We start from the raw sequence: 72,089 nt of genomic DNA, 5'->3' as shown, positions 1-72,089 counted from the left end.
GTTGCTATACGTGAATTTACCCTATTATTTTTTTTCTTCAACAAATCTCCTTCATCTGTTCGGTTACTGAGATATTATCTACATATTGGAGTAGCACATTTCCATCTTCGTAAGGCTGGAAATTTTCTAGGTCTGAGGCAAAGGCTTCACCAAAAAGGTAGGTGAATTTTTTAATCCTTGGAGAAACCTAGTCTCCAAGAGCAAACAGCCTCTTTTGACCTGTTACTTTTCCTACTCAAAAGCAAACAGTTTTTAGTTGTCTCTATGTATTTGAGATGGTGAAGAAGGCATAGGTAAACAGGCATCGCTAGAGGCTTTACTTGTATAATTATTGGTGCATGATGATACGCATGGCCTGGTGGATTCTTGAACCACCATTGCCATATCTCATCTGGGGGAGTGCCTCATCATTAGAGCCATTTTATCTTCCTCAAAAGACAGTGTAGCTCCCATTTTGCATAGGATATCATGACCCAAAAGAGGAACTGGGCATTCAAGCATGTCTTGGGACATTCTTGTAGCCAGTGGCCTTTTTTTTCTTACACCAATTACATTGACCTCTGCTTTGGGCTTTGGAATTATTTGACAATGCAACTGTCAGCAATTCAGCTTTATGTTGCATCCTGTCATCTCTCTTTCTCTCTTTTACTTTTCACAAAGACCTTTCATGCAATTTCCATTTTATTCAATCCACACAGACCTACATGCACAAATACTCTGAAACAACACTTTCAGACCTGGGGGAGGGTCTGTCCATTTAAATCTTCTTCTTTTTTAATTACCTGCTAAATTTCTTTCTTTTGCTCGAAGTTATGCTCATTGTTCTATCTCCTTAAGCACTAGATTGTTAATACCTGTCTCTGCCTTGGTGTTCCATTTCTAATTTGGATCTCTAATTTTTAAAGATCCAAACCTTTCGATCTTGACCTCACAGCTGGCATATTTTTAAAGAACCAGATATATGGAGACTTTCATTAACACATCGTTTACATCTGGGTGGGGCTCTTGATTCATCTGATGGTGGCCAGAATCTGAGGCCCTATTCAAAGGCACCCCAAACCTTGGCACAATGTCTTTAGTACACACAAAACCAAGAGATCTCTAAATCTCACTTTCTGGGAAAATTGTGGGGACATCTATTTGCCACACAGCACCTGGGAGCCCTGTAGAAGGACTTCCAAAGGAAGTTTCCATCCTGTCTTTGGGTTGTTTTCTCACAACAGAGACAGGCTGCAGCAACCTGATTAACAACAGCATGTGTGCCTCTAACTACCGATCCCCGCAAACAACCTCCTCGACAATTCTTCTGGCAGGTCCCCTTGCCTCCCACTCTATCTAAGAGCCTTGGCGAGAAAAATGTGTTTCCTTTTGCCTTTTGAAGTTCCTTCTTCTCTGAGGTTTTGAGCCCTTGTATGCTCATTCCACAAGTTCAGAGATGCCTTTCCTGCCCCCCCTTTTTTCCCTAATGTCATCTGCAGAGTGACCAATGAAGATACAATACAATACAATAGCAAAGTTGGAAGGGACCTCGGAGGTCTTCTAGTCCAACCCCCTGCCTAGGCAGGAAACCCTATACCGTTTCAGACAAATGGCTATCCAACATCTTCTTAAAGACTTCCAGTGTTGGGGCATTCACAACTTCTGGAGGCAAGCTGTTCCACTGATTAATTGTTCTAACTGTCAGGAAGTTTCTCCTCAGTTCTAAGTTGCTTCTCTCCTTGATTAGTTTCCACCCATTGCTTCTTGTTCTACCCTCAGGTGCCTTGGAGAATAGTTTGACTCCCTCTTCTTTGTTGCTCTTTTCTGCACTCTTTCTAGAGTCTCCACATCTTTTCTACATCGTGGTGACCAAAACTGAATACAATATTTCAAGTGTGGCCTTACCAAGGCATTATAAAGTGGTATTAACACTTCACGTGATCTTGATTCTATCCCTCTGTTGGTGCAGCCTAGAAATGTGTTGGCTTTGTTTGGCAGCTGCTGCACACTGCTGGCTCATATTTAAATGGTTGTCCACTAGGACTCCAAGATTCCTTTCACAGTTACTACTGTTGAGCAAGGTACCACCTATACTGTACCTGTGCATTTCGTTTTTGTTGCCTAAATGTAGAAGCTTACTCTTTTCACCACTGAATTTCATTTTATTAGATAGTGCCCAATGTTCAAGTTTGTCAAGATCCTTCTGTATCTTTAGCCTATCTTCTGGAGATCATATTGACCATTCTCTTATTTTCTTCAACCTCAGGATCTAATGTGGTATATTGCCTAAAGGTTTGGTAAATGCATTCTAGGAAACCCCCTGGATGTTCATCCTGTTTCTGTTGAATTTAATAGACCTTACCTAAATTCTTAACTTTTGTTTGAATCCTAACAAAACTAAGGTCCAATAGTTTTGCAGCTGAATGTACTAGGTTCCTAATCTGGTACCTTCAGTAACCATGTCCAGTCTGGATTTTTTTTTTTACATGATCCGTCTGCAAAGGCTTATTCATGGTTACCTTCACCAGCCTTCTTTTCTCTGTGGTTAATAAAGTTTCCATCAGACTTTTTATGTCAGCCCAAGCAGACTGGTGAGTTCAGAAAAATGGATGCAACAAGGACAGGCATCTCATCTGGATTTTCTCTATAAGCAGGAATTTGATTTTTCCAATTATATAAATCAGTCATTGAGAATGGAGCATATATCCACACCTTACATAGCTCCCCCTCAGCTTCTGGCAATAAAATTCCCTTAGGGGCAATCTGAGTTTTTATCTCAACTGCTCCCTTAGATAACCTTTTTTGGTTTTCTTTCTCCTGGCCCCACCTAATGGGACCGTTTGTTCTTTCTTTTTAACAAAACAAAAAAACACTTAAAGACATAATCAAGGACAACCATGCAAGTTAAAACAGACAGGAACTAAATTCGTTGAGACTCTTTTTCTTTTTCTTTCCTCCTTGAGGCTTGTACAATAGGGCTGAGGATAATTTCTCTGCCAGAGACTTTACTAAAACTCTCTCAAAGCTTTTTTTCTCCTCAACATGCATTGGAGAGGCGTTCGAGGAATGCTCCCCACCTTCCCATGTTCTATTTCTAAGACACTGTCACCAACCTGGGGTGCCGGAATACCACGGTCGCCTTCAGGAACTGCAATGACTTAACCACCCACACAAACCTAGAGCCTCATTAGGATACGCCGGTTCCATTTGGAAGGGATGCTATCCCGGGCTCGAGGGGTGTGTGTGTGTTATCGGACCCTCTCTTCCACTCCTAACTGAGTGGGTCTACAATTCTTTTGATACTTGCCTGCAGGTGTCTTCTTTCTCAGCCGGCGTAATTTTTATTAACTTGTCCTGATCCTGGTCAGATTCTTGGATCAGTGGTGTCCTCCGGATGCCCAAGAGGGGTCATCGGCCCCCTTCCAGAGAAAGATCTCTGTGGCACCTGAAGAAGGGCGAGATGGCCTCAATGGGGCACCGGTCAGTCCGTTCCGTCCTCAGCGAAATATCGCTCTAAGTCCTGCCCCACAGTCGCCAGAATTGTTGCAGAAAATGACAGGCATTAGACTTCTCAGGATACAGGAAAAGTTTATTTGGCAACCAGGTTCAGAAAAGTTAGCCCATGGCTAACGTTGTGAATTTCTGAACAACCTTTATTATTGATGCACGCGTTCTTATGCATTCTCAAAGACAGTGTAACACGGAAACACTTAACTCATTTCTTATTGGTTACTTTGAGGAAAAAGCCTTATAAGGAGATGGGGGTCTTACTTCTCCTTTTGTTACAGGTATGGACTACGTGCCATTAACGAACTTTAATTGAACCTTGTGGTTTTTTGGACTTTTGACATAGGGACATTTGCTGGAACATGTTGTGGTTGAAGGCTGATGACATTTCCCTGTCCTTTCAAGCAAGCTTCTAACTGTCCCTTTTATGCCACATCTTCATTCTTATATTTTAATCCATATTTTATTCTACTTTAAAGCTGTCTCAGAGTCACAAGTGCTGTCTAGCGTGACTCCACATCGAAAATGGCTTGAATAAAGTTGCTGTTTGGAAAGCAAAACAGGAATTAACCAGCTAAGGCAACATTATACTTCACTAATGTTAGCAAGAATATAATTAAAAGTTTCTTGACTGCATATAAAAAACCATCCTTGCGGGAGCCAAACATGAGCAAAGTGAAAGGAAATCTCCTCAAAAGCTGTACAGTTTAAAACAGGTGAACTAATACGAAGACAATGAGGCTTTTTACTTGAAGATATACAATTAACTTCTTTTACACATGTTGTATTCTCAAAAACGGCTACTATCAGGGTATACAAAGCAATTGCATCAGGGGGCGGATCATAGGCAATCAACCCCTAACTAGATATAGTCTTATAGTTAAAGTTTTCATTCAATAGCAATCTACTCAAACCAGTGAAGTGTTGAATTACTGCAGGCGGAATACAAACAGGAACCAAGCATGTAGAAAGCAAATTTTCCATGACATATGATTCAGATAAGCAAAAGACATCAGTGTATGATATTAGCTAGCTGCACCCATAGGTTTTGCTTCAGTCTCTGAGTTTTTGGGTGAGATGACAACAGCTATCGCTAAAGGGAAGCAATTAACAATTAAACATAAACAAATGATGACTAAGGAATTGGCAGTTAAAAACGCAAAAATGGCAGTGCATAAGTTCTCGGGGGTTTGTTTCATGTGTCGTTGTTGCAACACTGCTTGCGCTTTGGTGGTCAGGTTTTTCACATCATTGGACAGCTGGTCCAACAAGATCGTATTGGCCGCTGCGCCATTTGTAAAGTCACCTTGGTCATCTCTAGAACTGGATTTGGGGACTGGTACCACGATATCCTTAGCTGGATGAACACTACGTGCTAGAATCCACAAAGACCTGTAGAAGCAAGCACAGCATATCCTTGTCCCCCTAGAGGGGGAGGCAAACAAACCTTTTTTAACCTGTTATGTTACCCACGCCAAATTGGGGTATGCCAAATTGTTCGGTACCCAAGAGCATTCCTTTTTTTATTGTTTGTGATTGTGCAATTAACACGTTCCACAATGGCTTCACCTGTGAAATTGTAAGGAAACCCATGAATTAAAACAATGTTACAATTTGTACAAAATTGCAAAAAGGCCAATGAAAAATAGACCATTATCAGTTTTTACCCAAGGCAGTAAAGGCTGAAAAAAGATGAGAAATAACATGATTAACTGTTTCTCCTCATTGAGATATGGCCCAAAACGCTCCTCAATAGGCAACAATAGAGACATGAATATATTTCCAGGGAGTCAAAGAGGTAACATAGGCGACATCCATTTGCCATAGCTGATTAGAGGCCAAACCACGGGGATTAACTTCCGTGTCCCCAGAAGGGGTGCCCCAGAACATTGGGGACAAGATGAAACAATCTGCTTGGCCTGGTCGAGTAGAATATGGCAAGCTTGTGCCAGCCCCCTGGCATTCTGATGAAAAAAAAAGATTTTAAAATGGATCTGAAAAGAGAATAAATAAAACAGGAACAACAACATCTGCTTAAATGGAACCTTCAGAAAAAGGTCCGGAAAGAGACAAATGTCATTACCTCCTGCATTTTCATCATTGTTTCCTGGATTAATGCTAGGGTTGATTGCATGCTCTGTAGGTTCATAGTGGAGCCTGACTTCTCACCTCTTAACATGCTTTCCACTGAACGTGGTCCTGATGGGGATGTCAGGGGTAAATTAAGCCCTGTAATTAATGAGGTATGAAATCATGGCATTTCCTTGAAGCATACTTTTAAATAAGCAAAATAAACCCGAGATATATTCTAAGAAAACATTTTATTATAAAGAAAGTAAAAATACAAACTTACTAGCTAAATAATTGCATCTTGGCAAAATTCCTGTCTCCCTTGGCAGACGGACAAAAGAAAAGGAGTAAAGAATATGGAATGTGTGACATGCGCAGTGAAGCTTAGATAAGAAACAGTTCATTCTACCGTATAACTCAGAATGTAGGCACAGCTGGCAAACCAAATAAACGCAGTGACACCAATTCTTTTGCCAGTTGAGCGGATGACATCAAATAAGGCACATCTTCTTCCGCAGATACTCATGTTGAGCTGCTGGAAGCGGTTTGTTGAGCATGTCAGCAATTTGATCATGTGTAGAAACATATTGCAATTTAACAAAACCTTGCTTAACTAATTGCTTTATGTTTTGATAACGGATGTCAATGTGTCTGGACCTAGAACCTGTGAAATGTGACTCAGAAATATAAACCACCGATTCATTGTCTTCCATCACGGTGATCGGTCGAATCGGACGTGTCCAGATATCTGTGATCAAAGCATCAAACCATGTTAGAGAATTACATGCATCTGAAACACAAGCATATTCAGCTTCAGTAGATGAACAAGAAACAAAATTCTGTTTTCTCACTTGCCAGTAAACAGGACATCCATTTAGGAACATCATATAACCTGAAGTACTTTTACGTGATTTCTTATCACTTGCCCAATCAGAATCTGCATAACAACATAATTCTGCATAATCAGTATGTGTTGGTTCTAGCAATAACTTCATATGTTTAGTGTGTTTCAGGTATTTCAATAATTTCTTAATGCATGTCCAATGAAACTGTTTTGCCTTACCTACGTGTCGTGACAAGAGATTAACACTAAGTGCAATGTCGGGTCTGGTCCAACTACTAATGTACAACAGTGACCCAATGACTGAACGATAAAGTGTTTGATCCTCGAACTCAGGACTTGATTCATGTGTCAAGTTGTGAAAATCTGTTTGCATGGGTGTCTTTGTTGTGTTAGCATCCTTCATGTTGCAATGATGCAGAATGTGGTCAATTTTATCCTCTTGTGAAAGACTAAACCCCTTCTGTGTTTTGTCAATCTGAACACCTAAGTAAGTGCTAATATGACCTAAAGATTTCAATGTGAAGTATTTCTGCAAAGCTTTAGCAAAAATCTCACTCATTTTCTTATTTGGACCAATATAAACAATATCATCAACATAAACAAGAATTATCTCATATGCATTGTTAGATCTTTTTGTCAACACGCACTCATCAGTTTTGGACTTAATAAAGCTCATTGAATTTAGTTTGTCAGTAAGACATAAGTACCACATTACACCTGACTGTTTCAGACCATAAAGACTTTTGTTTAGAAACCAGGTATCCCCTTCTTGCTGTCAGAATCCTGGAGGGCCTCTCACGTAGATCTCTTCATCTAGGTCAGCATGTAGATAAGCCATGTCAACATCGAACTGGAAAACCTCTAAACCAAGAATAGTTGCAGTGGCTAAAGCAATTTTTAAACTCTCAGTTCTGACTGTCGGTGAGTAGGTGTTTGTGTAGTCCTCAGGATAACGTTGAGCGAAACCCTGAGCTACAAGTCTGGCCTTGTACAATGACTCACCATTTGGTTTCTTTTTAATTTTGTAGACCCATCGAGTGCCAATAACTTTTTTGTTTGTTGGAGGTTTTGCAGGTATAAATACATTAAGTTTCTTTAAACTGTCCATTTCATCCTGCATTGCCTCATACCACTTCTCTTGCTCTGAATCAGGAAGATGCTTGATTTGTGTGAACGTATCAGGAGGAAGTGTAACATTGCAAGGTGTTTTTGTCAGTTGCCACGAATATCGCTGTGGAGGGATTCCTTTTGTGACCCTCTTGGAACGTCTTGGGACAACAATCCATTCTTCTTCTGCTTCATCCTCATCCTCACATTCGTCGCTAGCATCAGCATCCGCAGCTCGCGAAGACGGAACATCAGGTTGTGAAGAACTGGTAGAAGGAATATCTGCCTGTGAATCTTGGTCATCAGGCTGCATGGCATCTACAATATCATCTCTAGGAAAATAAACTCCAGGATCATTGGAATGAATCCTGGACCAGTCAACATCTTCCTCAAAATTAGCAGATTGGGAAATCACAATTACATGTTCAGAGTCAATAAATTTGCTCCATTTTGAATTATCATCAATACCCACGAATCTCAGTCTCTTTGCTGCTGGACCTCCTTTTCTTCTTTGAGCTAAGGGAATGTTCACCATAGCGTATGAACCAAAAATATGGAGGTTCTTGAGATCGGGCTTGTAGCTATACATCATGAAGAAAGGAATCTGATTTATTACACTGCTCCAAGTACGGTTGACAATGTAATTTGCATATTTGATAGCTTCACCCCAGTATGGGTTACTGAGGTTGGCGTCTTCTAGGAGATAACACATCATGGTTTGTAGGACCCCTTGTCTTTGTTCTGCGACTCCGTTATGAGCCGGTGTGTACAGAGCGGATGTCTGATGAAGAATTCCATTCTTACACATCCAGTCCTGGAAACGCTGAGACATGAATTCTGCACCACGGTCACTCTGGATTCTGGCGATGCGAACTTGGTATTGGGTAGAAACAAGTGCTGCAAAGTCTTTAAAGATCTGAAAGGTCTCAGATTTCTCTTTCATAGGATATACAAAGCCATATCTAGAGTAATTATCAACAATTATTAGAAAATATTTTTTGCCACCAAGTGTTGGCGGAAAAGGACACACTATGTCAGTGTGTACCAAATCAAAAATGTGTGTTGACAGGCATGTAGCGTGTTTGGGAATGGCTGCTGCTTTGGATTTGGCCTTCTTGCAGACAGCACAATCCAAAAACACCTTACACCCCTTTAGATCCAAACCTTTTGCGAACTCCGGCATTTTCCTAAGGACACGGAAACTGGCGTGCCCCAATCTTCTATGCCACTTGTGGATACACCTGGAATGCAAAGGTTTACCAGTTAGTGAATTCTCAACATTAACAGTTTTATGAGGAACCTCAGGCTTGCTCTGAGCAACCTGTTTCCTTATTTTCTGTTTGTTGGCTTTAGGAGCCTTTGGAGTAGCTACAGGATCTCTCACTGGAACATCTCTCTCTGGGCCTGTGCTCTCCTCTTTTGGAGTTTGTATACTTGCCTGTTTGCGGTTTAGACTTTGGTTTTATGTACTAAACACCACCAATTAGCATGGTTTCAGCAACAATATCTCCATTTTTAACTATGTAACTTGCTTTTTCGAGGTGGTGAACCTGGAACTTTAACTCTCTAGACAAGTAACTTTGACTAAGCAGATTCTTCTCTAAACTATGCATGGGAACTTTGATTTTGTTGTTTCCTGACCACCTGTACTGGCTGAGCCAATATGGCCAACTTCCTCCTTCTTCTTTGTCTTTATGAATGAGACTCCTCCCTTGGAAAACTTTATGGCTTTGAACTAATTTCCACCCCAGAGACCTCCAGGAGCCTCTTCAAATACGTTTTTCCCCTGCATTTGGAATATTTTGATCCACCTATCTGCCCTAGTTTTGTATTAGACGATTTATTCTCCTTTGGACTTGTTTGCCTGGTGATCCCTACCGGCTGTGCTTTCCCACGACACCATTTCTTTGTACAGAACAATAACTATCTCTGAGCTTCATGATGGGTCCAAAGAAGTTACCACCTGGAAAGGCCTCATCGGCCCCGACATCTTCTACGTCCAGCCCTATTGCTCACCAGTCACAACTGGGATCTTTTTTACAACCTAAAGCCCCTGAAGAGAGTTCAAAGGATTTGTCCATTCATCAGATGCTTCAATCCATCTTAAAGGGACAGGACGAAATGAAAAAACAACTGCAGGACTTAAATGATCAGCTCAGAGAGATGAAACAACAAACCATACGGAATGAACAGAGGATAGGTGTACTGGAGGAGGGTGCGGTTGGGATGAGAGACGACCTGAAGACAATCCAAAGGGGGAATGTAGAATTTGAGAATCATGTGATAAAAATGGAATTTGAAAGGATGTCTTTTTTCCTTAGGTTCCAAAACTTGCCAGAAGTTGAGAATGAAGATCTTAAGGAGATTATGACCACAATATTAATAGAGATAAACAACAGCTTTGGTGGGATATTGACCTGATCTATAGGATTAATTCAGCCTATGCAAGAACACACAATGTTGCAAGGGAAGTTCATGTTAAATTTCTTAGAAAAACCACAAGAGATGAGGTTCTAGGAGCTCAAAGGGGAGGACCATTAAAATATAAGGATAAAGAAATAACCATTCTTAAACAGATCCCAAAGAAAGTAAGAGATAAGAGAAGGAAATGTTCCTTCTTAGCAAAAAAATTATACAATAATGGGGTGTGGTTTAGGTGGCTGTTACCAGAAGGCATGTTGATTTTCTGGGAGGGCAGTAGAATTAGAATCAACACAGTTGTGGAAGCAGAGGCTTTCACTAAAAAACACAGTACTCTCTTAGGTGACATGGGGGATGTTACACAAGAAACAAAGGAGGGAGGGGCTGAGGCTCTGCCAGTGGACGGGGGGGAGGATGCGACAACTAGAAGTCTCAGATCACAAAAGTGATTTGAAACATTATTGCAAATGTTGTTACAATGTACCTTTATGGAAGTGATATAAAACAAAATGATTGAAACATACTGATGATTTTGTGTTAAACTTAAAACTGCTAATACCTATGTAAATGTTGATAATTTTCTATTTTTTTGTAAAAGTTGTGAGACCTGGGGGGGCTTCTCCCCCCCCACACGATGTAGCTGTCAAAATGTTCTATAACCTTTTAACCCTTTTTCCCTGTAAAACTTTTAAAATCAATAAAATTTGGACAATAAAAAAAAATACGAACAAACCCAAGTAAGGGTCCCCCAACAACTGCCATAAATTAATTAGCAAAATACTTCCGTATACATTTAAACAAAGAAAAAACCAGAGCAAGAAGAGATTACAACATTTCATACAGTTATAGTTTTTCCAGAGCAATCTGCAATTCATAGACACTTAAATCATTTTGCATTTCTAAAAGCCAATTAGGTAATATCTTTGGGACTCCAATTAAAATATCATCCATATAATGATTTACCAAAGCCAATGGATAACACTTATGAAAAGGATCCAATTCTGCAACATAAATCTGACACAAAAAAGGACTAAGTAAATGTATAGATCAACCAACGAAATAACTTTGGACATTTTCCTTTTAGCTTCGACCCTTGATGGAAAGGGCGGGAGGCTGCAGACATAACCCTCCCTGGATTTTGACATTCCAAATTAGTTCGACAAGAGGCTGTTCCTATATCTTGACACACTTTAATCATATCTGCCAAATCAGGATCGTTCCCAAGACCAATAATTGCCCTCCGGCATTTGGAAGTAGCATTCTCCTTTGCTAAAAACATCAACAACTCCATCTGAGCCTCAGAATTATCTATCTGTCTTAAAGCATCCTGCAATCTGTTAACAAAATCAGGATAGGGCTCAGTAGCCTTCTGCCTGATATTAGAGGCTTGCTGAGGCTTGCCAGAAACAGGCACTTTAAAAACACGCTCTTCCTGACCAGGGGGGCCGAGGGGGAGAGAAAAAACAACAGGCACAGAGAAGACGGACTTTTCCTGATCTGCAGTACAGTCAAACTTTTCCTGAAAAGCGGGGCAAAGAGGGATAGAAGAAAAGCAATCCTTTAAGCCAATTACTTCATGATCTTGTGGAATCAATTTAGGTGAACAAACAGAAAACATATCTTCTCCCCCCCTCTTTTCCTAATTGTTCCTCTGACCGTGGAGAAGCAGAAGAATTAACCTCTCCATGAGGAGCTGAAAGTCCAATTAAAGATGATTTTGGGGGAATATTTTTTACTTGGTCACAATCAGATGGAGGCTCTGTGGTCAATTGTTGTCCTGCCAAAACTTTAGAGCCAAATTTTTCCACTGCATGACGGCACTGAAACCATACTTGTAATATCTCTACTGGGGCTACTACTCACATACAGTTGTTGGAAGAAATGTCCATCTGGATTCAGTTCCAAGTGGAAAGAAAGACACTGGAAACATGGAGGTTGCTTGGAAAGATGGTTTAATGCCGTGGAGCTCCTGGGTGAAAAGGGACGGGGTGCTGAGAGTCCGTGGGTTTTATGTGTAGGTCTCAAAAATCCATCGCAGCAGTGGTGTCCAAAATTTCTGTCTGCCTTACGCAGAGTTTATTTGGCTTTTATACAGTTTTAACAAGCAAAGCAAAAGCAGGGGTAGCAACAGCATCTTATTGGTACATTTTACTTGTCAATATCTAAGTCCATCCCAGCCAGAGTAGAATCTCACATAACTCCCTGGTACAGCCTGTCTCTGCTAGGTGAGATCATAGGTTAAAAGGTAAACGGCTACTGAGATCATGGCAGTTTGCTGCGCATGTCTTTACGTAACCTTTCCTCTCATTCCTACATTTATGCACACTGTTGGGCCCCACCTAAGAGTTTCCTGTTCCTGTGTAAGAAATGTATCCCATTGGCTATCAGACTACCAGGGGGCGGGGGGCTTAGCTCACTTTGTAAGCTGTGTGCTAAGTTTTGTTGAAGCTTGGTGGGTGGTGCAATGAAGGGCAATGAAATGGCTCTGCCCCTTCAGGGTAGATCTTTGCCATGTAGAATAGACTGGCTCAGGCCTTAATGGCCCATTGACAAAGGTGGGGGTGCGTGGGTGGAGAAACCGGAAGTGTCGCAGCAAGAATGGCTGGGGAAATAGCGAGCTCCAAGGAGCTACGCGAAAAACCAGCTGGAAAATCATCGTTGGGAGGTCTTCGGACCAGAACCGTCCTGAAGGGACAGCGAAGAAGGAGAGGCGTTTTGGACTAACACATGGGGCTAGGCAAACTCCACAGCAGGTCAGAAACAAGCTCTCCAGGCTGACGGTGGGGGTGGTAGCCATCTTCTAATGACCGCTCTGCGGCCGGGGTAACCAGAATAAGCTTGGAGCAGGAGCGGTGTTAAGGATGGAGTGTTGGGAGCGGAGAAAGATTGGCCAATTCAAGGGTAAAGGAATTTAAATTTGGAGCTTAAATCCCCCCCCCCCCCCCAGCTTAAAAACAGCAGTTAATTGACACTTGGAACACGGAGGGAGAAAAAAAAAGGGGGAGAAAAACACCAGTAACTAAAATATTAAGCCCAAGAAGATTTTGGTTAATATAATCGGAATTGGAGAAGTTTAAAACAACAAATGGGAAAGATTCGGAGAAGAACAAGCAAATTCTCTGTGTGGATTTAGAGCTTGGTTTCTGGTAACTTTTGACAATTTATTGATTCGATCGTATTGTGGGATTGTAAAAGCCACCTACTGGAGGAAGGAAGTACAGCAACATTTTGAAACAAAGCCTTGCAGTAAAACCTGACCTTCACCACAGAAATGGTAAGTGGAATATACTGAGAACATTTAAGGAGTGTATGGTCCTTTCCTATTGTTTGACTTTTTCTACGGCTGAGGAAGAAAATAAAAAACCTTTGAAGAGGGCTGGACTACTTCAGGGACTTGATATTAAAATTGGAAACAAGAAGAGGGATTTAATTAATTGTGGTAAAATATAAAGATATTAAAAGTTTGTTACATTTGAACATGGAGTGTGGGATGTATGAAGAACTACTTGAAATGTTAAAAGATGCGTGTGCAACACTAAAAGGTAATAAAGAACCAGAAAAAGAGCCAGAAAAATCATTGAAACACATAGAACAGGAAACAGGAGAGGAACTGGCAAAGAGGAACACAAATGAGAAGCAAGAAATTAACTTTGTACAAAAAGAAGCTGAAAATAAAAACCAGTTAGACAATTTTATCGAGATTTACAGAGGCACAGAAAGAGCAGAGAGGAAAAAAGGGAAATAGTATCCCCAAAAGGAACAAGCCAAAAACAAAGAGAGAAATAGTGGGAAGCGAAAAAGAGAAATCTTGGGGAGGGTTATTCAATCAATCTATCGAAAAGTGATAGAAAAGATTCAGAAGAAAAGACATAATACATATAAAAAGAAAAGAAGAAAAGAAGAAGAAGCTAAGAACAGGGGATAAAAGGACAACTAGAAAAATTAATGGAAGTGGAACATTAAAGAGAGTCAGAGAAGAAATAAAAGAAAATGATTAGACAAGGAGAAAGGGAAAGAAAGGGATATATTAGTAGAATAAAATGAAATATGTTAATACTGGTAATGATATGTAGCTAATTAAGATGTGAGGGAATCATATTAACATTATTAATTGTGGAAACTAATTAAGTAAAATGTTTATCATACAAAAACTGAATTTGAGGATATACGCTACCTATAGAAAATAGATGGAAAATGAAATGATAAACTTGATCTATTTCTGAAAGGACAAATAATAATACTGTATATGTGTTAAGAAAAAATTAAATCTAAGATGGAAAATATGGAAAAAGATACAGCTAAAATTGGAAATGGAAATATAATAAAAAATGAATTATGTATATGAGAGAATATTAAAAGGGGAAACGGGGCAACACTTTGTTTATAAAATAATTTTACATTTGTAATAAAAAATAAAATAACTTTAGGAAAAAGGGGGGGGGTGAGTTTCTGCCCGAGTTTCTACTTCTCTTTTTAGGGGAAATATTCTGCCCTTTTAATATTTCCTAAAATATTTCATTTTTCTAGGAGAGGGGTGGGTGCTAACTTCCTTCACAGTATAAGTTCAGATTCGAAGCAAGTTGGTCTCTACTAGTGGCCTAGAGGGGACGTCGGAGGTGGGCCTTGAGGCTCCACTCTGGGAGGAGTTTGACTCTGTTACTTCCGACGATATGGACAGGCTGCGTAGGCGACTGCGAGCCACCACATGTTTACTGGACCCGTGTCCCTCCTGGCTTGTACTGGCATCCTGGGAGGTCACACGAGGCTGGCTCCAGGAGTTAGTTAACGCTTCTTTGAGTGAGGGGTTCTTGCAGGCCGTCCTGAAAGAGGCGGTGGTGAGGCCCCTACTCAAGAAGCCTTCCCTGGACCCAGCTGTGTTAGCCAACTACCGTCCCGTCTCCAACCTTTGCTTTCTGGCAAAGGTTGTAGAGAGTGTGGTGGCACAACAGTTTCCACGCCACCTGGAGGAAACTGATTATCTGGACCCGCGCCAGTCCGGTTTCCGACCCGGCCACAGCACGGAGACGACATTGGTCGCGTTGGTGGATGATCTCTGGAGGGCCAGAGATGGGGGTTGCTCCTTCATCCTGGTCCTACTAGACCTCTCGGCGGCTTTTGATACCATCGACCATGGTATCCTATTGCATCGACTGGAGGGGCTGGGGGTGAGGGGCACCGTTCTGCGGTGGTTCTCTTCCTACCTCTCTGGCCGAGTGCAATTTGTATTGGCAGGGGGGCAGAGGTCGACCTCGAGGCCGCTCACTTGTGGGGTGCCACAGGGGTCGGTCCTCTCGCCTCTCCTGTTCAATGCATATATGAAGCCGCTGGGCGAGATCATTCGTGGGTTCGGGGTAGACTACCATCTGTACACGGATGATACCCAGCTGTACATCTCTACCCCGAACCACCCCAATGATGCCGTCAAAGTGATGTCCCGGTGTCTAGAAGCCGTACGGATCTGGATGGGAAGTAACAGACTCAAGCTCAACCCGTCCAAGACGGAGTGGCTGTGGCTACCGGTACCCCGGTTCAACCAGCTGATTCCATCACTGGCCATTGGGGGCAAACATCTGGCCCCCGTGGATCGGGTACGCAATTTGGGCGTCCTCCTAGATGCCTGGCTGTCAATGGACGACCATGTGACAGCCGTGGCAAGGGGGGCGTTTCACCAGGTTCACCTGGTGCGCCAATTGCGTCCCCTATTGGACCGGAACGCCCTTCGCACAGTCACCCATGCGCTTGTGATGTCCCGGCTGGACTACTGTAACGCTCTCTACATGGGGCTCCCCTTGAGATGCACCCGAAGACTGCAGTTGGTTCAGAATGCGGCCGCGCGGGCAGTCTCGGGAGTCGCTAGATACTCCCACGTAACACCTCTCCTGCGCGGGCTGCACTGGCTACCTGTAGCTTTTCGGGTGCGTTTCAAGGTGCTGATTATCATCTTCAAAGCGCTCCATGGCACAGGGCCTAGTTATTTGCGGGATCGTATCCTGCCCCATACATCCCTTCGGCCGATTCGCTCACACAGAGAGGGACTCCTCCGGGTGCCGTCCACTAGGCTGTGCCAGCGGGCGACGCCCAGGGGAAGGGCCTTCTCTGTGATGGGCCCGACCCTCTGGAATGACCTTACCCCTGATATTAGAACAACCACGGACCTCCGCTCCTTCCGTAAGAAGCTCAAAACCCACCTATTTAATCTAGCCGGCTTGGCCTAATTCCAGCTCTCCCACCCCAGCCTGTATTTTTAAATTTTGGTCTTAGGCTTAGTTTTTAATTTTTATAAATTTGTACAGGGGTTTAACGTTTAATTTGTTTTTAACTATATTTATGATTATTTGTAAGGTTTTTTAATTCAGTACCTGTACACCGCCCCGAGTCCCTTCGGGGAGAGGGGGCGGTCTAGAAATCAAATTAAATTAAATTAAATTAAGTTTGTTGGGACTACTACATTATTTTCCACTACAATCAGCCCTTAAAGGTGATTCATAACCTTCCATTTGGGTAGAATATGGTAGCTAGTTTTTTTTGATAAGTGCATCTTGATTGTGTATGTTGTGGCTATTAATTAAAATACTGAATTAACTGTTTAATTAATTAAAATACTGAATTAACTGTTGTCTGGATAAAATCCTTGAAACCTAAAGTTTTAGATCCTGCACTCTAATCACTATTTAGAATCAGATTAGCAATGTGTTCTGTCCCGTGATTCCAATGAATATGCACACAGGCTTGGCTGTCTGCCACAACTAATTACATAGATAAAGCCACCCCTTGGCTAGGAGCCTAGAAAGCTATCTTCAAGAACCCAAGATTAAATTTATGGAATGCTTTCTCAATGGCTAGTAAAATGGACTGTTATTTCCTGCAAAGATTCCCCTCCCATCGCTCCACCTATAAACTCTTTGGGAGTGGCCACACCCTTAGCCAGCTGTCCTTACTTCCTTCTATGAAGTCATCTCCACAGCTGTTCCTTTCTCTTATCAATTCTACGCATATGCACATCAGGGAAAACCTCCCTCTGTTCCTCCTCACTGCTCCCTGACTCAGATGCCACCTGGTGGCCAACAGCCTCTCTAGTTCCTGCTCTGACTCCAAACACCCTCCAGAGTCTTTCTCATCCTCCAGAGCAGTCCCATAATGGTCCAAGCTGTCAGAGTCCACCAACAGCTCAGCCAGACGCTGCTGGGGCACAACACAATGGTTGTTACTCCCCACCCCCACCCCCCCCAGTCCTTAGTTAATGTAACCACAACCAGTTTTGAGAGTGTAGATGCTTATAGAGTACATTAGATAGCAATGTATACTTTTAGACTGATAGAAAGCCATACTGTAGTTTTAAATTGCAGAGATATGTTGAAAGAAATGTCCTTCTGGGTTCAGCTCCAAGTGGGGAAAAAGACACTGGAGACATGGAGGCTGCTTGGAAAGATGGTTTAATGATGGACAGGACCACATGGCTTGAGTCATGAACAGAAAAGGTGATCACACGCTTCAATGTTGGGTGAAGAAGAACAGAAGGGCTGAGGAAGGGGCTTGCTGGGCTTTTTATACTCTGTTTGGCCCCACCTCTGTTTCCTGTTCCTGTGTAAGAAATGTATTCTGATTGGTTGTCAGACTCCCATGGGGCCATGCAGGGGCAACTCTCTAGGCTGTGTTTTGAATCCCAAGTTTGGTTGAGTTCTCAAATGCCATGTGGTGAGTTTCTGTGAAAAGCTGATACTACCTTTATCATGTAAAGTACACTAGCTCAGGCTTTAATGGCTCATTGACAAAGCGAGTGGGGGCAGGAAGCTGCAGGGAGCTACTCTGTCTTTAAAACATATTTCTCCCTTTTCACATCCAGGGAAATATAATATTCTGCCTTTTCAACATTTCCCAGGATATTTCATTTTTCTAGGAGAGGGATGGGTTTTAACTTCCTACAGATATAAACAATTTATTTGATGTTTTCAGGAGACCTACATTGGGAAAAGATTTTTTTTTGTATATATTTTATTTGCAGTTTTCCTTTAACCAGGGAAAAGATTTTTTTCAAAGTAACCCATTAAGGTCTATCAGCAATCAAGTTCTGATTATTAATGACCCAGCTGCTAGTCTGTTTTTTTCTCTCCTGTGCATGGAGTGAAACCTTACCTTTTTCACTGTGCCTCCAGCAAAAAGATTAAGCATGTGGGTTTTGCTATTACAGGGCTTATTCTGAATGCTGTTTCAGTTGGTGGTATTTCAAATGTGCTTGTTGATTTCCAGCCAGACGTTATTTTAGAAAATGGATTGAGTTTATTTTTATTGTAATGCACTTCAAAGGGTTGGCTAAAAGGGAAAGCGGAAGGTTAATAAATATAGCAAATAAAGGCAGCCTGTGGAGGATTCTTGCCACTGAATAATTGAAACTCAAGTGCTGCTTTGTTTAATTACATTTAGAACAGGATAGAAATAAGAGTGGTTGTTCAAAAATAAAGACCGTATTCCCACAAGGCACTAAACCACAAACTGGACCACTACTCTAACTTAGGGGTGGAAACACTGCTTCCATCTTTTCATAGCAGATTGTTGAAATCTACAACGCCATTCCCACCTTTCGAGGTGGAAACCCTTGAAAATCGCAGTGCTGCAATCGGTAACCCCACCCCACACCACAAAAGAAAGCAGCCTACGGCACCCAGCATCGCCTCTTCTCCCGTCTGCAAAAGTCGTTTTTATTCGTTGGAGCCTACAAGATCTTACAAACCCTAGGCAACGTATTTAGGATTTTGCAGCGATCCGGATTCAAGACACAGGAAAGCGAACCTGCTGCAACTATTCCTTCCATCGCGCAGTCGACAGGTGCGACAGGCTTCACTCCCGAATCGTCGTTGTGTTTTCCAACTTGGATCGCTGCATAGTTCTAGCACTTAGCGCCTGGGTTCAGTGGGTTTCGCGAAATCAAAAACCTAACTTTTATGGACCGTGGCTAAGTTAACCAGGGAACTCGTGTCGTGCAGACGCTTTCCATGTCCATTTCGGGATTCGAACCCATAATTTTGGGTGGAGGTAAATAAGCCCAGATGCGCAGCGTCAAGAAGAGGATTGGAGGCGTGCTGAGCCAAAAGGCGGGGCCCAATGGGAGTCAAGCGCGCGCGAGCGTGGGACCTCATCGTGGTGTGGAATGTTTTGGCCGCGGCACTTCCGGGTTGGCCTCCTGACATTTCTATCCAATCCAGACGCGCCGCGGACCACACAGCGCCAGTAGGCAAAACGGACGCATGCGCTGTTTGAAGGAGCTCCAGCCGCAGCTCCCGAGGAGCGCATGGGTAGTGCTTTCCTCGCCGTTTCTTCAACTAGCGCATGCGCGGTGTGATCGGGCGGTGTCGGTTCCGGGTAAAGCGGGTATAGGAGTGGGTGTGGGAGCTTCTTGATTAGATCAGCCATGGCTGCAGCGGCGGCGACAGCGGTCCCGGGCGGGGCGGGAGCCGTGCCGGTGCCCGGAGTGCCAAGACTAGGAGTGGAGACCGTGAAAGGGCAGGCATTTGACGTGGGACCACGTTATACGGACCTGCAGTACATCGGCGAGGGGGCGTACGGTATGGTCTGGTAAGTGAGCGCGAGCCCTGCAGATTGGCCCTGAACGGGAACCATACCTGGGCGAAATGTCCCAAGAGTTATCTGGCGTGCCTCTTCCTGCAAACTGCCTTCGCGCGGCCACCGTACCCGTCTTTCAAAGCTTCCGCCATGTTGTTTCTTAGTTACCGAAGTCCTACAAGACTGCACGTTATTTTACTTGATCCGGAGCTTGCTTTCCCTCCCCCCCCCCCAACTCCTTTAAGGGTCTCTGCCCCGCCGGGTCTTTTCCTTCCGCGCCTGGCGACTTCGGATCCATTCCGTTGCAGCGGCTGTCTGTCAAATCTGGCTTCTAAAACCCCAAACAGTCGTCGCAGCCAGCCCTGCCCAGTCATTGTATTTCGAGCGCCTTCGCAGGCTGTTATCTTCCTGTGCCAATATTTGCAGATTTCCTGTGAAAGCTTAGGGTGCCTTGAAGCTGGGAGTTACTTTATTACCAGTTAACTGGTATACTTTTGTACTTGTCGGTATCGAGATGCAAACAAAAAACCGCGAAGGTTAACACTTTCCTTTTCTCTGTGGGTGCAGCAGGTTCAGTAAAACAGCCTGATGTTGAACTTTATTTAGTTCCATAAATCACAGGGGCCCCGGAGCATTTTTCTGAAGTGTTGGCAAGCCTGTATCTCTCTATTAAATCTTTATTGGCCTTTTTAGATCACTGTCCCTTCAGGGCAGATACATCTTCACCAACTATGCTAAGTGTCATATAGATACTAATTGATCTAATTATAATACATGCTGGCTTCTCTGCTCAGCCTTTGGTTTACATTAAAGCTAAGGCTGTCTTAAGCAGGACTGTCTTGAGTGCTGCATTGTTGCTACAATGATTCTCAAGATGTTTATTGAAACATTCCAAACAGCCATTCATTTAACATCAGTAACTTGGGTCTGTTATCAGATTTTCCATATTCTGTAATTCTCCATTTTTTATTACTTGTAATACAATCTGTGTAGGTTTGGAACTAATATGCTTTGTATTAGTGCAACACATATATATCCCCAAGTGTTTCTGGTAGAATGTGTATTGGATGTTGGTAATTGTATTTGCGTGATATACTTCTCAAGCAACCCAGTTTTCTAGATTTGCAAAACCTATCTGCTGTTGAGATCTCAGAGGTTTCACTTTGTTCGGTAGCCTTGACAATAGCCAGCTCTTTCTCAGATTATAATAGCTGTTGTGCCACATTGGTATAATGTGTTATTAGTGTTTTCTTGTTCCTTCCTTTGCTCTTTTGTTGAAGTCCAAAAGCTTTCTGGTAGTTCATCTTGTGTATAGAATGTTTCTTCTTGTTATGGATTTCTAGAGTGATCCTCTTTTATTGGAGAGTGAAATGATTTATCAGTTTTGATAGTAAAAGATTGTACAGTCACTTGTCTTAGACAGGCACCTGTAGAAATGAAGTAAAAATAAATAAAAATATACTGAAGATTCCAGTATGCATTTGCATTTGTTTCTTTACAGCTCGGCATATGATCACGTCAACAAGATCCGAGCTGCAATAAAAAAGATCAGTCCTTTTGAGCACCAGACATACTGCCAACGCACACTGCGAGAGATTAAGATACTCCTGCGCTTCAAACATGAAAATGTCATTGGCATTAATGACATTCTTCGTGCATCTACCATTGATCAGATGCGTGATGTGTATCCTTGAAGACCAGTCTTGTGTCTTTCCATGTGTGGAAGGAGATCTGCTTGGAGAAAGGTGTATGCATAGAGAAAATGTTCTATAATTATTCAATCTTATTCTGGTCCATTTTTAATGAAATGCACTACTTAGAAGCTTTAGCTCATTCTGAATATAATGATGTAAAATAGGGTATGATTATGCCAGCATCTGGGCTGGGTTCCATTTGCCTTCTGACATGGCTCCAGGTGTTGCTTTCTTAATAATTGGACTTATGAAACAGTTGTCTCTTCTTCTCTTATGTCCTCTAAAATTAAGAATGCTTTTTCAGTCACATCCCTTTGCTTATTTTTATACAGCAGCTGATAAAGTGATGATCTACTTTATACAGGAGATGAATTGAACGTGGTGTGAATCTGGCTTCAGTTATGCTTCTTTCTGGCTTTGAGCTATTAAAAGCAAACTCAATTTGTGGCTGCTGTTGTATTTGACCACTTCTGGAGACGCTGCCTTCTATATTCTTTGCAGGAAGGTACTTTCCTTGACAGCTTCCCTTCCTTCCCCTTTCCTGGTGGAGAGGGGTATTGTTTGTCTTTTTTCAGATATATAGTTCAGGATTTGATGGAGACGGATCTCTATAAGCTTCTGAAGACCCAGCAGCTCAGCAATGACCATATCTGCTACTTTCTCTATCAGATTCTTCGAGGGCTGAAATACATTCACTCTGCCAATGTGCTTCATCGGGATTTGAAACCAAGCAATCTTCTCATCAACACCACATGTGACCTGAAGGTGGCATTCTAAATCTTTTGCTAGGCCTTCTGCACCTGACAACAATCTCTTTCTGCTTCATTCTGCAGTGCAATTAATTTATATTTATTTGGGGGTTGCCAGTCCATGGTTCTCTCTCTTCTTACAGATCTGTGATTTTGGCTTAGCCCGAATTGCTGATCCAGACCACGATCACACAGGATTCTTAACAGAGTATGTTGCCACTCGCTGGTATCGAGCTCCTGAAATCATGCTTAATTCCAAGGTAAATTAAGCAGAATGAATAGAACATATTAGGCAGAACTCCCAAAAGGCATTTATTATACCTCCAATTTAGTTGAGTGTAAAGTTTCCCAGCTTCTCAAAAAAAGAAAAGGTAATGCCTGGCACCTGCCATAAAAACATGATTAAGTTGCAACACAATTCCAAAGCCCAGATCAGCCTGGATATTTATAATATCTATTTGATATTTGCAAATGGATATTTATAAAGTTTCAATGTGCAGCAGAACCACAGTATCACAATTATATTTTCTTTCACTTGTGGGTCATTCCATGTCAAGTGGTCTGGTTTCAGAAAAATGCCCAGCTCGACTATCACGGATTTTGATGACATTTTGTGTGAACATGCACACACGTCCCCAATGAACATTGGTAAAGTGTTACGTGTGCTGATGCAATACTTGCGGAGATATAGTCATTTGTGTGACCCCATCAGTTACATTTTCAGGTCGACTATCAATTCCCAGAAGCGACGCTAAAGAATGTGGTGCATAAATTCAATAATAAATAAGCGATAGTTGGAATTTGGCAGTTCATACGAACAGTACGGACTTTGGCTTGAGAACCATATAAGATACCCACTTTAGGCTTGGGAACCTAGGATAAGTTGCCCAATTGTTGGCTTGGGAACCGGACAGATAGCCACACAAGGCTTTGGAACCTCAAGGAAGAAACCAAACTACAGGCTTGGGATCCTGAACCAAGAAACCCATCCGTGGCTGGTATTGCACAGCTGTCGGGCATGCCCCCTATGGTGATGGGGTTGCTGGGTCAAGTGCCTGAACTGGTAGTGACAGTGTCACCATGGATCAATGCAATATAATAGTAATGATGTCTATATAAAACAAACAAGACGAAACAATAATAGAATGCATATGACGCTGCCATACAATGTCCTCCACTTTGTCCCTATTTTTAGAGCTTTATACGTCAGCGACAGTGGTGGGTTCCGGATCCTGTCGCAACCGGTACACTGCGACGGGGCCGGGCGTCCACCTCAGGCACGCGTGCTGCGCACGCTCCAGCCGCTCAGAGGTCACGCAGGCACCGTACGCTGCACGTGCATTGCCAAATGGCCCAGTTGGCTTAAATACAGGTAAGGTGGGCAGGTGGGCCCTCCAAAACACCGTTCCAGTATGGTGGCTGCTGCTCCCAGCTGCCACCGGTACGCCCATACCGGGGCGTACCACCCGGAACCCACCACTGGTCAGTGATGAAACACCAACTCTACTTTTTTAGAGGGTTTGAAACATGCTCTTTCTAATGAGAATGATTTCACAGTTTCCAGGAGGTAGTCTTTTGTAAAAGCAGGGTGAAGATGCCCTATTTTTGGTGTTTTTACAAAAACAGTCAAATTTACACTCAGTTTGTGAACTATTGGAAAGCAGTAGGAGAATGAAAGTTTATATTCAAAAACCTTGTGTTGTTATTACACACACAGTTTCACATTTCTCATACCTTTCCTTCCAGAGATATAAAAAGCCAAACTTTAACCTTTTTTCGAGCCACAGTTATTTTCGGCCAACTTTGCTCCAAATTGTCTAAATGGAGATCGCTCATGAAAATGTTTTTATTATTTTGTTTAGTAGAGGACAAAAGGTTGTACAAAATGGCCAAGTTTTTTTTTCTCTTAAAAAAATATTGCCGAAGATATTATGTCTCAAAGTGGCTGAAACCTCAGAGTCATACTGTAGAAGGCTGCAGTATGGGGTCACACAAATGATTATATCTCTGCAAGTATTGCATCGGCACATGTAACACTTTACCAATGTTCATTGGGGACGTGTGTGCATGTTCACACAAAATTTCATGGAAATTCGTGATGGTCAAGCAGGGAGCCCCAGACCACGGGAATGACCCTTGTACAAATTACCATAACAGTTCTAGCATACTTAACCCACATGGAGGCCCAACTGAAGGATGCTAGTATGAGGAGGACTGTTGCATAGGCTAGGCTGAAGAAACTTAAGTTTTCCTGAAAATGTTTCCTTTGCTGGGTCCACAGTTCAAGATGCCTCTCTTACGTTAAACTGAAAAGTTTATTTGCTAGGAAGGAAACACATCCATGTCAATAAAAGGATGATAATGCATGGCTTAACAGCAGCTGAGAACAGAGTCAAAAATCCTTAGCTTCTATTTCTGTGTCTTCTCCCCCTTCCCAGGGCTACACTAAGTCCATTGATATATGGTCAGTGGGCTGCATCTTGGCTGAGATGCTGTCAAATCGACCTATCTTTCCTGGCAAGCACTACCTAGACCAGCTGAACCACATCCTGGGTAAGAGGGAAGGTGACTGAACAAAGGCTTTGACAGGGTGGCCTAGTAAAAGTCTTGTTCTGAGCAACTTCCTGAATCGGTAACTGATTCTGTCTTTCGCCTGCTCATAAGGCCTCCCCATTATAACTTTAATGCCCATTTCTCCTCTAGGGCTTGCAGTTACATAGATGTGCAATGGCTCTCTCTCTGTCCATCTCTACAGGTATTTTGGGTTCCCCGTCTCAGGATGACTTGAACTGCATCATCAACACAAAGGCTCGCAATTATCTCCAGTCATTGCCTCAAAAGCCCAAAGTTCCTTGGGTTAAACTGTTTCCAAAGGCTGATCCCAAAGGTAAGGGAGAAAGAAGGCTAAAAATGCATGGCTTCATCCTTTGCCTGGCATGTTTGGCTCTTTATTGATAAATCAGTCTAGCTCCGTGATGGCGAACCTATGGCACGTGTGCCACAGGTGGCACGCGGAACCATTTGTTAGGGCACACGAGGTGTTGCCCTGTCAGCTCCAGCACACATGCGCTTGCTGGCCAGCTGACTTCGGCCTTCTTTTGAGGCCGTTTTTCGCCTCCAAAAAACCAGCCTTATGGGCAAACCAGAAGTTCAGGAACAGACTTCCGGTTTGCTCGTAGGGCTGTTTTTCGCCCTCCGGAACCTTCAGGGAAGCTCCTGAAACCTGTGGGGGGTGGGGGAGGCTGCTTTTGCCTTCCCCAGGATCCTGGAAAGCCTCTGGAGCCTGGGGAGGGCGAAAAAAGTGCACCAAAAGCAGCGGGGAGTGCTGGTCGCACACTGCAGTCGCTCACATAGCATTATGGGTGTGGCATGTCCATGCACTAGCCCCCTGCGCTCCCCCCGCTTTTGGCACACGATCCAAAAAAGGTTAGCCATCACTGGTCTATCTGGTTCCCAGAGCAGCTTAATCTGTAACAGAAGCAAGCAATTTTTTGTGGTTGAAGGATGCAAGGTATGCGGTGATGGTGAAGTAATATTACAGGAAGAGGGCCAAAAGTTTTGTTCCTTTTTTTGGACAAAATGTTGCATTAAGCTTCAGAGATCAATGGTTTTGCTTTGGCAATAGAAGGGGACTCTTAAGTAGACTAGGAGTGCCCTGACGTACAACCTTACTTATATTATGCTATTATATGATATATAGTAATATACCATATTTTTCGGAGTATAAGACGTACCAAGATTTTGAAGAGATAATTTTTTTAAAAAAAGGTTTTTGCCCTCCCCGGCCCCCAGGAGCACTCTGCAGGCCTCCCAAACCCTCTGAACACCCCATTTTTTGTGAAAAACGGGGCATGCAGAGAGTTTGGGAGGCCTGCAAAGTGCTTCTGGGGGCCGGGGAGGGCAAAAACACGATCTGTGGGGGCTCGATCTTCCTAAAGGGTAAGGCTTTTATCGATCTCAAATCAGCTTTTCTCTACCCCTCCCACGGCAGGGCAGGACTAAACATATCTCTCCATGCTTTGTTTTTTTTCCTCTGACTGGTGACCACACAGAGCCACTTGGCCCAAGGAACGGCAGTCAGCTTGCTTCTTCTCTTCAGCGAGGAGAGAAAGACATGCAGGGGCTGTTGAACGGCCACTGCTGCGCTCGACCGGGAATGGCCCATTGGGTGAGGATGGGTGGGGATCCCTTCCATTTGGATTAACGGTTTCTCATGGTGGCGCCTGAGCAGCAAAAGGGAAGCCCAAAGACGATGACTCGGCAAGGCTGCCTCCTTGAACAACTGGGCTTGTTCACAGCCCTCTTCGCAACCCCGCTTCCTTAGTCTTGGGGCAAAAGCAGTTACCAGGCTCCAGGGAGACTCCCAACCCGGCGCTCCTGCATTCCGAAGTTTCTTTTCCATCCCACGCTTCTTCCACTAGCCAAGATCCCGACGATGCCAATAGCTTTTTCCAGAGAGAAAGTGGAGATCTAGCATCCTAAGAAAAGCCTTCGTGGAGAGGAGATCATTCCTCTTCCCTTCCTCCCCCCCCCAATCCCCCTGGATTTGTCATGCAGTGCTTGCTGCTATTGCACCCGCTACCGTATCTCTTTGCTGCATGACAGATCCGGGCAGATTGGGAGGGGGGGGCAGGAAGAGAAGAGGAACAGTCTGCTCTGCACGAAGGCTTTCCTCAGGACGCTAGATTGGGAAGTTAAAAACATGGAATGGGATATATTCAAGCTCCTGAGATCGCTTCGTTGCCACCCGAAAATGCTGTTGAATCAAGCTTGATTGATCCGTCTCCTGGGCCAGGAGCAGAAGCTAACCATCCTCCACCTGGGTTGTCTGCAGAAGCGGGAGGCCGAGCAGCGAGCCACCTTGCTTTATGCCTCCTGTGCAGTGTCCGCTTCACCTGCCCCTTTTCCAGATGACCCAGGCGGCTACATTCGGAGTATAAGACGCACCCAGATTTTCACCCCCTTTTGGGGGGGGGGAGGAAGGTGTGTCATATACTCCAAAAAATATGGTATATTAGACAGTATGTTTTATTTATTTATTAAACTTATATGCTGCCCATCTTGCCAAGATGTGACTCAAGGCGGCTTAGAATCATAAAAACATGATAAAACATTAAAATGTTAATACACTAAATATTAACATTACAATTGATTTAAAATTGACAAGATGGGAAGGAAGGGAGCAAGATGCACAAGGGGAAGAGGTGGGGTCTTAGTCCATTAACCCCCTCCAGAATGACACACACAAAGACAAAACACACACACACCTTCCCCCAAGTTAGGTATGTAATGCTTCTCCAGGGCATCGCGAGAGGGGTCACAGCTGGGCTATTATCACAGCCTTATTCGTCGAGACTGAGTGCCAATCTTGAAGCCACGCCTCCTCTGTAGCTCCAGTTTGTCACTCAGTCTGGTCGAGCTGACTGTGATCAAATTTGATCCTGAGCAGAAGTTTCCTTTTTTAGATTTAATTAGCTACTTTTTTATTTTAAAATGTAGGTGAGCTGCTGGCATTAAAAAGGGGGGTGTTCCGATGCCACCTGCTGTGGTGCTGGAGCGCCGGTTCGGATTTCTGCTCCGGGCCATTGGCCATGAAGCCTGGCCGATTCCCAGCACTGGGGGTGACTGGCTTCAAGCAGCTGAGCCTCACACAGCCTGCTCATCTCGCCAATTCCGTAGCGGTTTGTTGACTAGCGGCGGGTGGATTTTTCCTTCGCCGTGGGGTTTGAGGCTTTTTAAGCGACCGCACGTGGCTAGAGTGACCACGGCATGGCCAGGCGGCCATTTTTTGGAGGACCACATGGCCAAGCGGCCATTTTGTTGAGGTCGATTGTGTCAGATGGCAGATCGAGGCAGCCACATGAATTGAACAGCAGAGCGAGGTGGCCACGGGTGTCGGGTGGCACCAGAAGACGGCTAGTGAAGACTCATCACAGCACCAGAGTGAGAGTTAACATTCCCACTGGAGAGCGGAGATTGGCTTCTTAATTGCCTCCGTGAGAGGGCGCTGGCGTGAGTATCTCCCGAGGGAAGAGTATCACTCCTCAGCAAGGCTTGTTCCACTACCAAATTGGGAAGCTGGAGCTGCTGCTGTGGCTACATCTGCAACTCAGGATGAACCTGGCAAGATCATGTTTTCTAAGACATCTACAGAAAAGGAGGAGGTACCTGCTCCACCCCTTTTTCTGGAGGTTGTAAAAAACCAATGGGCCCATCCGGGGACACTCTCGAATCCCGGCAGCAATGATCGCTGGTTTGATAATATGGGCAAGGAATTTTCAGATGTCCTACAGGTTCCCACAGTAGATGCCCCAGTCGCAGCCCTAGCCACTGCCTCGGCTCTGGTTTCGGGGGACATTGCAGACAAGCTCAAGATGGACGATAAGAGGGCTGAGCTCACCCTACACAAGACGTTTCAAGCGTCGGCGTGGGCTATTAAGTCTTTAGCTGCAGCATCCTTTTTTAACAGTACCACCTTACTGTGGTTACGTCAGCTGCAGGACCGCATCCCCCCTGATGAGGCCCGCCTTATGCAGGATGTTAATAAGATTATTGCGTCTACCCAGTTTTCCGCAGACGCGACTCTGGATTCAGTCACGTACGCATCCAGGGCCCTGGTGTCCTCAGTAACCTCGAGACACCTCCTGTGGCTCCGGAATTGGCAGGCCGACAATAAATCAAATCAGCACCTAACCACTGCTGCCTATACAGGTGGCCCATTGTTCGGAGAGTCCTTGGACCCTATCCTGGTGGAGAACAAGGATAAGAAAAAGGTGCTGCCAACTCCTGCCAAATGCCCAGAGTCCTGGCCTGCCCCATATTCTCGATGGCCCGCATTCTGGGCTCCGGAACCTGATTATCACCAACACTGTTATTTTCAACCTAGGTCCAATAGGCAGCACCCCAGGCCTTTTTACCAGGACAGGCAGAGGTTCCAACCCCAGGCAACGCAGCCCTTCATGGGGCAGGTGGCCGGCCTTACCGTAAAGGGAAGTGACTCGAACCCGAGCCTTCCCATAGTTCGCCGCCTAGTCCTCTGCGGACCAGTGGGACCGCATTGCGCCCGATGCCTGGGTCCTCAGCATGTTCAGGGAGGGGCTCAGACTAGAGTTCCTCTCCCCTCGAATCTCTTCAGGCAGTTTCCCATGTCAAAAACCTGCTGAAACGCAAGCTTATGGCTCTGGTGATTCCCCACCTGTTGGATATCCAGGCAATTGAACCGGTACCTCCGGAGGAACAGGGATTAGGGGTTTACTTCAATCTGTTCGTAGTGCCAAAGAATTCAGGGGGTTGGAGGGCAATTCTAGATTTGAAGCTTCTCAATACATTCATTGTATACAGGAGGTTCAAGATGGCTTCTCTGAGGTCTTTTCTGCAGGGGATCAGGCGAGGAGACCACCTGACCTCTATAGACCTCACAGAGGCGTACCTGCATAGCTCAATCCTCCCAGCTCATCACAGGTTTTCTCAGGTAGGGTCCCATTACCAATATTGGGCCCTCCCTTTTGGCCTAGCGTCCAGATGTGCAACTGATGATCCAGACGCTCCAACATCAACTTTGCGACTTCTACATCTGGGGGCGGAAATTGACTCCATGACGGGGATGGTGGGGATGGTGTTCTCAGATTGTCAGACCAAGCTGAAGGCGTCGGTTCGGCAGGTGCGGTCCAGAAGGACCGTTCCAGTGGTAGAGCTTTCCCAGTTGCTCAGACAAATGATATCATGCATTGGGATTGTTCCCTGGGCGCGCCTACATGCAAGGACCCTTCAGTGGGCACTCATATTGTACCAGAGGAACATGATGATGAATACCACCTGTCTTCTTCGAGTGTCGGCGTCGGTTCTCCTGTCCCTTCGTTGGTGGCTCTCCCCTGCGTTGTCCAAGGGGTCTGAGTTCAGGGAACCAGTGAGGTTTGCCATCACGACAGATACGAGCCTGTTCGGCTGGGGGGCTCTGCTGGAGGCGCAGATGGCGCAGGGTCAGTGAATGGTGACAGATCTGCACCACAACGTAAACTGGCTCAAACTGAAGGCAGCGCGCTTGGCATTATTCCACTTCCAGAGGTCAGTCAAGGGCCGCCACGTTCTTCTCCTGACGGACAACATTGCCACAAAGGCACATGTCAACCGTCAGGGGGGCACTCACTTCAGGGCCCTGTGGAGTGAGGCACAGAGACTCGGGCATTGGGCAGAGAGACACCTGGCCTCCATAGTGGTGGATCACATCTCTGGGGCGGCCAATCACCAGGTTGATTGACTCGGCCGAGCGACCGTGGATCACGGAGAATGGCAGTGACATCCAGACTTGTTCCAACAAATCTGCCACCGCTTCGGCATGCCGCAAGTGGACCTCTTCACAACCCCGCTGAATGCCCAGCTTCCCCAGTTTTTCTCCCGCTTTCCGAGCCAAAGCGCAGAAGGGACAAACGCCCTTCGCAGCAGATAGCCAAGCGGTCTTCTTTACGCCTTCCCTCCCATTCCCCTCAGAATAAGAGGGCGGAGGTCATCTTCATAGTGCCACACTGGCCTTGGAGGCCATGGTATGCGGACCTGGTCCTGCTGTCTGTGGCCCCCCTGTGGAGGATTCCACAGGAGGAAGTTCATCTGTGCCAGGGGGTCCTGATCCACCCTTCGAACCCTTGCGCACAGTAAGTCTGCAATTTCTAACACTCAAAGTTGCGTTCCTGATCGCCATAACGTTGGCCAGGGGCATCTCTGAGTTGGGGGCTCTGTCCTCCAGGGATGACCTGTGTGTTTTCTACCCGGACAGAGTGGTTCTTAGGTTAGACCCTACCTTCATTCCAAAGGTTAACACCACCTTCCACAGGGTGCAGGAGGTTGTTCTGCTGGACTTTTGTCCGGCCCCCTCCCAGGACAGAAAACGACTTTGGCACAGGCTCTACGTCTGTTGCACCCTGCACATTTATTTGAGCCGCATGGTGCCCATGCCTAGATTGGAGGCCCTACTAGCCTATTTCCAGTCTGGGACCATGGGAGCTAGGGTCACCCCTTCCACAATTGGTCACTGGCTGAGGGCCGCGATCGTTAAGGCATACGAAGCTAAGGGCCGGGCTCCACCCCAGGGGATCACGGCCCATTCCACACGCAGCGCAGCTACCACGGCAGCTTGGGCGACTAGGGCCCCCTTCGAGGACATCTGCAGGGCGTCCACTTGGGCGACGCCTTCGCACTTCATTCGTCATTACCACCTAGATGCCTTCGCATCCGCGGAGGTGTCTTTCGGGCACAGAGTACTCCAACAGGTAGTGGCCACCCCGACATCTCAGGATACATGAGGTACCTCCCCTTAGGATGGTAGGTTGGGTATGTCCCAGCTGTGACCCCTCCCGTGATGCCCTGGAGAACGAACGTTGGTACTTACCTGAATGTCGATTCTCAGGGCGTCGCGGGAGGGGTCACATCCCACCCTATTTTCTGTTTAGCGAGTTAGGGTCGGGGGGGTGGCCTGGGAGTGTTTCCCTGTCTCATTATTATAGGTTGGCCTTCTACCACGACCTTGTGACAAACTGGAGCTACAGAGGAGGAGGCATGGCTTCAAGATTGGCACTCAGTCTCGACCAATCAGGCTGTGATAATAGCCCAGCTGTGATCCCTCCCGCGACGCCCTGAGAATCGACGTTCAGGTAAGTACCAACGTTCGTTCAATACAATGTCTCCTGTTTATGTTATCCTTTCAGAGGAAAAAATACAAGAAAATATAGGTGGTAAATAACATGTATAGAAACTTATTTCTATGTGATCCACCCAATTTCTGTTGCTCAATTCTGTATTTCTTCTTTCAAATCACCTCTTTCCATCAAACATCAGCTTGATGTTTTATCAGGAAAGATAAAGCCCCTTTATCTTTTATTGTCTGTTCTGGCCATCATCTGTTAATCTAGCTTTTATGTATATGTCTTTCCCAGACATACATGAGGCAGCACCGTTAGTAGAAAGTGGTAAACATTGGTATAAAGATCCTGCTAGACTTAGTTATTTCATAAATAAGATTTAAGATAAATAGACTTAAGGATCTGAATAGACTGAATAACCAGGGAACTTAACTTTAACTTCTATTAAAGATATTGTTCATATGAACTCAGGCTGCTATAGTAATGAAAAACTTCAAATTATATAAAAAAATAAAAAGTATTAGTATTTGCCGCATGTAAGTATATTACTAGTGGTATCTAGGCTTACACTACCTTGTAGTTTTGGATTGTCTCATTTCAAAAATTGAAATGACAGCTGGAGAAGACAACAAAATTGGTTAAGGGTGGGGGACTAGGAAAAGCATTGGAATTCTTGAGGAAGAAAAATGACCTGAGGAAGATGATCTTTGAATTAAGGTGAATTGATTTTTTTGAGCAGTGCTCTGATATACAGATAGATTAAATTGGCAACAAAGATTTTGAATAAAGAAATGAAAGTTCTGCTTCATGTAAAATTATAATTTGTATGAGATTTATGGCCACATAAAAGATGAGAAGTATTTGTCAGTAACATCAATCATACCAAAAGCAAATAAAACATAATTTATAGTAACTGTAATAACTGTTTCTTCTCATAGGGGTGGCCACTGTTTAAATCAGCGTTCTTCAGTCTTGGCATCTTTAAGATGCCTGGACTTACACTCCCAGCTTGTTGGCTAGGGAATTCTGCAGTTGAAGTCCACACATTTTAAGTTGCCAAGTTTGAAAAAGAGTGTCATCCACTTCGGAGGCACTCTGCTTTTGTTTTGTGAGAGAGTTGTCGACCTTACAGAGGATGCTGGCCCAGATCCCTGGTCTGAATCAGCAGGGCTTTTCGTATGGGGAGGATGAGCCCTCCAACTCAGTCTTTGGATTTCATCTGCTTGCTGAGACAAATGACCTCAGAAATCAGACAAAAGTTTCCTGCATTGCTCTCTGCTACCACTGGGGGATGCATCACAACCATCCCTTTCCTAAACAAAATGGAATATTCTTGTTACCATGTGTATCCAGCAATTGATCTTGCATCCTTTCACTTTTTTATCCATTTCAGCTCTGGACCTGCTGGATAAAATGTTGACATTTAACCCCAATAAGCGTATCACAGTGGAGGAGTCTTTGGCGCACCCTTACCTCGAGCAGTACTACGACCCTTCAGATGAGGTGTGGGTTCTTTTCTTTGAAGAGGGGGGATCTTTTAAAAGGACGACCAGAGAAGGGGTCAGAAATTAACATTATGGCCTTTACGTGGCTCGGAAGCAGAATTTCTACGTTCTGGTTTTTTTTCTCTCTTTACCCCACACTAGCCAGTTGCTGAGGAACCATTCAGGTTCAACATGGAGCTGGATGACTTGCCCAAAGAGAAGCTGAAAGAACTGATATTTGAAGAAACTGCACGATTCCAGCCTGCCTATCAAGGGCCCTGAGAGCCTGTTCAGGCCAGTGGAAGGTATAGCTGTTCATTGTCAAGGGTAGCTAATTTAGCCCCACCCCCAAGAAAATTTTTCAACCTGGGGATGTAACCTATGAATCCCATCCCCTAATCATGACATTACTTATAAATCTGAGGAGGGGGTTTCTTAAGCAAGGCGCCGTTCCCAGAGCCCTCTGCCTTGGAAGAATCAATTTAGAATAGAATAACACAGATGGAGGGGACCTTGGAGGTCTTTTAGTCCAACCGCCTGCTTAGGCAGGAAACCCTAAACCAGGGGTGTTAAACTCAAGCCCCGGGGGCCAGATCTTGTCCGCGGGGTGCTTAGATCTGGCCTGCAGTGCCGCCCTGGAAACAGTGGCGCATCAGCCACAGGTGGCACTCGCAAGCTCCGTTTTCGTTGGCAGAGGGTTGTAGAAGGCCATTGCAGCCAAAAACAGCTCGGGAGCCCATTTTTGCTGACAAAGTGCTCGGGCCACCACAGGCGCCCCCGACACAAGTGATGTCAAGCTGGCCACGCCCCCTCCCCCAAGGTCAAACACAATCCTGATTGGCCCTCAATTAAATCGAGTTTGACACAACTGCCCTATACCATTTCAAGTTATCTAATCTTTTCTTAAAAACTTCCAATGTTGGACCATCCACAACTTCTGGAGGCAAGTTGTTCCACTGATTAATTGTTGTAACTGTCAGGAAATTTCTTCTTAGTTCTAGTTTGCTTCTCTCCTTGATTAGTTTCCACCCATTGCCAATTTCACTTTTGAACAAGTGGGATTAAACAGCAGTCCTATGCAAAAAGATCAGCAGATGATCTGGTTATTGTTGTTTCCGGCCAGCAGCCAGCATAGCTGGCAACAGAGTCAGACAGTGAGGAGGTTGGGGAGGAACATGGGCCAGTCCTGGGGGGTTGAGGAAAGCTTAGACAAGGGCTCTGTGTCGGAGGCAGAGAGGGAGTTAGACAGCAACGAGGCAGCTGGAGCCTGTTCCCAGTGTGCGCATGTGCAGAGCTGCCAGAAAACAAGAACAACTAAGAAAGCAGGGTCAACTTAAGTGTAAAGCCACACCTTGGAGGTGATTTGCCCCTCACATAGGAAACAAAAGAGGAGTGAACAGGGAGGGGGCTTTTGCAGGAAACAATAAGTTCATTTGGTCATGTCAAGCGAGAAAAGTTCTGTTTGTAACTATAAGAGAGACTGTGCCAAGTTTTGCCTTGCCCTGCGTTTAGAACTAGTTATTTGGCAGCTCGCCAAACGAGATAAGGTTCGTATTTGATAAACAACCCTCTGAAAGACTGTTTGATAAGCCTTGTGAATGAAAGGAATTCATAGTCATGTAAATAAAAGGGGTTTTGCCAGGACCAAGACTCCGCTGCTTGCTTGTTAAGGAAGCCTGGGTCAGAACAGTTATCCCCATGGGTTTATGGCTAAGGAAGAGAGCAAAATACAAACAGGGTGGAGCTGGAATCTTCTCTCTGTCCACTAACCACCTTCAGTCTGGAATGCCCCCATCGGGATCCCAGGCCAATCCATAGGGCCAGGTTATAAGGCCCTTATGGAAGGCTAAAATGGTGGTGACTGATCTCAGCTCAAAGAGTTTGATATTCCAGGGGGTTTAAAGCCACAGCTCTTCTCCTGGACTGATAATCCTTTGTGGCAAGAGAAAAGAGCCGCTTATGACAAGTCTGTGTTTTATAACATACTGGTATTCAGCTATTAAATGTGGCTACATCTTAATGTACAAGATAGATAACTGAGCTGTGGTCAAGGCCTCCCAGGTGCCAGCAGGTGAATCTTCATGGGATCCCTTCTTCTTTCAGGTCACTGCTTCACCAGGAGATGATTTGGGACTGTACCCAGCTTCCCCTTTGGAATGTTGAGGGGAGCACAGGATTCAGGGGTAGCAACTCCAGCGTGCCCCTGTAGACTTGCTGTACAACTGTGCTTTGCTACGTGGCTGTGAAACCCATCTCTGGACCCCTGTAATGTGATGTGTTGGGGTGAGACCCTGGTGCCCAGGTTGGGGAAGGGGGGGACTTCTCCCTCCCTATCGTAGGGGGGAAAAACAGTCTCCCCTCCCTTTATCCCTTTTCAAAGCAACAAAAGGGCTGCCGTCTCCTTTTTTGGCATTTTACTGTCTCTGCTAATGAGTTAATAAACTATCCTATTTTAGCAGGGCCATTTTCTGATCCCTTGGGCATTATTAGCAAGGGCAACTGAAATCAGATCCTGGTTCCTGGACATACACTTTGTATCTTCTTTAATCCTCTGAACCCCACTATATTTTGAAAAGTGGGAGCAGAACCTTAAACTTTCTGACTGGCCAGCTTTTCTGCGACACTCGAGAATCCAGGAGCCTTGATTCCTTCCTGCACAAATAGAGGGCATGTCTGTGCTGGTGTTTATCAACTGATTTATGCCACTTTTGAAACACATGAAATGCACATCCAACCTTGGTAGTCATTTTAAGGAACTTCTGAATTGCAGTGCAAGGAAAGATTCTGTGATGATGAAAAAAGTGTCTGGTTTGAGAGCGACCATTATGTAAGAAACCGTGCAGATGAAAAGGAAGTCCTTACATTTCTTCTGCTTCCTCAACTTAGAGACTGTAAGATTTTTGGTTGTCTGCTTTCCTACTCGGCCCTTGCATTTAATAAATTGGGTGAGTGTGTGTGTGTGTAAACTGCCACATACCTTGAGAAATCAGTTGGCCTCTGCAATGGCACAGCACTTTGTCTTCTTGCTGCTATGAACTAACATGGCTGCCCTCCATTCCTTTCTCAATAGTTTTAAATGCAGATTTTTTAACTCCCGCTCTTCATCTTGCAAAGCAAAGTCCCTCAAGGAGTGGAACTTACAGTTTGGGGCAAGTATGAATTGGGAAGTGGGAAAATCACCGATCACAGTTCCGTTTTCTAAAGGGATAGTCCTGCTGCCCTAAAACCACCAGACTGCCAGGTAGAAAGGGTTTTTGGGGTGAAATACAGGGAGTTGTTTGGGTGTCCACTGTCATGAGTGGAAATGAACTGCTCCCCCATTGAAAGTTAGCTTTTGCAGAAAACCTGCGGCTCAGATGGCCCCAACTCTCTCCTCCCTTCCACATGTGCCATTTTTCAGTACCAGTTGTTTTTCCTGAAACTTCCAGTTCTCAAAGAAATGAAATGCTCTAAGCAGAACAATGGGATTTGGGATGTGTTTGTTTGTTTCCCTTAACCTTCCATTTGAATGAAGGAGAAGCTTCTGTGTTCAGACAGCATTGCCTGCTTGTCCTAGCTGTGATGATATGCAGTGAGCTTTCTTCCTAGAGTGTGTTGCCATTTGAAAGAACTTGCATTAAAGGGAATTAATGCTTCTCCATCCTTCCCTGCTTTGGATTGTATAAAGACCCTAAAATAAATCATTCCTTTATTCCTTCAGCAGCTGTTATGTCTTAATTTGGGGGTTGGGGGGAATGGATCGTTAAACAGCCATTATTAAGTTACAACAGTACTCTGCAGTACTCTGAAAAATGGATCTTAAATCATGGGAAACATTTTATCCATAAGGAGACAATCCTTACAGTAGGAAAAACCCAGGCACTGAAAGGTGGTTTCTTCACCTGCAGATCTCAATCTTATCTGCTAGCTAATTAGGTTTATGGGTTTATGGTTGTGGCTATTACTTTGCAGGTCATTATAATTTACTCATTAGTACTTGATGACATTCCATGCTTTTGCCATCTGGTTCAAAACATACCTGGTCTATGTACAGTGACCAAAGAGTATCCCATTTCCTAAAGTTGACATCAGTGATAACAAACCAAATTGTATCTTTGCTTCCATTTTGTTACCTGCCTGCCTTATTACCATCCAGTTGAGGTGTTTTCTTCATATATGCTTTTAAAAAAACCTCTGATCCCATAGGGTTAGGATAGAAAAAGCAACTACTGGCAGGCAGCCTTCACAGCTCTCCAAAGGATTTGATCAGAAACAGGTGTAGGTGACCAAAAACCTCTTAGCCTGCCTTGCTGAAATTAAACTTGTATGCTGCCAGACTAAGCGAATCTGGGCAGTGCACAAGGAACCCACACAGACATACAGTACATATCAGTCAAGGCATTTCTGAATAGTTCTCATTTTTTGAAAAACTATACAGTTAGAAAGTTAGCATATCATGGTATACAAAGCAGTTGGCCATCTTTATGCAGATACATATTCCTTACTAGTTGGTTGGATACCCATGCTTCACTACGGAACTGGAACAGCAGTAGGTAGCATTCTTCGCCATCATGCTCCATTATCCTGTAGCTGTAAAAGGCAGCAGCAGACACAGTCTTCTTGAGAGGAACCTGGGTCACACTGAGGTATATTGATGTAATAGCCATCTTCTCCACGGCAGAACATCAGAGGGTACTGGAGAGAGTCATAGGCACGGTGTCTCATCGATTCGTAACAACCTGTTGTCTCTGCTGTGGAGAACAATATCTCTTCTCAAAATCCTGGCCAACAATGAGAACAGCCACTTCTGTAGTTGTGGGGGCATTAAAATGATCTTGGTGCTGGAGAAGGCTTCCTATCAGCATTAATCACCACTTGGAAGTCCTTGTGGCCCTTAGGAACAGAATCAACAGCAGCCTTAAGTTCCAGAATATACTTCTTGTGTTCACACAGCAACTTCTCCAGTTGGCTAACCAGTTGTGGATTAACGCCTGGGTAGAATCCACAACAGATGTCCCTCTCATTGTCATCATCACCAACAAAGTATATCTGGAGAAAGGAAGGCTGCTGCTGAGGCCCTGCCATGATACTCCCTATCCTAATAATAATAAATAATAAATATTTATTTCTTAGCCGCACCCTCTCCCGAAGGACTCGGGGCGGCGTACAATGAAACATATGAAATAAATATGGACAAAACAAACATATAACAGAGACATATACCGAGACATACACAAGGAGGAGGTCGGCTGATAAATAAAACAATTAAAATACAATATTTAAAAACCCCTAGATAATTAAATATAATTAAAATACCCAGTAAAAGCCCGTCAGGAGCGATATGGTTAGATCAAAGTTGAGCCAGGCCAGCTGCTTGGAATAGGTGGGTCTTAAGCTTAATACGAAAGGAGCGGAGGTCAGAGGTATTCCTAATATCCGGAGGGAGGTCATTCCACAGGGCTGGGCCCGCCACAGAGAAGGCTCTACTCCTAGGTGCCGCCCCCCGACACTGTCTTGTGGACGGCACCTGGAGGAGGCCCTCTCTGTGCGAGCGGATTGGTCGCAGGGATGTATGGGGCAGAATACGATCCCGCAAGTAACTAGGTCCTGAGCCATGGAGCGCTTTAAAGATTATTATCAAAACCTTGAAACGCACCCGATAGACCACAGGAAGCCAGTGCAGCTCGCGCAGGAACGGTGTCACATGGGAGTACCTAGTGCTCCCCATAATTACCCGCGCGGCTGCGTTCTGGACCAACTGTAGCCTCCGGGTGCATTTCAAGGGAAGCCCCATGTAGAGAGCGTTACAGTAGTCCAAGCGAGACGTCGCCAGCGCATGAGTGACTGTGCGTAAGGCGTCCCGGTCCAGTAGGGGGCGCAATTGACGCACCAGGCGAACCTGGTGGAACGCCCCCCTTGCCACGGCTGTCAGATGGTCATCCATGGACAGCCGGGCATCCAGGAGGACGCCCAAATTGCGCGCCCGCTCCACGGGGGCAAGTTGAATGCCCCCAATGGCCAATGATGGAATTAATTGGCTGAACCGGGGAGCTGGTACCCACAGCCACTCCGTCTTGGAGGGGTTGAGCTTGAGTCGGTTGTCATCCATCCAGATCCGTACGGCTTCCACACACCGGGACATCACTTCGATGGCCTCGTTGGGGTGGTTCGGGGTGGAAAAGTACAGCTGAGTATCATCAGCGTACAGATGGTATCCCACCCCGAAACCACGGATGATCTCACCCAGCGGCTTCATATATGTGTTGAAGAGGAGTGGCGAGAGGACCGACCCCTGTGGCACCCCACAAGTAAGGGGGCGTAGGGTCGACCTCTCTTCTCCTGCCAACACACGCTGCGTCCGGTCAGAAAGGTAGGAGCCGAACCACCGCAAAACGGTGCCCCGGACCCCCAGCCCCTCCAGCCGGCGCAGCAGGATACCATGGTCGATGGTATCAAAAGCCGCCGAGAGGTCTAATAGGACCAGGATAGAGGAACAACCTCTGTCTCTGGCCCTCCAGAGATCATCCACCAACGCGACCAAGGCCGTCTCCGTGCTGTGACCGGGGCGGAAGCCGGACTGGCGCGGGTCTAGATAATCATTTTCCTCCAGATGTCGTGGAAACTGGTAGGCCACCACACTCTCTACAACCTTCGCCAAAAAGGGAAGGTTGGAGACAGGACGATAATTGGCCAGCTCCAAAGGGTCCAGGGAAGGCTTCTTGAGCAAGGGTCTCACCACCGCCTCTTTCAAGGCGGCCGGGAGAGACCCCTCGCTCAGCGAAGCATTCACTAGGCCCAGGAGCCAGTCTCGTGTAACCTCCCAGGATGCCAGTACAAGCCAGGAGGGGCACAGGTCCAATAAACATGTGGTGGGTCGCAGTCGTCCACGCAATCTGTCCAAATCCTCGATGGCAACCAAGTCAAACTCCTCCCAGATCGATACCTCAAGACTCGCCATGGACGTCTCCATTGGATCACTGACAGGAACCCAATCCTTCCGGATTTGAGCAATTTTATCCTGCAGATATTTACCAAATTCCTCTGCCCTGCCCTGTAGGGGGGCCTCCCGCGGCCTCTGAAACAAGAGGGAGCGGGACACCCGAAACAGGGCGGCAGGGCGGTTCTCCGCGGATGCAATGAGAGTGGCACAATATTGGCGTTTGGCCACTCTCAATGCCACAAGGTACGTCCTTAAATGGGCTCGTGCCTGTGTTCGATCAAATTCGGAGCGAGAGGATCTCCAACGACTCTCTAGACGTCTCTTGCGGCACTTCATCACCCTTAGCTCCTCGGTAAACCAAGGGGCTAGGGTGGATCGTTGCCGCCGGAGAGGCCGCAAAGGCGCCACCCGGTTCAAGGCCCCGGTAGTTGCATTATTCCACGCAACCACCAGGTCCTCTACCCGGGGGCGGGTCAAGGTTACAGGAGGTGGCCCAAGCTCCGTCTGGAACCTATCAGGTTCCATCAGGCGCCTGGGGCGGAACTGTGGTAGACCTGCCCCTGCAGTTTGAATGTTGGCATAAAATTTCCCTCCTTCACCTCTCTGGCTCCAAAATATGTTGTTTGGAAGCATCCATTGTACTTCTGGTCAGCAGAAAGAAAGTGCTTTGCCATTGGATGCTGGTGGGTGAGAAGGCTGTGTAAGGGTTCAAGGTAGGGGAGGGAGGTGGACTTTACCGCCACTGTAGCACATCCCGGGACTCTCATCCTGCCACTTTAGAGCACGGCACCAGGCACAGGGTAACTGGGGTCCGAGATCAACAACCTTGTTCCTGGGGTAATCAATCTGAGGTTCATATTTAAAACCAGACAAATACTTATTAGTCCAAGGCATTGATCTCATTAACATAGGGGTTATTCGATGTATACTTTTTTACAGCCTGTCTACTGACTTGGGGATGAGTTTGACGATACTTGTGTGCAGCTTCCCTTACTTGTGTTTTGCTAAACACATCTGTAAATCTTTTTCTGCATTTTTTGCCTCTTTTCCCTTTAACTGGTGTTACAGTAGAAGGAACAGATTTGTCTGAACTGAGGACAAAAATAAGGAAAAAACAAATCTGCCTCTGCCTACCAGTATCCATCAGTATTCATCTGGCTAGCATCATGTCAGTGTGTGAGAGAGTTGAGGGATGTTTGGAAAGTGAAACGGTATTTGCTGTGTGAGCAAGGAGGAGACAGGAAGGAGCCTGGCCGTGGCTGATCTCAACTGTTCTGTAGTAAAGCAGCTTGCTGCTGTGAAAGTAAAACAGAAATCGAATCTCTTCTCCTCTGCTGGTGTTTTGCATTTGGAACAGATTTCTTTTCAGGTGGGGAGGGGGAGTAGAATTCCTTAGCATGAGAGCATGTTAAAGACTGGAAAAGAGCTGATGTGGTTCCCATCTTCAAAAAAGGGAAAAAATTAGATCCAGGAAACTACAGACCTATCAGCCTAACCTCAATACCAGGAAAGATTCTGGAAAAAATAATCAAGCAACGAATTTGCGAACACCTAGAAGCAAACAAAGTAATAGCCAAAAGCCAACATGGATTTGTCAAAAACAGATCATGCCAGACTAATCTTATTGCATTCTTTGATAATGTGACAAAATTAGTGGACCAGAGGAATGCCGTTGATATAATTTACTTGGACTTCAGTAAGGCTTTTGATAAGGTAGACCATAACCTACTACTAGATAAAGTAGAAGAATGTGGGTTAGACAGCATCACCACCAGATGGATTGGTAACTGGCTGACCAACCGCACTCAACGTGTAGTTCTCAATGGAACTGCATCTACATGGAGGGAAGTATGTAGTGGAGTACCCCAAGGCTCTGTTTTAGGCCCAGTACTCTTCAACATCTTCATCAATGATTTGGATGAGGGAATAAATGGGGAACTCATCAAATTTGCAGATGATACCAAGCTGGCAGGAATAGCCAACACTCCAGAAGATAGGCTTAAGATACAGAAGGATCTTGACAAACTTGAACATTGGGCACTATCTAATAAAATGAAATTCAATGGTGAAAAGAGTAAGGTTCTACATTTAGGCAACAAAAATGGAATGCACAGGTACAGTATAGGTGATACCTTACTCAGTAGTAGTAACTGTGAAAGGGATCTTGGAGTCCTAGTGGACAACCATTTAAATATGAGCCAGCAGTGTGCAGCAGCTGCCAAAAAAGCCAACACAGTTCTAGGCTGCATCAACAGAGGGATAGAATCAAGATCACGTGAAGTGTTAATACCACTTTATAATGCCTTGGTAAGGCCACACTTGGAATACTGCATTCAGTTCTGGTCGCCACGATGTAAAAAAGATGTGGAGACTCTAGAAAGAGTGCAGAGAAGAGCAACAAAGATGATTAGGGGACTGGAGACTAAAACATATGAAGAACGGTTGCAGGAACTGGGTATGTTTAGCTTAAGAGAAAGAAGGACTAGGGGAGACATGATAGCATTATTCCAATATCTCAGAGGTTGCCACAAAGAAGAGGGAGTCAAACTATTCTCCAAAGCACCTGAGGGTAGAACAAGAAGCAATGGGTGGAAACTAATCAAGGAGAGAAGCAACTTAGAACTGAGGAGAAATTTCCTGACAGTGAGAACAATTAATCAGTGGAACAGATTGCCTCCAGAAGTTGTGAATGCCCCAACACTGGAAGTCTTTAAGAAGATGTTGGATAGCTATTTGTCTGAAACGTTATAGGGTTTCCTGCCTAGGCAGGGGGTTGGACTAGAAGACCTCCAAGGTCCCTTCCAACTCTACTATTGTATTGTATTATTGTAATAATAATATAGGAAATACTAATGCTCTGATTGTCACTTCGAAAAATCCTTTCTTAGTGAGCACCTAGAAGCCAAAAGGAACATACGTGGCAAATTTGAAGTTTGTAGGCTTTACGATTCTGGAGATTTTGTGATGATGCATGAGTGGTATTTCACTTTTATATATATACAGGTGAAACTCGAAAAATTAGAATATCGTGCAAAAGTTCATTTATTTCAGTAATGCAACTTAGGTGAAACTAATATATGAGATAAGACTCATTACATGCAAAGCAAGATAGTTCAAGCCATGATTTGTCATAATTGTGATGATTATGGCGTACAGCTCATGAAAACCCCAAATCCACCATCTCAGAAAATTTGAATATTACATGCAATCAATAAAACAAGGATAGTACAATATCGGACCTCTGAAAAGTATAAGCATGCATATGTACTCAGTACTTGGTTTGGGCCCCTTTTGCAGCAATTACTGCCTCAATGCGGCGTGGCATGGAAGCTTAATATGTATGATATATGGCGAGAAAGATGTCCAGAGGTAAAGCAATATACCTTCTACTCGAATAGACATGAATCCTGGTCAAGGATAGATATGGTCTGGCTGCCGATGGAGTTAATTTCGGAAGTGAAGGAGATAGATATAGAACCCAATCTATGGGCTGACCACAATCCCATGAGGATTATATGGAAAAAACAAAAGGGCAGTTACCGTTGGTTACTCAATAGATCAATCCTAAAAGATCAGGAATATATTAAAAGAGTTAACCAGGAACTAAGATTTTTCTTCAAAGAAAACGGGCCAGGAGATACATCCATACAAAATTTATGGGATACAACTAAGGCATTTATAAGAGGAGTCACAATATCAGCCACAGCCAGGAAGAAAAAAACTGAGAATCTAAAAATAAGAGAGCTGAAAGAAAGGTATAGAAATTTAGAGAGTGAACTTCAAAAGAAACCGCAGAACAGAAGTATAAAAGGAAATATGGAATTGATTAAACATGAATTGGCTATATTTGAAAAAGCAAAATTGGCACAATCTATAAAAAAAGCAAAACAAAATTTCTTTGAGAATGCAAATAAACCGGGGCGGTGGCTATCCTATAGGTTGAGGAAGCAGAAGCAAGAGAATTGGATCAATAAACTACAAGATGAAAAAGGCGAGATCTGCTATCAACTAGAGGAAAAGAAAAGGATTACTCAAGAGTTCTATGAACAATCATATAGAGAAAACCGAGACCATACAAAGGAAGGAATATAACAGTACCTGGAAAAGTCAGATCTGCCAAAGGTACCAGAGGAGATTAAGGACATGCTCAATGAGGACATTAAAACATCAGAGATAATCGAGGCCATACAAAGACAAAAGAATAATAAAGCTGCAGGGCCGGATGGGTTGCCAGCGGAGATATATAAAGAATTCCAGGATGTGCTTGTTCCAACGTTGTTGGAAGTCTATAACGCTGTGTTGAAAGAGGCAAAGACACCGTTATCATGGACGGAGGCTAATATTGTATTATTACCTAAGGCGGACACAGACCAGATGTTTATACAAAACTACAGACCAATTTCACTGCTAAATGCAGATTACAAATTTTTTGCTTCAATAATAGCAGAACGGTTGAAAAAATTTCTTACATCATTCATCCATACAGATCAAAACGGATTCCTCCCCAGAAGGCAAATTAAAAACAATATGAGAATTATGCTGAACATTCTTGAATATTATGAAGTGCACAATGAAAAACAGGTTGCACTAATCTTTCTCGATGCCCCAAAAGCATTTGATAATGTCAAATGTCTCATCTTTCTCTTGACAATGCCCCATAGATTCTTTATGGGGTTCAAGTCAGGCGAGTTTGCTGGCCAATCAAGCACAGTAATCCCACAGTCATTGAACCAGGTTTTGGTGCTTTTGGCAGTGTAGGCAGCTTGAAAATGAAGTCAGCATCCCTATAAATCTCGTCTGCAGAAGGAAGCATGAAGTGCTCCAAAATCTCGTGGTAGACGGCTGTGTTGACCCTGGTCTTAATGAAGCACAGTGGTCCAAAGTCCTGTTGCTCAGTGGTCCAAAGTCCTCATTTCTGATGAGAACTTTTGCATCTCATTTGGAAACCAAGGACCGAGAGTATGGAGGAAGAATGGAGAGGCCAATCAAGCACAGTAATCCCACGGTCATTGAACCAGTTTTTGGTGCTTTTGGCAAAAGTTGCTCTCATCAGAAAAGAGGACTTTGGCCCACTGAGCAACAGGACTTTGGATCACTGTGCATCATTAAGATCAGGGTCAACGCAGCTGTCTACCAGAGCCATCTACCGGGAGATTTTGGAGCACTTCATGCTTCCTTCCGCAGACGAGCTTTATGGGGCTGCTGACTTCATTTTCCAGCTGCCCACATTGCCAAAAGCACCAAAACCTGGTTCAATGACTGTGGGATTACTGTGCTTGATTGGCCAGCAAACTCGTCTGACCTGAACCCCATAGAGAATCTATGGGGCATTGCCAAGAGAAAGATGAGAGACATGAGACCGAACAATGCAGAAGAGCTGAAGGCCGCTATTGAAGCATCCTGGTCTTCCATAACACCTCAGCAATGCCACAGGCTGATAGCTTCTATGCCACGCCACATTGAGGCATTAATTGCTGCAAAAGGGGCCCAAACCAAGTACTGAGTACATATGCATGCTTATACTTTTCAGAGGTCCGATATTGTTCTATGTACTATCCTTGTTTTATTGATTGCATGTAATAATCTAATTTTCTGAGATGGTGGATTTGGGGTTTTCATGAGCTGTACGCCATAATCATCACAATTATGACAAATCACAGCTTGAACTATCTTGCTTTGCATGTAATGAGTCTTATCTCATATATTAGTTTCACCTTTTAAGTTGCATTACTGAAATAAATGAACTTTTGCATGATATTCTAATTTTTCGAGTTTCACCTGTAGATGTGGAAAGTTTGCCTATGGGCAATTGCCTGGTCGATGGTATGGAGTATGTGTGAAACCTAGTTTTTTCTACTGCCCATACAACAAGGTGACAGACTGAGTGTATGTCAGGTTTCCAAAAGATGCCCTAATTAATTTACAAGCCTCGAGCCAAAGTTCAAAAGAAATCCAGTCATTTATTAGGATGCATGAACATCTCTACAAAGGTGTACTCGTCTATCTGAATGACATTTTGATTTATACTAAAACCATGAATCAGAATGTCAAATTGGTACGTGAAGTTCTTACCAAATTATTAAACGCCAACCTACATGTCAAGATAACCAAATGTGAGTTCCACAAGACAAGATTGAATTATCTTGGTTAAAGAGTTTCCCGAGCGGGAATTAAAATGGATCCGGCAAAGGTTCAGGCAGTAATGGATTGGCAGGCACCCAGAACTTGGAAGCAATTGCAAAACTTCTTGGGATTTGCTACTTTTTACCGCCAATTCATTCCATCATTTGCCAGGATAGCTTTGCTACTTACTGATTTGTTAAAAATGAGACACCTGGTCAGAAAGCCCCGTCCAAGCCAACCCTTGCATTGGGATATGGTATGTCAAAAGGCTTTTGAAACCCTAAAGAAACTGTTCGCACAGGAGCCAGTATTGAGACACCCTGATCCAACTCAGCAATTTATAGTACAGGCAGATGCTAGTGAGGTAGCAGTGGGAGCTGTTCAACTTCAAGTAAATGAGGAAGGAGAGTTGCAACCATGTGCCTACACATCCCACAAATTGAGCAAAACCAAGAGATGGTGGGCTATATGGGAGAAGGAGGCATTCGCAGTACGGTGGGCACTGCTTATGTGGAGACATTTACTCGAAGGGTCTTTGGTCCCTTTAAGGTATTTCGACCATAAGAACCTGGAGGCTCTCCAATCCCCACAGAAATTATCGCCCAAGCAGGTACAGTGGGGTCTGTACTTCTGTAGGTTTAATTTCCAGTTAAAATATATTCCAGGTGGACGAAACTTCATGTTGGATGCATTATCACGATAACCACAGTTTAATAGTGGTCGAGAATAGACGATCCAGTATATGGTTCCTCAATCTGCGAATATACATTTTGCTGCAAGTATACAAGGGAAGGCTCAGGGAGGAGAACCACCGGCTGAGATCACCCAAGATATCAGAGCCGCACTTCCACTAGACCCTTGGTTCCAAATGAATGGCCAGGCTTTGACTAAGAGGGATAGATTAGCCTGGAAAGTTTCAAAAACATACATACCAGCAGTCCAACGGATGGCAGTTTTGAGGCGTCATGATGCACGAGCAAACCCCACATGGCCTTGGGAGGACATTGCCATGGACTTCATCATGGAGCTACAGGAAAGCCGGGGAAATACAGTTATCTGGACGGTAATTGATCTATTCTCGAAACAGGCTCATTTCAATGCATGTCTGGGACTCCCATCAGCTAAAAAATTGGCCAAATTATTTGTAGCAAATAACTACCGATAACACGGTGTACCCAGATGGATAATATCTGATCGAGGGGTACAATTTACTGCCCAGTTTTGGCACAGTTTTTTGAAGATGATGGGGTCCTCTCAGGGTCTAAGTTCTTCATTCCATCCAGCCACCAATGGGGCAGCAGAAAGGACAAATGCCGCAGTGGAGTAATACCTCCATTGTTATGTGGAACATCAGCAAATGGATTGGGGGGATCGCCTACCGTTTGCTGAGGTTGCACATAATAACACTCTACATAGTAGTACGGGTTATACCCCATTCCGGGTGGTGAATGGGTTCGACTTCTTGGCCATTCCTGAATGTCCAAGAGCACCTCCTGAGCACAGGTCCATGAAGGAATGGCTAAACTATATGCAATTCGTGTGGGACAATGTCCAAACTGCGCTGCAAGTAGCGGTGGAAACATATAAAAAGCACACGGACAAGAAACAAAGTCCCCAGCCGCTATGGAGGGTAGGGGATAGAGTGTACCTGTCTACCAAATGCATCCGTCTCAAGGTACCATGCCGGAAACTGGGTCCCAAATTCATTGGACCATTCCCAATCGTCCAGGTGATTAACCCAGTTACGGTAGAATTAAAAATGCCTCCCCTGTTGGGGAAGACCCACCCGGTGTTCCACACCAGTTTACTCAAACTGGTGACCACCTCCGTATTGCGTGGGGCTCCTTGGATGCCTTCCCCAATACAGGTGGAGGGGGAGCGGCATTATGAGATTGATCGAATAGTAGACTCCTGCCGGCATCGTGGTACACTACAGTATTTGGTGGTATAGAAAGGATACCCACTTTCGAACGCCTCGTGGATGGGGGCTTCTGATTTGCCACCCCACGCCTGGTCCGCCGGTTCTATTGTCACTGTATAATAAACCTGGGGGGATGCCGCTAATGGTGTATTTTGTCTTCCAGGGTCCTCTCTATTGGTAGGGGGGCAGTATGTCAGCCCTCGTGCTGACATTCGTGGGGAAGCGGCTACCTCCCGACTTCGCCAAGGGCTTCCACGCTACCATTGCCAATGCCGCCAACGCCACACCCGCTCGGCCTTGCCTTATATGGTGCCAACACCAACACTGCCGCTAACACCTCTGGGGCCCTTCCCCTCATCTCTGATGTCGGCGGAGCCTGTTAAAACCTCCTGGACAGCAGCTGCACTTCAGAGCCAACACTGAAGTAACTCTTCTACTTGGATGCAGCTGATAAGGAAGAAGGCAATGATGACACTGAGTGGGGGTGTGGCTGAGGGTCATGGTAATTGGGGCTATCATTTGGGTAATTGATTGGATTTGTGAGTAGAACTGGGTGGGGTAATGGTATGTATACAGTGATGGGGTTAACTTTGTTAGAACTGACTTGGATTTGCTTACCTTTGTATCATAGTCATTTAGTGCCGGTTATCACATACTTTCTTAGATAGAGATAAAGTTTTTCACCAAACAAACTGACTCTCTGTTTATTTTCAATGTGAATGCCGGAATGTGACAGCAACATTTTGGCAATGCCAGTCATGGAGCCAGATCTAATTTCCGTTTAATGGTGGCTGACCTTTACCCCTTTGTCTCCCCTCCCCTCAGTCTGTGTCATAAATCACATTCACCAACAAAGTGCTGCAGCAGGTTGTAAAATTTCACGCCTCACACGCCTGCTGTAGAAATCTTAGATCCGACCAATGGGTTTTAAGAGGCTACTATGGAATACCAGGTGCATCTTCCCTAGCAGTCGGGGTAGTTTCAATTGCACTGTGACTGGGTTGATGATCTTTACAATGGGGAATGGTCCCATAAACTTTGGCCCCAGTATCTTGTTAGGGACATTTAACCTCAAATATTTTGTGGAGAGGTAGACCTTCTCTCCCACCTAGAATGGCCATTGCAGAGCTCGGTGTTTATCTGCCTGTTTCTTATAGGTCTGTGCCACTTTAGCTAGTGCTTTTTTGACATTCTCCCAGGTTGCTTTCAGCATTGACATCCAATCAGTCAAGCTGACTGAGGAGGGGGGAATCCCTTGGATACTCAGGCACTGGGACAAAGTCCATGCCGCTCACTACTTTGAATGGCGTTAGTCCCGAGCTACTGTGAACAGCATCATTGTACACGATTTCAGCAAAAGACAGGTCGTCTGCCCAATTGGACTGCTGATAGTTCATATAGCACCTCAGGTACTGCTCTACCATGGCATGCAGTCTCTCTGCCCCCCGCCCCCGTTGGTGCTCGGGTGAAAAGCCAAGCTAAGATCCTGGGATGACCCAATGGACCACAGAAACTCCCTCCAGAACTTAGCCGTGAACTGGACCCCTCTGTTTGAGATAATTCTCCGGGGTACTCCATGCAGGCGATAAATGCTTCAGAAATAGTTTGGCCAGCTGGTGAGCCGAGGGTAATCCACTGCAGGGTATGAAATGCGCCTGTTTGGCGAACAGGTCTATTACAGTCCAAATCACCATGTTCCCCCCACTTTTTGTCAACTCTACTATAAAGTCCATTGCGATCTCCCACGGCCTCGTTGGCTCTGCTACTGGTTGCAGCAGTCCGGAGGGTTTTCCCAGTCATCTCTTCATTGTGGCGCAGATGGTGCAACTTTTCATGTAACTGGATGGGTGACAACAGACTCAAGCTCAACCCTTCCAAGACGGAGTGGCTGTGGCTACCGGCGCCCCGCTTTAGCCAATGTGTTCCACCTCTGGCCATCGGGGGGGAACAACTGCCCCCGGTGGATAGGGCACGCAATTTGGGCGTCCTCCTAGATTCCCGGCTGTCGCTAGATGATCATGTGACGGCCGTGGCTAGGGGGACGTTCCACCAGGTTTGCCTGGTGCGCCAATTGCGCCCCTTACTAGAGCGGGACGCCCTTTGCACAGTCACTCATGCCCTAGTGACTTCCCGTCTTGATTACTGTAACGCTCTCTACATGGGGCTCCCCTTGAGATGCACCCGAAGGCTCCAGCTGGTTCAGAATGCAGCCGCGCGGGTTATTATGGGGAGTACTAAGTACTCCCATGTAACACCTTTCCTGCGTGAGCTGCACTGGCTGCCTGTGGCTTTTCGGGTGCGTTTCAAGGTGTTGATTGTCATCTTCAAAGCGCTCCATGGCTCGGGACCTAGTTACCTGCGGGATCGCATTCTACCCCATACATCCCTGCGACCAATCCGCTCTCACAGAGAGGGTCTCCTCCGGGTACCTTCCGCTAAACGGTGCGGGCGGGCGGTGCCTAGGAATAGGGCCTTCTCTGTGATGGGCCCAACCCTCTGGAACGACCTCCCCCCCGATATTAGAACCACCTCGGATCTCCGCTCCTTCCGCAAGAAACTCAAGACCCACCTGTTTCGATTAGTCGGCCTGGCCTAATTGTAATTGTAATTGTATTTACAGGGAACATCTATTACTAACCTTCCTGGATGGCTTTTTAAATTTTAAATTGGGGTTTTAAACTGGTTTTAAAATTGTTTTAACTATTTAAATTGGTTTTGGGTTTTATACACAGACGGTATGTGTGCGTTGTTTTGTTTGATGTCTTATGTTTTGTTGTCTTGAACATGAACGGTCTGTACACCGCCCCGAGTCCCTACGGGGAGAGGGGGCGGTCTATAAATTCAATAAACCTTAAACCTTAAACTGTCCACATCTTTCTTTATGCCGGGCCACCAGAACTGCCTCTGGGCTAAGTGTAGGGTGCATAGGGAATCCAGGACGTAGAGTTTCATCCCCTTCCATGCGAGGTCATCTTTTTTTGTCAAGATGTGTTGGTTGTTTCGGAACCAGGGGTTTGCTAGTTCGGTTTTTAGCCTCGTCATTAGGTTGCTTGCGGGTTGGTCTTGCCGGTCCCGGCGTTGTGGTCTGGTGGTCACTTGGGCAGCTATTTGAGTAGAGGGAATGATGGCATCCACCACCTGCTCCCATTCGCATTTGTACTGGGGCATGCAGGAGAGGGTGTCAGCTACAAAGTTCCTCTCCCCTGGAATGTGCTTTAGTCCGAAGTCAAAACGGTTGAAGCATTGAGCCCATCGGATTTGTTTGGGTTTTGGGACTGTGAGGCATATTGGAAAAAGGAAAGGGTGAATTGGTCCTCTCACCATAGGGTCATTTTCACCCTCGTCATCACTGTCATAGGATTCTGACAACTGGTCGTTGTTGCCTGGGGTCCAACCCCCTTTTGTCTGGGTGGGGAGGGACCTCTGTAACCTGGAGGGTTTTCCGGGATGCGTTGGTAGGCTGTTTGTGGCCCCGTTCCCATTGTGCCCTGGTTGGTGGGTCTTGCCTTGGCATCAGGGTTGGGGTCATGCATGTAGATGCCATGTGACCCACCGACCCTGCATCTGTAGCATTTCAGTGGACTTTGAGGGGGGGCTGGTTTCAGGTCCGCTGTGCTGCTGTGGGTTCCCGTCAGCCGGGCAGTTTCAGGTCGTTGTTGACCTCTCTTTCGTGTCCGGTGGCTTTCTCATGTCGTTGGCATGCAGTCCGCTGTCAACTTTTATTGCTACTTGGAACCACTCAGAGTCGGTTTGGGATGTCGCGGTAGGCAGTTACCTGGGCAATCTGCTTGTCCAGACTTGTTCTGAAAAAATGCGCTTACAGGTGCTCTGGTAAAGTGGGTAGCCTTCCAATGACTCTCCTAAATTCGCAGATGTGCTCTTTGATGGGGCGGCCCCTCTGCTTTAGTTCACTGAGCTCATCTTCCGCATACAGGTCCTCCTCCACCTCCTCAAATCTGGCCTCTAGCAGTAGTAGGAAGTCATCTACGCCTTGCAGTTGGAGGGATCTCCTCTTGTGGAGGGCTGCTAGCTATTCCCTTGCTTCTCCCTCTAGTCCCTCTGCGATACTATTCACTATGGCTCTGGGGGATGAGTAGAGGAATAAGGCTAACTGGTCTGAGTCCCCATCAAACTTTCCCCTGAACCAGGGTGGTTCAATCAGCACTGCCCCTCCCTCCTCCTGTTGGCCTCTGTATGCTTGTGATTGATATGTCTGGAGATACTCCTCAGTTCTAGTTCGGAGGGAGGGGGGAGATTGTCTGCCCTGGGCAGCCTGCCTGCTACGTGGGAGTGGCACTGGTTTCATCTTCCTTATGATGGGTGGAGAAGGGGGACTGCGTTGCCGTCTGCTTCTCGTCACCTCAAGAGGATCCACTGCTCCTCCCCTCTCTTTTGGCCTACATAATGGCCTCTCTTCACAGAGGGTGGCGCAGTCAAATTCCTCCCTCCGTTGCTCTATGGAATTCCCCAGGGGCTCCATCGGGGGCTTTGGGAACCTGGCTTGGTTCCAGTCCAGCATCCCCTCCACTCTTCCGAGCTCGCTCAGGGCCCTTCCCTTTTTCTGGGCATTGGGGTGGGGGAACTCAGCTTTAGATTCTTTATGGGTTGAATACTCATCTCCTCTTGCTTTGCCCATCTCGGCTTTGATGTCTGAGGTCAGGCTGCACTCCGGCTGCAATCAGACTCTCTTCGGATAGCTGGACCTTTGCCATGGTTTCCTGAGTTTCCCTCCAGGCACCCCCGTATCGGTGGAGCGATTGGAGGTCCAGGATTCAGGAGACCTGATAATCTTTTGTTGCCAATTTTTTTTTATTCTCTTACATACCATTTTAAGTATACATTCACATAATTATTATTATTCTTTACATTTGTCATTCTTATATATTTGTTATTTCAATTAATAGGTTATAATATACAGTTTGGGTTGCTTTATTTACCATCCCTTCCGCCTGTTGTATCACCACCTTATTTTCCCTTTCTTTTTTCCCTCCCTCCCTTCTCTACATCCTTCCTTCCTCCTCTCCTTCCCCTTCCTTCTTCCCTTCCCTTTCTCCTACTCTTCCTCTTCCTACCCTCTCTCCTTCTTTTTCTCTCCCTTCCATCCTCCTCTCCTTACCTCTTTCTTCTTTTCCCCGTCTTACTCTCATTCTCTCCTCCTCTCTCCCTTTCTTTTTCTATTGTTGTAGGTGTCTCTTTCAAATCTCAGTTTATGTTTCCTTGGGATGGTATTTCTGCAAACCCAAATATAATTTGGTATCATTTCTTATTCCCTTACCTTCACTAATCTAATCATAACTATATTTTCCCCTCCCCCTTTATATCTCGCTCTTGAATATATACTTTCTGTATATATTTAATATTTTCTTTTCTGTTTTCCCCTCCCCCCCCCCTTTTCCATTTAATAGTGCGTCGTCTGGGTTCTGTATCTTCTCCTTACTTTCTTTTCTAGCTTCCTTTCTCTAGCCGTCATAAAATCTTCCCCATGTCTTGAAGTACACCGATTCCTCTTTATCCTTTATTTTCAGTGTCAACCTATTCATCTCTGCACAATCTAATATCTTTTTTATTATCTCTTCATCTGTTGGTAGCTTATTTAATTTTCAATGTTGGGCAAATACAATTCTCGCTGCTGTAGTTAAATGTATAATCAAATAAGTATCCTCTTTCTTGAATTACTCTGGAATAATACCTAGTACGAATATCTCTGGTCTAAATTCTATTTCTTGTTGTTACATTTTCTTTAGCCATACTGTTATTTTAGTCCAATATTTCCTTGCTTCTGCACATGTCCACCAGATATGATGATAAGAACCTGTTGCTTGTTGACATTTCCAACATTTCGCTGACTTATCTTTAAACATCTTTGCTAATTTTTCCGGTGACATGTGTCATCTCTAAAACATTTTATATAGGTTTTCTTTGTAAGCTGTTGACATGGTTAATTTATAGTTTCTTTCCCATAATTGTTGCCACTTTTCTAGCTCAATCGTGTGGCCAAAGTTCTTTGCCCAAGTTAACATTGTATCTTTAACCATTTCTTTTTCTAACCTAGTTCTTAATAGATAGCTATATACTTTCTTAATTACTCTTTCTTCCATTCCCATAAGTATCTTATCCAACTCCGAACTTCCTAAGTTAAAACCGTACTCCCTTTTATCTTTTTCATATCTTGATTGTATTTGCAGTTGTGAAAACCATCCTATATCAATCCCTTGTTTTTCTAATTCTTGTTTTTGTTTTAGTTCCCCCCTTTCTATTAAGCTATTTTTGTATCTAATAATATTTTTCATACTACTAATATTTGGTTGTGTCAATGCTTCCATTGTTGAAAGTCACATTGGTATTTCTAAGTAATGTTTCCCTTTCACTCTTTTCTATATTGTTAGTAGTCCATTCCTTACATAATGTCTTTGAAAATAGTCATGTCCCTTACTTTTACCATACCACAAAAAAGCATGCCAACCCAGTTGCAAGTCATGACCCTCCAATGTCAATAATCTTGTATTTCTCAATAAGTTCCGTTATTTCATCAAAGTTAGTCCCGCTGCTTGATAATACAATTCCCAGTCTGGTAATCCAAATCCACCTCAAACTCTTGCATCTTGCAACATTTTTATATTAATTCTTGCTTTCTTCCCTTGCCATATATATTTCCCCACTATTTTATTCATATTTTCAAAATATTTTTCTCTAATTTTATCGGTATTGTTTGGAATAGGTATAGCAATCTTGGTAATATATTTATCTTTACTACTGCTATTCTTCCCATTAATGATAATTGTAGGTTTTTCCATCTTTCCAGATCTATTTCTATTTGTTTTCTCACCCTATAATAGTTGTCCTCCTTTAGTGTTACACACCTCGATGACAGTTAGATACCCAAATATTTCACTTTTTTCACCACCTGTATGTCAAGTTTCCCCATCAATTCTCTTTCCTGTTTTTCTGTCATATTTTTCACCAAAGGTTTTGTTTTATCTAAATGAAATTCATTGGTGAAAAGAGTAAGGTTCTACATTTAGGCAACAAAAACGGAATGCACAGGTACAGTATAGATGATACCTTGCTCAGTAGTAGTAACTGTGAAAGGGATCTTGGAGTCCTAGTGGACAACCATTTAAATATGAGCCAGCAGTGTGCAGCAGCTGCCAAAAAAGCCAACACAGTTCTAGGCTGCATAAATAGAGGGACAGAATCAAGATCACGTGAAGTGTTAATACCACTTTATAATGCCTTGGTAAGGCCACACTTGGAATACTGCATTCAGTTCTGGTCGCCACGATGTAAAAAAGATGTGGAGACTCTAGAAAGAGTGCAGAGAAGAGCAACAAAGATGATTAGGGGACTGGAGACTAAAACATATGAAGAACGGTTGCAGGAACTGGGTATGTTTAGCTTAAGAGAAAGAAGGACTAGAGGAGACATGATAGCAGTGTTCCAATATCTCAGGGGTTGCCACAAAGAAGAGGGAGTCAAACTATTCTCCAAGGCACCTGAGGGTAGAACAAGAAGCAATGGGTGGAAACTAATCAAGGAGAGAAGCAACTTAGAACTGAGGAGAAATTTCCTGACAGTTAGAACAATTAATCAGTGGAACAGCTTGCCTCCAGAAGTTGTGAATGCCCCAACACTGGAAGTCTTTAAGAAGATGTTGGATAGCCATCTGTCTGAAACGGTATAGGGTTTCCTGCCTAGGCAGGGGGTTGGACTAGAAGACCTCCAAGGTCCCTTCCAACTCTACTATTGTATTGTATTGTATCTTTATTAATCTTCAAGCCCACTACTTCTCCACTTTGGCTATTATTTCAACTAGTTTTGGCCCTGTTTCTATTGGGTCCTCCATAATAAACACCAAATCATCCGTGAATGCTTTTAATTTATATTCTTCTTTCTTGACCCTCATACCTTTTACCTCTTTATTTTGTTGTATTTCTCTATTCAAAATTTCTAGTGTCAGTATAAATAATAATGGCAATAGTGGACACCCTTGTCTAGTTCTCTTCATGATCGCTATCTTTCCTGTCATATCACCTTTTACCATTACCTTTGCCGATTGATTATTGTATATCGTTTTGATCATATTTATAAATCCCTGACCAAATCCCATAATTTGAAGTTGCATTACCATAAATTGCCAGTTCACATTATCAAAGGCCTTTTGTGCATCCAAAAATAACAACACCATTTACTTCTCTGTGTGGGCTTCATAGTACTCTAGCGTATTCAATACATTTCGCATATTGTCTCTAATCTGTCTCTTAAGGAGAAATCCGTTTTGGTCTATGTGTATGAATTCATTTAATAGTCTCTTCATTCTTTCTGCTATTATTGATGCAATATATGTGTGTGTGTGTGTGTGTGTGTGTGTGTGTGTGTTGTATTTGTGCTGATAAATAAAGGGAGACTAGTATAGATCTATTTCAAGCTATTTAGCTCTCATCAGCTAGCCATACCCTTACTGGGATTCGAACCTGGGCTGTATTACATATTAGGCAGATGTATTAGCCACTAAGCCACAGGCTCTCCTCCTTATCAGCTGAGCCAGGGAAATAGGTATGTATTTGTGTTACAACCCCTGGTACGCCCAAATATGGGAGGGAACTCACTACTCCCCCTTTCTGTCTATCGGCTCACTGCAGGAGACCATCCAGGCAGAAAACCATATTTTTAATGTTGCCTTTTTATATTTGTGTTGTATTTGTGCTGATAAATAAATAAAGGGAGACTAGTATAGATCTATTTCAAGCTATTTAGCTCTCATCAGCTAGCCATACCCTTACTGGGATTCGAACCAGGGCTGTTGACCGAACACAGGTAAGAGCCTATTTACGGACCTACCTTGTGGCATTGAGAGCGGCCAAACGTAGACATTGTGCTGCTCTCATTGCGTCTGCGGATAACCGCCCTGCCGCCCTGTTTAGGGTGACCCGCTCTCTCCTGTCGCAGGAGACGCGGGGGGCACCCTTGCAGGGAAGAGCAGAGGAGTTTGGGGAATATCTGCAGGACAAAGTCGCTCAGATCCGGAGCGGATGCCCCCCCCCCCCCAGTGGACCGGACGAGCCGTCAACAGTGAGTCTTGTGAGTCCACTCTGGGAGGAATTTGACTCTGTTGCCCCCAAGGATTTAGACGGGTTGCGTGGACGGCTGCGACCCACCACATGTTCAATGGACCCGTGTCCCTCCTGGTTGGTACTGGCATCCTGGGAGGTGACGCGAGGCTGGCTTCTGGGCCTGGTGAACGCCTCATTGAGTGAGGGTTCCTTACCGACTGCCTTGAAAGAGGCGGTGGTGAGGCCCCTACTCAAGAGGCCTTCACTTGACCCAACGGAGCTAGCTAATTATCGTCCAGTCTCCAACCTCCCCTTTTTAGCGAAGGTTGTTGAGAATGTGGTGGCGCAGCAATTTCCATGTCGCCTTGATGAATCCGTATATCTAGACCCACGCCAGTCCGGCTTCCGACCCGGGCACAGCACAGAGACAGCCTTGGTCGCGCTGGTTGATGATCTCTGGAGGGCCAAAGATAGAGGTTGTTCCTCTATCCTGGTCCTATTAGACCTCTCAGCGGCTTTTGATACCATCGACCATGGTATCCTATTGCGCCGGCTGGAGGGGATGGGAGTCGGAGGCACCGTTTTACGGTGGTTCGGCTCCTACCTCTCCGGCCGGATGCAATGTGTGTTGACTGGGGGGCAGAGGTCGACCCCGAGGCCACTCTCTTGTGGGGTGCCGCAGGGGTCGGTCCTCTCGCCCCTTTTGTTCAACGCATATGTGAAGCCACTGGGTGAGATCATCCGTGGTTTTGGGGTTGAGTACCATCTGTACGCTGACGATACTCAGTTGTACATCTCAACCCCAAGCCACCCCAACGAGGCTGTCGAAGTGATGTCCCGGTGTTTGGAAGCCGTCGGGGTCTGGATGGGGGACAACAGACTCAAACTCAACCCCTCCAAGACCAAGTGGCTGTGGCTACCGGCACCTCGGTTCAGCCAGCTGATTCCATCACTGGCCATAGGGGGCGAACAATTGCCCCCTGTGGAATGGGCGCGCAATTTGGGTGTCCTCCTAGATGCCCGGCTGTCAATGGATGATCATGTGGCAGCCGTGGCAAGGGGGGCGTTCCACCAGGTTCGCCTGGTGCGCCAATTGCACCCCCTTCTGGACCGGGATGCCCTACGCACGGTCACTCATGCACTGGTGACGTCTCGCCTGGACTACTGTAACGCTCTCTACATGGGGCTTCCCTTGGGAGGCGCCCGAAGACTGCAGCTAGTCCAGAACGCAGCCGCGCGGGTAGTCATGGGGAGTACTAGGTACTCCCACGTAACACCTCTCCTACGCGAGCTGCACTGGCTGCCTGTAGTCTTTCGGGTGCGTTTCAAGGTTCTGATTACCATCTTTAAAGCGCTCCATGGCATAGGGCCTAGCTACCTGCGGGATCGCATCCTCCCACACACATCCCTGCGGCCAATTCGCTCTCACAGGGAGGGGCTTCTCCTGGTGCCGTCCACTAGGCAATGCCAACGGGCGACACCGAGGAGTAGGGCCTTCTCTGTGATGGGCCCAACCCTCTGGAATGACCTCCCCCCCGACATTAGAACCACTACTGACCTCCGCTCCTTCCGACAGAAATTGAAGACACACCTGTTCCGACTGGCTGGTCTGGCATAATTTATAACATCTACCTCCTGGCATACACATTTTTTACTGGTTTTTAGAGGGATTGTCTCTTTTAAATTTAATCTTACATGATATTGGGATTTTAAATTTGTATATTCTGATTTATTTACTTAGCTGTACAGTTTTGCATATCTTTTTATCCTCCTCTCATATACGTATATATGTATCTATTTATTATAATTTTAATTTGTTGTATTTTGATACGGACTGTACACCGCCCCGAGTCCCTTTCGGGAGAGGGGGCGGTCTATAAGCGCTAAGAAATAATAATAATAATAATAATGTATTACATATTAGGCAGATGTATTAGCCACTAAGCCACAGGCTTAGTGTTAATTCTCCTTAACTACTATTTTGGGCTTTATTGACTTCCTTCATTGATCCTTGTTTCTTTCCTCCATCCATCTATACCATTTATCCCATATCTGATAATATTCTGTTTCTTCTTTTCCCTTTTGTTAATTTGTCCATTTTGGCACAGTCCATAACCTTTCTTATTATTTCGTCTTTGCTTGGTATTAATTTATTTTTCCATTTCTGAGCGAAGGCAATCCTCGCTGCCGTAACTATGTGTAAAATCAAATACTGGATTTCTTTTTCATATTTCGCAGTCATTATTCCTAGTAGAAAAACTTCTGGTTTCCAATCTATTTTGACACCTGTTATTGCCTCTAGCCAATTTTTAATCCTTTTCCAATACTTTTTCGCCTCCTCACAAGTCCACCATAAGTGGCAATATGTTCTGCGTTTTGATTCACATTTCCAACATTTTGGGGAGTTATTTGCTGATATTTTTGCCAACCTTACTGGTGCCAGGTGCCATGTGTAAAACATTTTGTACTGGTTTTCCTTGTATGCAACCGATAGTGTTGTTAAGTATATCTCCTTTCAGAGATTAGAGTTGAGTAACAGAAGGTAGCAATGAATGTGCTGCTGAATAGTCACTCACAGCCACCGAAGGTAAAACAAGGATAGCTTTACTTTCGTTAACAAAAATAGGATAAACAGTCTCCAAAACAAGCTATAAGTAATCTTGAATTATATACACAGTCTATGATACAGCACGTTGATTTACAGATGTTCAACTCACGATTCACCATGTAGACAGATAACTAATATACAGAGTAGCCACCATCCAATACACAGTATTCAATCCCAATACCAAGCACGAAGAACATACAGGAACAACCAGGAACAATCAGGAGCAAACAGTAACAGTTCCTACTTCCTTTTATGGCTGCTTAACGCAACAGCATCCAATTACATCTCACTTGCATTTAAAGTAACAGATACATTGTTACAATCATGGCTTATGCATATATATATATGCATAAGCATATTGGGTTGCCAATGTACTGTATATACACATACCTCACATTCTTAGTCCATAGTCATCACAACACTTTTTGTGTTTTATAGCACCTTGTGCCTTAGTAAAATGGTCAGCTATATTGTTTTCAGACATACAATATTCCAATACAATCATTTTACTTTAAATACTCTGTCGCACATTCAGACATCTCAAATCCGTATGTTTAGTTCTGGTTTTTACTGCAAGATTTGTAGCCATCTGTATAGCTGCCTGGTTGTCCTCATAAACAACAATCGGCTCTATTTCAGTGATCCCCATATCAATTAACAATATTTTATAACAAACTATGTCTGTACATAATAATGATAAACAGGAAAATTCAGCCTCCATTGTTGACAGGCTAAGATATTGTTGCCTAATAGACCTCCATCCAATTAGTGCCTTACCTAAAAACACAGCAATACCAGATGTTGACTTCCGTGTCTTAACATCTGTGGCAAAACTTGCATCGGCATAAGCTGACAACCTAAAATCATCGGCAGGTTCTAGATACAATGCATAATGCATTGTGTTTTTCAAATATCTTAATATTCTTTTCACAGCTTGCCAGTGTCTTTCAGTTGGTTCTGCGTTGAACCTGGCTAGCTGGTTCACACTATATGCTATATCAGGTCTCGACCAGTTGCTGAGATAGGATAAAGTACCAATCAACGATTGATACAATCCTTTATCAAACATAGGACTCTTTACATCAACATTGCCAAACTCCTGACTCATCGGGGGTTTTGGTGGTTTACATAATTCCATCCTAAAATTCTTTAGCAACTGATTTATGTTCTCTGTTTGCGATATCTTAAATCCTCCCCTTGTTTTTACTATTCTTAATCCGAGATACTGTCGAATCTCTCCAAGATTTTTAATAGTAAATTGCTTTTGTAACAGTGAAATAATTCTATTAGCCTCCGGTTCAGTTTTTGTTATTACAGCTATATCGTCAGTAAATAAGAGTAATAATGACACTATACCATTGTTATCATTTTTAAACAAACAAGGATCAGCTAGACCAGCCTTAAACCCTATTTTAGTCAATGCTTTCACTATACACTGATTCCACTCGAATCCTGATTGCTTCAAGCCATAAAGACTTTTTTTCAATCTCCAGCAATCAGTGGTTTCTTCAGCTTTCAACCCCAATGGCCTTTTCATATATATGGTATGCTGCAGCGGTGCATGCAGATACGCAGTTTCCACACCCAAATGGTACACTACATACTTCTGCTTCGCTGCCCATACTAATGCTGCGCGCAATGTGGTTGCCTTCAAACTAGGAGCAAAAACTTCATCGTAATCATTAGCTGATTGGTCAAATCCCTGAGCAACCAACCTAGCTTTATACGTTACAGTCCCATCCACTCCAGTTTTAAGCTTATATATCCATTTGCAGCCTATTGCGTGTTTACCTGAAGGTAATTGAGCATTTTCAAACACTCCTAGATCCTGCAATGACTTAAACTCCCTATCCATTGCAGCTTGCCATACCTTTTGATCCTCAGTGGGATATGTAGTCAGTTCATGGTAGGTAGCAGGCACCTTGTCCACCTGACATGCAACAGATGCCTGATATCTGTCAGGTGGCCGAATTACTCGAGTTGTACGTCTGGGTAACTCAGGGCTTATAGATGGACTATCCTGTTGAACGTCCTGCTTTATTACCTCCTCCTCCTGAGTAGACTCCTTCCCTTCATCACTCGATTTTGGTATTCCTGTCCTATCCTTTTGGTCTACTTGGGTGTCAATGACTACTTCATTGTTGGTTTCTAGTCTGTTTCATCCAACATGTTGTAGAAATTTTGCATTCGCACTATGGTAAACCTTAGTTGTCCCTTGCTCCCAAAACCTATATGATCTGTGGTTAGAGTTATAACCCACAAATATTAATTGTCGCACTCGAGTTTGTCCCTTTGATCTAATTTGTGCTGGAATATGAACCCATGCAGGAGCTCCGAACGTATGTAGGTAGCTAATGTCAGGTTTCTTACCATGCCACCTAGTAAATGGTAATTTTCCAGTAGATGCATTTACTACGTTGTTAAGAATATGGTTAGCACACATCATTGCCTTCCCCCATAGTTTATCCGGTAAACCTGAATCTGACAACATTGTCCGTACCATTGCCTGTAATGACTGTCCTCTCCGTTCCGCAAACGCATTATGTTGTGGTCTATACGGGGCGGCACGTTTATGCTCAATTCCAGTTTGCTTAACCATAGTTTGAAAACACTGGTTTACAAATTCAGTTCCATTATCAGTTACAATGGTAACTACTTTAAGTTTTGTTTTCCTCTCAGCAAATTTTATCTAGTTACAAAATTTCTGGAACGTTTCCATTTTGTCCTTTAGTAAATAACAAAAACCATATCTGGAATAGTGGTCCATAATACTTAATACATAACGAGCATCCCCGATACTTGGTTTCATAGGACCAATCAAATCGGCAAATACAACTTCTAGAGGTTTCTTAGTTTTAAAGCCGTTTAGCCTGTTTGCAGGAGTAGCCTTTTTTCCTTATTGCAAACATCACAATTTAAATATTTATTACATGGCTTTAATTTGATTCCTTCCACCAGTTTAGCAGTTTGGTGTAATGCTTTAAAATTAATATACCCCAGACACCTATGTAACAAATGTACGCATTCATCATGCGGTTTAACATTTGTATACACCGAATTAACTACACGTTCATCAGGCATTACATACTGTACAAACCATTTCTCAAATTAGCAGTAACCTTTGTACTTGCTTTCTCTATAATACATGTATCTCCTTTAAATGTTACTGTGTAGCCAATATTGACTAAAGCTCTTACAGGAAGTAAATTAAACTTAAGTCTTGGCACATATAACATATGTAACTGCTCCTTTACACATTCACAGTGTGCAGTACCTTCCCCAGATACTTTTAGCTTCCACCCATTCACCAAAGACACATGCTGTTTGCTGGTCCTCCACTATCAATAATCCACAAATCGTGGTTTACAGGTGCATTACCCAACTTAGTCAAATTAAGGTTAAGTTTCTTCCTAGTTTCTCTAGTGTTCTGTGATTTTGCCTTTTTGCAGAACCTTGCTATATGCCCCCTAGCACCACAAGCAACACATTTTTAACAGTATATGCAGATGGAGTTAAACCCATGTTCTCAGGTTGTTTTTCTCTCAGTTGCTCTCTCTCCACCCTTCTTCTTGACTCCTCCAACAGTTGCGAAGTCACATCAGTTAATGTTAGGTCCTGTCGGGTTAGAACTTCAAGAGACGAAACAAACTCATCATAGCTTTCATCCAGTGAAGAAAGTATAATGTAGACCTGGTGTAGCTCAGAAAAAATAAACTCCTTTTCATGTAGCTCCTGGAACATTTCTTTCATACAGTTCAAATGAGCCAACATATCACCACCTTTCTGGAGCCTTGTTCTGAACAGTTTACAGGTAAGATTAATATGCGCTCCCACAGTGTCACGTACATAAATCCTTTTTAACGTATCCCAACACTTCGCAGCTGATTCTTCACCACGAATATGAACCAGTTGTTGGTCAGCTAATGTTAGTCCAATGATACACATTGCTCGTTCATTGGCACAGTGAAACTCCACTAACTTCTTGGCGTCATCATCATCCTGTGGATCCCAGGCAGATGCATCTGGAGGGTTCTGCACAACATCCCATAGCCCTTCTCTACGCAAAAGCAGACTGCACTTCATGGACCAGGAAACATAGTTTGTGCCATCCAACCGGGTGACCAACGAAAAATTTGCTGCTTCTTCGTGCGCCATCATCTTAGGGATAGTTGTTAGCACAAACAGCTATCTGGATACGGTAGTGTGCAGCGACTCCAGCTCCCCTATCGCTACCAATGGCACTCTGGGCTCATAACCAGTGTTAAGTATATCTCCTTTCGGAGAGTAGAGTTGAGTAGCAGAAGGTAGCAACGAATGTGCCGCTGAATAGTCACTCACAGCCACCGAAGGTAAAACAAGGATAGCTTTACTTTCGTTAACAAAAATAGGATAAACAGTCTCCAAAACAAGCTATAAGTAGTCTTGAATTATATACACAGTCTATGATACAACACGTTGATTTACAGATGCTCAACTCACGATTCACCATGTAGACAGGTAACTAATATACAGAGTAGCCACCATCCAATACACAGTATTCAATCCTAATACCAAGCACGAAGAACATACAGGAACAACCAGGAACAATCAGGAGCAAACAGTAACAGTTCCTACTTCCTTTTATGGCTGCTTAACGCAACAGCATCCAATTACATCTCACTTGCATTTAAAGTAACAGATACATTGTTACAATCATGGCTTATGCAATATATACATTGCCAAGCCAAGACTAGGGTTGCATCCCTAACAAGTGTTATTTTTAAATTTGTCCCCCAACATTTTCCCCATTTATCTAATTCAATATTGTAGCCAAAGTTCTGTGCCCATTTTACCATTTGTTCTTTCACGATTTCTTCTTCCATTTTATACTTCAGGAGAAATGTATATATTCTCCATATCATCTTTCTGAGCTTTGAATTATTTTATCCAATTCGTGTGGTTCCTTTTCGATGCCATATAATTTAGTATCATTATTGTGTTTGATGTCTGAGGTCAGGCTGCACTCCGGCTGCAATCAGGCTTTCTTCGAATAGATGGCCCTTTGCCATGGTCGCCTGAGTTTCCCTCCAGGCACCCCCGTATCGGTGGAGCGATTGGAGGTCCAGGATTCAGGAGACCTGATAATCTTTTGTTGCCAATTTTTTGTTTCCAAGCTATCAAATATGCAAATTACATTGTCAACCGTACTTGGAGCAGTGTAATAAATCAGACTCCTTTCTTCACGATGTATGGCTACAAGCCCGATCTCAAGAACCTCCATATTTTTGGTTCATACGCTATGGTGAACGTTCGCTTAGCTCAAAGAAGAAAAGGAGGTCCAGCAGCAAAGAGACTGAGATTTATGGGTATTGATGATAATTCAAAATGGAGCAAATTTATTGACTCTAAACATGTAATTGTGATTTCACAATCTGCTAATTTTGAGGAAGATATTGACTGGTCCAGGATTCATTCTAATGATCCTGGAGTTTATTTTCCTAGAGATGATTTTGCAGATGCCACGCAGCCTGTTGACCAAGATTCACAAGCAGATATTCCATCTACTTCTTCACAACCTCATGTTCCGTCTTCGCGAGCCGTGGATGCTGATGCTAGCGACGAATGTGAGGACGAGGACGAAGCAGAAGAAGAATGGACTGTTGTTCCGAGATGTTCCAAGAGGGTCACAAAAGGAATCCCTCCACAACGATATTTGTGGCAACTGACAAAAACACCCTTGCCTTTGATTTGCAATGTTACACTTCCTCCTGATATGTTCACACAAATCAAGCAGCTTCCTGATTCAGAGCAAGACAAATGGTATCAGGCAATGCAGGATGAAATGGACAGTTTAAAGAAACTTAATGTATTTACACCTGCAAAACCTCCAACAAACAAAAAAGTTATTGGCACTCGATGGGTCTACAAAATTAAAAAGAAACCAAATGGTGAGTCATTGTACAAGGCCAGACTTGTAGCTCAGGGTTTTGCTCAACGTTATCCTGAGGACTACACAAACACCTACTCACCAACAGTCAGAACTGATAGTGTAAAAATTGCTTTAACCACTGCAACTATTCTTGGTTTAGAAGTTTTCCAGTTTGATGTGGACACGGCTTATCTACATGCAGACCTAGATGAAGAGATCTACGTGAGAGGCCCTCCAGGATTCCGACAGCAAGAAGGGGATACCTGGTTCCTAAACAAAAGTCTTTATGGTCTGAAACAGTCAGGTATTGTTTATATTTATCCAAATAAGAAAATGAGTGAGATTTTTGCTAAAAGTTCGCAGAGATACTTCACATTGAAATCTTTAGGTCACATTAGCACTTACGTAGGTGTTCAGATTGACAAAACACAGAAGGGGTTTAGTCTTTCACAAGAGGAGAAAATTGACCACATTCTGCATCATTGCAACATGAAAGATGCTAACACAACAAAGACACCCATGCAAACAGATTTTCATAACTTAACACATGAACCAAGTCCTGAGTTTGAAGATCAAACACTATATCGTTCAGTCATTGGGTCACTGTTGTACATTAGAACCAACACATACTGATTATGCAGAATTATGTTGTTATGCAGATTCTGATTGGGCAAGTGATAAGAAATCACGCAAAAGTACTTCAGGTTACATGATGTTCCTGAATGGATGTCCTGTTTACTGGCAAGTGAGAAACCAGAATTTTGTTTCTTGTTCATCTACTGAAGCTGAATATGCTTGTGTTTCAGATGCGTGTAATTTTCTAACATGGTTTGATGCTTTGATCACAGATATCTGGACACGTCTGATTCGACCAATCACGGTGATGGAAGACAATGAATCGGTGGTTTATATTTCTGAGTCACATTTCACAGGTTCTAGGTCCAGACACATTGACATTCGTTATCAAAACACAAAGCAATTAGTTAAACAAGGTTTTGTTAAATTGCAATATGTATCTACACATGATCAAATTGCTGACATGCTCAACAAACCGCTTCCAGCAGCTCAACACGAGTATCTGCGGAAGAAGATGTGCCTTATTTGATGTCATCCGCTCAACTGGCAAAAGAATTGGTGTCACTGCATTTATTTGGTTTGCCAGCTGTGCCTACATTCTGTGCCGAATGAACTGTTTCTTATCAGCAAATGATTTACTGCGCATGTCATTACATCACATAACCTCCTTCCTTCCTTCCTTTGTCTGTATGCAGACAGACAAAGGAGCTCTGCCAAGATGTGATTAATTTAGTTAATAAGTTTGTATTTTTACTTTATTTACATTAAAAAAAATGTATTAGATTATGCCTCGGGTTTATTTTTGCTTATTTCAAAAGTATGCTTTCAAGGAATGCCAAGATCCACACCTCGTTAATTCAGGGCAGAATTCACACCCTGACAGCCCAGCTGGATGGAGGGACAAAGAGTCTGTGAGGCGAGAGCGAGCCAAAATGCCTCCGTTCTTCCTCCTTATCTTATTCTCACACACACACACACACCGTCTCTCTCTCTCTCTCTCTCTCTCTCACACACACACACACACACACACACACACAAATCCTTTCCCAATTGCTTTGTCCCGCCCCGACCCTTTAGGCAAAGAGGCGCGGTTTAAAGAGACAGGAGGGGGGAGGGGGGAAGCAGCAATAGCCCCCGGCACATATTCCTCCTCGCCCATCGTGGCTGCCAGGGCTTCTCCTTCATAATGGGCTCCAGGAAGAGGAGGGAACCCCATCTCCCCCATTGGGAGCTCTGCCAGAAAAGCCATCCAGGAGGCGAGAGTGAACACACACACTCCCTCTTTCTCAAGTCCACAGAGCGAGATTTCCTTCAGAATCAAAACAGCTGATGGAACACCTCAGCCCAGCGTTGCCCCCTCCACGGACTTGAGGGGAAAGAAAGCCCCCTTTTCCCCCATCTCAAATTGCAGCATGCCTGGAGAGAGAGGGAGGGGGGAAGAACGAATACCACCTCCAATTCGTTCTCCAAGCTCAGTTTCTTGCTGCTGCGACCAGCGCTTCATGTCTGGCTGATACGTGGGTAACTGCGGCGTTTGAGAGAAGAAACATATACAGTCCAAGGGAGCCAGAGAGAGAGAGAGTGCCTGCTCGCCCGCCGGGCCACGGCTACGATTAGGGTTCAGGGGCGGATTGGTCTCTCCAGATAGCCGGCGCGCTCGGCGACTTGTTCAGAGGCACCACTCTCCCGCGCGCTCTCTCTTTTGCCACACACGCTGCGATTTGAGAAGGGGCGAAAAGGAGACTTTCTTTCCCCTCAATCCATGGAGGGAGATTTCCTCCTTCACAATGAAAACGGCCAGTGAAGCGCCTCATCCCAGCGCTGCTCCCATGTCAAACAGGGGAAACACACACACACTGCCAGGCCGATCTCTCTCATTCCCCCCTCCCTGGGGAACTTGTTTCCCCACCGCACACCCTTTCTGCACCAGTGGAAGGCGCTGGGCATCGGGGGCATTGCACCCGCAACCGCCCACCGGCTACCAGGGAGACCGCCAGCGCTACCAGGTGTCTCCCAGTGCAGGTGAGCTGTGGTTGGCTGGGCAGGAGGGTCATGAGGCTTTAGGCCAGGACCACATGAGCACGGTTGCCCCACCAAGAGTAGCGGTTGCCTCCGTTGCCTCTGAAGGCGGCAGGGAGCGGCAGGTCCTGCGGGTGTGAATGGAAGGTGCTGGAAGCCTCCGGACGGTCTTCGGGGGAGCTGGGAGGGGCGTTTTCACCCTCCCCAGGATCCTCGAAATCCTCTGGACTGGAGCCTGGGAAGGGTGAAAAAACGGGACCATCAAGCACCAAAAGTAGGGGGGAGGGCGGGGGTCGCACGCTCATGCGTGGGGGGTTGTAGTTGCATGCACATGCACATGGGGGTCTGCACGCATAGGATTATGGGTGTGGCATGCATGCCCACGACCCCCCTGCCCTCCCCCCGCTTTTGGCACGCGATGCCAAAAAGGTTCGCCATCACTGACCTATACCCCTCCCCATCATGAAGGACATGCTACCTCACCTGGCCAAGGGAAAAGTCTTCACCAAACTATACCTCAGAGAAGCATACTACCAAGTACGTATCAGGGAGGGAGATGAGTGGAAAACAGCATTCAACTGCCCCCTAGGGAGCTTTCAATTCAAAGTGATGCCTTTCAGACTGCAGGGGCCCCCAGCGGTATTCATGCAGCTAATAAATGAGGTGCTGCACGAGCACCTCTACAAAGGGGTCCTCATCTACTTGGGTGATATCCTCATCTACACTGAGACCATGGACAACCACATACCCCTGATCTGCCAAGTACTGGTAAAACAAGCCGTCCTAGGCTGGCAACCCCCTCTCACCCGCAGACAGCTACAAAGCTTCCTAGGGTTCGCAAACTTCTACAGACAATTCATCCCCTCCGTCGCAAACATTGCCAAACCCATGATGGACCTCCTAAAGACAGGGAGCCCAGGAATGAAACCTCGCCTGGGACAACCTCCACAGTGGGACCTAACCTATAAAGAGGCATTTGAAACAATAAAAGAAATGTTTGGAAAGGAACCAGTGCTGAAGCATCCTGACCAAGAACAACCGTTTGGTATCCAAACAGACGCCAGCGACGTGGCAGTGGGAGCAGTGCTACTTCAAAGAAACAGCCAAGGAAACCTACATCCCTGCACTGTTCACAGTAGAGTGGGACTAACGCCATTCAAAGTAGTGAGCGGCGTGGACTTTGTCCCAATCCCTGAGTATCCAAGGGATTCCCCCCTCCTCAGTCAACTTGACTGGATGTCAATGCTGACAGCAACCTGGGAGAATGTCAAAAAAGCACTAGCTAAAGTGGCACAGACCTATAAGAAACAGGCAGATAAACACCGAGCTCTGCAACGGCCATTCTAGGTGGGAGAGAAGGTCTACCTCTCCACAAAATATTTGAGGTTAAAAGTCCCTAGCAAGATACTGGGGCCAAAGTTTATGGGACCATTCCCCATTGTAAAGATCATCAACCCAGTCACAGTGCAATTGAAACTGCCCTGACTGCTAGGGAAGATGCACCTGGTATTCCATAGTAGCCTCTTAAAATCCATGATCGGATCTAAGATTTCTACAGCAGGCGTGTGAGGCGTGAAATTGTACAACCTGCTGCAGCACTTTGTTGGTGAATGTGATTTATGACACAGACTGGGGGGGAGGGGAGACGCAGAGGTAAAGTTCAGCCACCATTAAACGGAAATTAGATCTGGCTCCATGACCGGCATTGCCAAAATGTTGCTATCACATTCTGGCATTCATGTTGAAAATAAACAGAGAGTCAGTTTGTTTGGTGAAAAACTTTATCTCTATCTAACAAACTACGTGATAACTGGCACTAAATGACTATGATACAAAGGTAAGCAAATCCAAGTCAGTTCTAACAAAGTTAACCCCATCACTGTAGACATACCATTACCCCACCCAGTTCTACTCACAAATCCAACCAATTACCCAAATGATACCCCTAATCACCAGCACCAATTACCATGATGGGAACCTGGCAACAAACAGCCTACCAACGCATCCCAGAAAACCCTCCATGCTACAGAGGTCCCTCCCCACCCAGACAAATGGATGGGGACCCCAGGCAACAACGACCAATTGTCAGAATCCTATGACAGTGATGACGAGGGTGAAAATGACCCAATGGTGAGAGGACCAATTCACCCTTTCCTTTTTCCAATATGCCTCACAGTCCCAAAACCCAAACAAGTCCAATGGGTTCAATACTTCAACCATTTTGACTTCGGTCTAAAGCACATTCCACGGGGGAGGATCTTTCTAGCTGACACCCTCTCCCGCATTCCCCAATACAAATGCAAACGGGAGCAGGTGGTGGACACCATCATTCCCTCTACTCAAGTAGCTGCCCAAGTGACCACCAGATGACAACGCTGTGACCAGCAAGACCAACCAGTAAATGACCTAACCACAAGACTCAAAACAAACTTCTAGCAGATCCCTGGTTCCAAAACAACCAACACATCTTGACAAAAAGAGATGACCTCGCATGGAAGAGGACAAAACTCTATGTCCCAGAATCCCTATGCATCCTAATTCTCCAGAGGAGCTACGACGGCAAACCAGCAGGCCACTTTGGGTTCCTAAAGACTGTACACTTAGCCCAGAGGCAGTTCTGGTGGTCCGGCATAAAGAAAGATGTGGACAGTTACATGAAAAGTTGCACCATCTGTGCCACAATGAAGAGATGACCGGGAAACCCCCCTGGACTGCTGCAACCAGTAGCAGAGCCAACGAGGCCATGGGAGATCGCAATGGACTTTATAGTAGAGTTGCTGAAAAGTGGGGGAAACATGGTGATTTGGACTGTAATAGACCTGTTCTCCAAACAGGCACACTTCATACCCTGCAGCGGACTACCCTCAGCTCACAAGCTGGCCAAACTGTTCCTGAAGCACATCTACCGCCTATGAGGTGCAACGAATCCTTGATTTGAGGTGGCACAGGAGACAACTCCAATAATTAATCAAGCACAAGGGCTACCCCTTGAAAGAGGCATCTTGGGTAAAGAGTAGAAATATCCAGGCTGATCACCTTATAGAAAGATTCCATGCAAAAAATCCAAACAAGCCTGAGGGGAGGACGTAGCCTTAAATCCTATACTTGTACTCAATTTTTTTTTGCTTCACACAGGTTCCTTTTGGAAAGTGAGGGGAGCCGAATGTCAATTCCCAGCATTGTCATAGTAAGAGAAGAGGGGGAGTGCATTCCACGCATACTTTCGGCTGAAGTTGGATGTCAGATTACTGCAGCTGGCTTTGGAGGGGTGCATCTCATAGGGGAATGTGATGTATGACACAGACTGAAGGGAGGGAAGGAACAGGGGTAAAGTTCAGCTATAAATCAAACAAAGCTTAGCCTTGACTGTGAAAAGATCTTGCCTATAATGCTCCTAATAAATGACTAGTTTTGTATTGAAACTTGACTTAATACTCATAAATCAATTAGGGCATTTTTTAGGAAACCTTACATAGTGACGAGCAAACTTGCAAGCTATTTATAGAACTGGAAGTAGAGAAAATAGTTTTTTTTTAAAAAAAAAGGAGAAGAAACTGAAAAGCTAGAAACTCAGACTGGGGATTTAAAGTACAAAATAGTCTAAGTTGAAACTTTTTGGGAATATGAAATTTGGACCCCTGGGACTTTTGGAGCAGATGATACCAATTAAGCTAACAAAAGAGAAAGGTGAGAAATAGAGCAACACTGACACCTACTGGAGAAAACTGCAGAGATGCTAAAGTAATAAAAGTACTTTGAAAGTACGACCTTGACTGGCTATTGAAGATAAGCTTGTTAGCCACATTAACACCTGCGCTAGCAAATTGTTTATACCAGACAACAGAGACAGAGAGTGAAACACTGTAACATTTTAAACTGTGCTGTGCAGCTCTTTGAACTTAGATGAAAACCAAACAGAT

At 44.7% G+C, this 72,089-nt stretch overlaps 1 protein-coding gene across 2 annotated transcripts; it reads left to right on the top strand.

Moving 5' to 3' along the window:
* Positions 1-19,249: 19,249 nt before the first annotated feature.
* Positions 19,250-36,744, top strand: LOC309400450 (mitogen-activated protein kinase 1-like). Of its 2 annotated transcripts, XM_081968952.1 has the most exons (9): positions 19,250-19,498; positions 20,988-21,170; positions 21,756-21,945; positions 22,073-22,189; positions 24,368-24,482; positions 24,685-24,816; positions 32,955-33,064; positions 33,208-33,350; positions 35,149-36,744. In XM_081968952.1, exons 1-8 carry the CDS (start codon positions 19,335-19,337, stop codon positions 33,325-33,327), a joined length of 1,131 nt encoding a protein of 376 aa, XP_081825078.1. In that variant the 5' UTR covers positions 19,250-19,334; the 3' UTR covers positions 33,328-33,350; positions 35,149-36,744. The 2 variants fall into 2 exon arrangements, 1 of the variants encoding a protein (XP_081825078.1); XR_014176660.1 differs by lacking the exons at positions 19,250-19,498; positions 20,988-21,170; positions 21,756-21,945; ... (2 more) ...; positions 24,685-24,816; positions 35,149-36,744 and adding an exon at positions 25,831-31,573 and having other exon boundaries at positions 33,208-33,235.
* The last annotated feature ends 35,345 nt before the right edge of the window (positions 36,745-72,089 follow it).

Source organism: Natrix helvetica, assembly GCF_964273705.1.
Source record: "Natrix helvetica genome assembly, chromosome: W".
NCBI classification, from domain to species: Eukaryota; Metazoa; Chordata; class Lepidosauria; order Squamata; family Natricidae; genus Natrix; species Natrix helvetica.
The sequence above is the reverse complement of the archived record's forward strand: the minus strand, read 5'-3'. Positions and strand labels throughout refer to the sequence as shown.

Bases quoted from the DNA above. Each gene is read 5' to 3' on its own strand.
- LOC309400450 (XM_081968952.1), top strand. From the start codon at position 19,335: ATGGCTGCAGCGGCGGCGACAGCGGTCCCGGGCGGGGCGGGAGCCGTG. The intron at 19,499-20,987 runs GTAAGTGAGCGC...GTTTCTTTACAG, and splicing joins GGGGCGTACGGTATGGTCTG to CTCGGCATATGATCACGTCA. The intron at 21,171-21,755 runs GTATCCTTGAAG...GTCTTTTTTCAG, and splicing joins ATTGATCAGATGCGTGATGT to ATATATAGTTCAGGATTTGA.